Genomic DNA, 72,089 nt, shown 5'->3' with positions numbered 1-72,089 from the left:
GAGAATGAAGAATGACATAAGGACCAATTCAAACAACACTGCAGAAATCCAGGCCTGACTTGAAGCCAGTTAAATCATGCTGGCTATGCAAAATACATGCAAAACTTTTCCAAGGAAGCACACTGGGGATAGAATGAAGGGATAAAAAATGCTTGACTTGAAGAACTCTTGATGGCCTTTCACCTAAGAGATTTGGATTAGATTGTCAAAACATATAACATGGAAATGATCACAGAAGCCAACAGCAGAGAGAGGCTGGTTTCACACATAGGCAGTACACATCCCTAAAATATTACCCTAAGGTTCACAAAAGAAAAGTAAGTTTCACTGCAGTTTATGTGGATTAATAGCACAAGCATGAGAAAGAACTGTGAAACAGAAGACATGATGTGCATTCATACCTGAGAATATTTTAAATATTGTCTTTATTTCTATTAAAAATGCAAGTGAGTTTTGTGACATCACATCAGTTGGCTTTGTTTAGGTACATAAGACTAGTTTCTTCCAAGGCCAAACCCATGATCAATGGGGATGTTGCACTATAAAAAGAGAACAACTGAGAAGAATGGAAGAAGAAATAAGCAGGAGGTAACACATTTCTGGCAGAGAGGAGCCAAGAGAGTTGTACAGGACTTATCTGTCTCCTCTAGTTTGGAGGCAGCACAACAAGAGAAGGAATACTTATGAAAAACTTGCAAAGACATAATAATGTTAATTCAGGACAGAGATGTGTGAAATTGACCTGGTTACTGAACAGGGACAGGTGAAACAGAGGGACTTTGGGTATCTACCCAGAGAAAGGGAAGCAGCAGTAATGTCTTCAGTGCCTCAAAGTTTAGGCAGGCACATCAGATGAGCAAGCAGCTTACACAGTGGCATATGAGGACACTGCAAGTTTACTGCATATGAAAAGATGAGATACTATAACAAAACTTCTAGTTCAGACCTGCTCCCAGGTTGTGTACTCAAGCCTTAAGGTATTATTTAGTTTAATTATATAAATTGTTTTGTAAAACAGAACATGAAAATGGTATACTATTGACTGACAGCACAGACTGTGAATGACCACGTTGTTCTGGTGGATTATGAGTAAAGGAAAGTTTATTCTGGATAACACTTTCAAAAGAGCTATCTTTCAATTTTAGGTAAATAAGGAAGCACTGCAACTTATTTAGGTATTCTTTTTAAAAAAGTTTAAGGCTTATGGACTTGTTTCATATCCCAGGAAAGCTAATGCTACGATTTCTATCCTTATACATATGCTTTCATAAAGTTCCCAAGTCAGCAGCACTGATCATGGTAGAGGAGTATTCAACACTGTGCCAGAAAATACTTTCATACCATAAATATTAATTCTGCTTGGTAAATTGTTCTGAATTCAGAAGTGCTTTACCTCATCAGAGCTGCTAAGTGACCCCTAAACACCCCATTTTTTTTTTTTCTTCTTTTTGCTGCTTTACTTTAATAAAATTTGGTTGAGGGGAGTTTAAAGGTAGATCTGAAATGTCAAGATTTTAATTCCTCCTCTTCATTCATGTTATGTCATGTTTGTATGAAGCTTTGAAAGTGCACCGCTTACAACTTTGATTTGGCAACTGGTGTTTCAAAAGCCTTTATCTACAGAACTTTTAAAAACAGAATTTTAAAGAGCTGAGAAGTTGACAAAAATAACTACGTGGGCTGTCCCAAACCTCTCTCAAGAGGGGATGATTATAGAAAAGGTCTAATTCCATATTTGGTTGAATCATAAATTATATGCTGCACTCACCAGTTAGATCAGGAGAAATGAAGAAATATGTAACCTCTTGGCCCTTTCTTCTCCCAGCAGCTAAAGTTCTCAAGAAAACACGAACAGTTATAAATATTAATAATTCCCTTTGAGCATAATTTGCTTCTAGAAGTCCTATTATAGAACTTATTTTACTGTTCTTGAAAGAGTACATATGGCAACTTGAAATCAGGACTTGAAGGAATATATCTAAGTGTACAAGACTTCTTGCAATAGACAATCACATGCAGGCATAGAAATGATGCTTTAGTTTTGATTGTAGGCATTGACTCAAGAAATTAAGAAGTTGGTATTGGTAATATCAAGAAATATATTGTCTTCCAATATCTGGATTTCATTCTGAGTTCATAATATTAGTACAGTGGGAGGTAAGTAGAAGAGAAAATGTTAGTTTGGATGCAGTATTGTTCTGAATCAACTAGAACCACACCAGACAGAATACTTTTACAGCCAAGGTGAAGCCTCAAGTTAGGATTAATATTACTCTTAGTGATGATTCTCAGGCACACATTATAAAATCAAAGAGAAAAATCACTCTGGGCAGATGAGGGTATGCATTCTGGGATGACATATCTGACGACCTGACTACAGTGACTGCTGATGACAACTAGATGCAGGAATGCCCAGAGAAATGGGGTAAGATTTTCCCTGTGTGGATTGCAGTAGTGCAAGGGCAGTGATCTGAACTGCTGACATTTTGGAAGACGTTTCTCAGAACACTTGAACTGACAGCATGTAGGTTGCCTTTTTATGAACTACAGAACTTAGTAACAGGGAGGGACTTGGCTTAATACAGGGGTGGCAGAGTTTCTTCAAACAAAGCTAGCTACGTAACACATGCCAGATGGAAGACTATAAACACATATATACTTCATCTAGACCATTTCATAGCTTAAAAATATATGCTACCTCGTAACATCGTGCATGTTTTAACCAGTCACACTTTGCATACAATTCACTGCAACACATTTTCCATCTGTACTTCTATGTTCCTTAATTGTCCCTATACAATATTTTATTCACTGTCAGGTTTAAAGCATTACACTAGTGAAGATGTCTGTATTTTTGTTCTTAGTAGCCTACGGAATTATTTTCTTCTAATGAATACAGAAATTAACTTATTTTCATATCTACTCTGCACTGCTTCTTATCTGAGTTGAAAGGAAGTTACAACTACGGTACAGAAACTTGTAAAGTGAAATTCACATACATTGAGATGCTTGCTTTCTGAATGAGCTGGTGCCTTAATTAACACAGTAATGCACAGTAGTATCTAAAGTGTCATATTTCTTGGTAGTATAGTCCCACATCTTGCAGAGAAGATGAATATGTCAGCTTACAGTCACTTTGATATTAACATAGAGTTTCTGAGCATTCATAGAAAGAATGGGACAAAATACATAATTAGTGGTCAATCAACACATATAAGGTGGAAAGTTAAAGGTATGAATTTGTTATTGTTTGGAATAACTTAACTTGCCAGAGGAATTTTAGAGAACTCAAGAAATATTTATTAAGGGAGTAACGAATAATAAAGTCATTCCACATTTTAAATTGCTCAGCTGTTATTTATTTATTTTAAATTATAAATGTTCAAATATAAACTTTTCATAATATTTACTCCTAACATTATATGGTTGATGCTGAGATACACAAGAAAATACAGGAACCCAATAATTGACACTGTAAGTAATTTGATTTTGGATGTTTTGAAGCTGAGAATGATGATTTGTATCCTTGTTGTTGACCTAAAGTGATGATTTTAAAATTAATTGAATTCAATTTTTGGAAGAAACTATCTTATTATTTTATGTTTCTTTTGTTGTAAATTACAGTGGACAAATCCCATTCTTCTTCTCTCGTGGAAAATAACTGCTTTCAAGTGTTAAAGTACCAGGTATATAGATACCAGAAATTGTGGAATTCAGCCAGTGTACCTAATCCTAATGATCCACAGGCATGTGGAAACCAGCTCTTAAGACTCTGGAGAAAATATCCCAGAGCCATTCTTAACTTATCTGACCATAGATTAAAAATCTCTTCGTAAAGCAATTCAGTCAAATTGGTATAACTCAGTCACAGAGATGGACACAAACCACAAAGTGAATACAGGAGCATTTACAAAGCAAATAATCTTCCTGAATTATCTTTAAAGGCTTTCTTTGGAGGGATTTATTATACTGATCAGCCTGTTCTTATCTAGCAAGTTTCTCCCTTCAGCTGGCCACAGGTGGGGACTTGCAGCGGGACAATATTTAAGGGGATATGTGACTCATGGCGCTTCAGTGTCTGAGAATCAGAATCATAGAATGGATTGGGTTGGAAGGGACCTCAAGGATAATCAGCCTCCAATCTCCCTGCAACAGACAGGGCTGCCAGTTAGTAAATCAAGTACTAAAGGAGAACCTGTGGGCATTTTCATTTTAATGCTTTTAGTATTTAAGCAAACTCTTATAATATTTACCTTTAAGGAATTTTATACCTTTTAACAAATGTTACATTCATCAGAACTGCAGATGAGAAAAGTGGTAAGGAAGGACCATGACATTAAAAAGCACAGGGCTGGATTTTAACTCACTGATTTACTCAAAACTACCAACTAGGAGAAAAATAATTAGCTGCAAATTAGCATCACAACAGGCTAATAAACCTAACAGAATCATTACAGGTTAATGTTGTCCTTTAATCAAATCCCTCCAGCAAAGTAATATACCAGACTATTTTGTACACTTAACTTTTTTCCTGACTCTTAAAAATAGCAATAAAAGAGAAAATATATACCATGTAGAAGCAACAGCCACGCCTAAGCAGTGTGCTCACTGCATTGGACCAACTGATACACACACACCTACATGTGATGCGTTTGAAGTGTTCAAAGCTGGCCCTGGACAAAAATCAATGATCTAGGTTAATAAAATTAATAAAAGAGTTCCACAAACAAACAAACAAATAAATAAATAAATAAATAAATAAATAAAATTAATTATTAAAAAGGGGTGAACCAACCGAAGTATTTTATCTGTTAAAGTAATCAAAAGCTCAGAATTATCAAAGCATTTCAACAATATGAGAAGGCTTGTAAGCAGTAGCTTTTCACAGATTTTATTATAAAAACAGGTTTATCTTTCTGGTTCAATGTGTTACAGATCTGTATAAAACATACTGGTTGTAAGTTTTGATATGCAGCCTTCTTTGCTGTAGCTTTCAGAGGCTATTCATACAAAACTCATGGACACACCTACCACCTACCCTGATGCAGAGACAGAAATCTGTTCTCACCCATTCCCCAGCCTTTGAAAGGAACACACTCACCACAGCACACTGCTGAGCCAGGCAGGAACCAGATAGCTGGCATGAGGTAATGACTTATGGCTGTTTGAATCTAATTCTCATAATCCACATTTCTATTTTCTTCTTTAGGGCCTGCAATCCATTATGAAGAAGCAAATAATGAAATAGCCTAACATGACAAACCCATGGCCTACTCCAGTTCACTGACCAAGGGTAATGTTTTTCCTAGTTCTTCCAAAAGGCAACAAGTTCAAGTCCCAGGGACAGGATTAAGTACTGTCTGTATGTGTACAGCAATGATTGGTTTATCTAAAAATGTATTGGCAAGCTGGCCCCTCTGTTGCCTTTCTCTCTGCTTGCTGCTCCCGGGGGGGAGAATACTTTAGATTTTCCTACTCAGTTCAGACAAAATCCTCTGAAGCTCCAGGGTTGCATACCACTGCTCTGAATACAGATTAAGTGTCTTATAGGGAAAACATATGAGGAGGAAAGTACAAATGTGCTGCAGCATTGCAGATGCTACACACACAGGTCCTATTTGAACAGCCTCTATGTAGAAATGAGATAGATATAAAGGGAAAAACACACTGACAGTCTAGACTCATACACATCTGTCTGGCTCCAAAACTTTTGTGAGTGCATTAGCACAGAGCCGAAAAAAGTTTTCCACCACAAAATTGCCTATAAAGAACTATAATTTTTTGTAAATATCAAATCACTTATCCTTAACTGACTTTTGCAGGGGCTAAATTCATGTCTTTTTTTTTTTTTTATTGAGGGAGGGAAGGAAATGGAGCCTAGGGGATACATTCATTTGTCATTGGCAATGAGACACAGGCAGGAGTTCTGGGCACAGCCTCTTTTCAAATGGGTGTTCCTGTTTGATCATGTGCAAAATCTCAGCAAGGATGAATTGAATGTGTGTGTGAGCAAAGTATTGATCCTCTTAGGCCTATGCCTTCATCCATAAGATGACATTTCATCACTGTGCAACAGAGTGCCACCAGAAGCACTCACTAGAGATAATCATGTAAGATGTTGCTGCGTGCTCAAGAGACAAGATGGGACACTGAAAATCCATCTTGTTCAACTCCAGATGACACTAAGCCACAAAACACTCAACATAATAAAAGGAAATATATGGCATGTTTCCATCCCTAGACCTCCACATTTGTATCAATCCACTAAAACCAAGGGGAGAGAAAATGCTGCCAAAATCATGAACACTTGCAGTGGCTGAGAAGACAGGACACTGATAAACATGTAGCATGGACCATATTTTATATGCTAGACCAAGTGGAAACAAACATAAAAAAAAAACCCCAGATTCAGTACTTCTTTCCATTTGAACCTGGGTAAAACATAGCAAATAAGGAGAAATCTTACAAACAAAGAAAACAGTTCTAGACTTAGAAGGCACTGAATGAGCACCATTACAAACACAAACGTAACCCACACACTGTCTCCACATACAGCTCAGGTTTTCCTATATTTCTGCATGGGCTAATCCCCCTTCCTCTCTCTCTGCCTTTCCACTTTCTCATAGTGCTGTCAACATATATTAGTCAGTGAGAAGTGAAAATTTACACCTGTACCAACCAGAGCAGTTTTAGCTGCTACTACTCAGAAAAGAGTTTTCTTTGTGCTGACTTACTTGTTTAGTATCTTTCATTTGTATGTACTTTCATATTTTGCAGTAATTTGCAAGCATCTTCAGAGGTTCACAAAAAATTTTATGACTGTACTACCTGTGTGCAAAAGATGGGATGGGAAATTAAAAGAGCAACCTATTTGTTTCCTTCATTTCATTTGATTCAACCAATATACAGTTAAAGTGTAGAAGCAAAAAACTGACTCATGGCTAACCTGTGTTTAATTTGTTCCTTGTTCCTGTTCTATACATTATTACAATCAGTATTGTTGTCTACAAACAACTATAACATGTTCCCAGGCACTTTACTTGCTATGCTATCTACAGCCAGAGTGTTGAGATATCTCTCCTCCTCATTGTGTATTGAAGTAGCTCTAGGGTTCAGAATAGAAAAGCAAGCAGCATCCAATCAGTCTATCAAAACCAATGTTCCAGATTAAAGTAAACTTTTCATGCCTCAGGTATCACTCACAATTCTCTTCAAGAATGTACTGAAACTTCTGTCTGTTTGGATGTTTTTTCATTCTGAGAATAACAATAAACAAATGAAACGTCACCTGGGAAACAAATCAAGCTGCCAATGAGTTCTTATGTGCACATGGATGATTCTGCCCTACTGACTGCATTAAAGCAGCTGCTAACACATATTTATAACACAATGAATGTAATGCATGGTTTGAAAATCTTGCATGAAGTTCAGTCTGGTTAAGAAATCTTTCTTAACTTGAACATCTTTTTCTCTTTTGCAAAGATTCCAAAACAGCCTCTGCAGAAGTATTCATGTGTGAGAAATAGCACAAAGGAAAGAAAAAAAGGCCCATTATGCCTTTTATTTTAATAATTGCTTATTTCCTTTAAAATCTGAGTTATACTTATCATTATGTGAACCTCATCTGGTACGTTCCTGCCTCTTGATTATTTCGCAGGTAAACAGCAGAATTGGAGAAAAAATACAGGTTTCCATTGGGAAAGAAATCAAAACACATCTGTGAAAAAATGTCTTTAGATGGAAATAAAGACATAGAATCTTTAACAAAAAATGGAGGTAGAGTGGTTCTCATGGAATAAGAAATGAATTTTTCTGCCTCCCACAAAATTTTTTACTCCCTAAACAAGAAGCAATCCAGTTTGGATACTTCTGCAGTATTTTTCTGCAGAAAAATTCTGCAATTATTATTATGGTTTCTTTCTGCTTTCATAACTTTCCATATCACAGAACTACTTATGATGGAGAAGGAAGTGTATGTCAGTCCAATTCTGTGAAATAAGACGGAATTGAGTATCACCCACAGCTTGCAGGTAAGTAGATCTTCATTCTCCCACTGCCTTTGTGGAACTGCACTGCCAACCACTTGAAGATTATTCTTGCCCTCACAGAACTGTGGAAGAACTGTGTTCTTCCAATCTCTCTTCATGAACTTGCTCCCTTTTCTACCTAGAACTCTGAACTGATCCAAAAGCAGAATGAATGATTATCACAACAGATAAAGGATTTCAGCTAGAGACAAAAACATGAGAGGAGAGTAGTAGAACACTGCTGGGTATTCCTACTCTGGAATCCTAGGTGATTCCTGAGCAACCAAATTCTTCAGGTAGGTCTCCAGAAAGAAAGAATGTGTACAAGGGGAATAAAATGTTATCTAAGCAGACATCACTGAAAAGTCCTCCTGTAAAGGTGGAGGTGAGGAGTTCACAAATGCCTATTACAAATGCCAACAATGTGCAAAAAGTGGTAAAATGTATCAGCATTCCCAGACAGCCATGGAGAGCTGATGTACGAATGCAGCTAGGAATTAGGTGCTTTCTCTCTGCTGTCACCTCTATGATTTTTCAGAGACTTTTATTTCCACGTTTCTGTCCTTCACGAGATAGGCAAAGCATTAACAGCTGTGATGTTCCTGTTATGCTCCTGGTTGTAAAAGAAACTTCTGCTCTGTTAATGCACCATGCTTGACCTGGTCAAGTTATCTGTTAATAATACGGTGTTGCACACCTGTGGTAGTTTCTACATAATGTGGAGGGAAAAAAATTGGAGCCTTCACAGTCCTAACATGGTTCTTGATTCTTCTCAAAAGCTGTACACTTACACATATTCAAGGTCTCGTGGTTGATGAATATTTTTTCCTGAATCTATTATTTGGCCTTGGGAACCACAGGGACAGGTAGGTGCTAAAGACTTTTGCATAGCACACAAATACTTTTATCAAATGCTGACTTGCTGAGCCTGCTTATGTGTACTTGCATAAGCTGAAATGTCCTCGGATAGGCTCCAGTACAAGAACCTGGATAAACAGAGCAGCCCTCTGTCTCTAACAAACCAACAGACAGCAGCACTGGAGATTACTGAACTGTTCTGTTGATGCCAAATGCAGTGTCAAAAGTTTATGCCCAATCTTGTACTTCATTTAATTCATTGACGAATGATTGTGCACAAGGGAAAGAAGAAATATGTTGTCCTTCAATTGACAAAGAATAATGTAATCTTTTAGAAATAAGTAGCACATCTAATAGGAACAACATACCCAACCAGATATAGTGGAACATAAACCATTCTTTCTCACTGGCTCTGGGAATTCAGCTTTTTCTTTGTACAGACTCTTCTAAGTGATGAGTTTATGTGCATGCCAACATTTTGTACAGGTGTTTGGGATCAGTGAGCCTTTCAGATGGAGAAGTAATCATAATTTTTTGTCTATTTTTTGCCTAATTTTAACTCATTCACTCAGAAAAGATTTGGATCAGATTAAACCTAAGCAGTAATTTACTGCTTTACAGCAGAAGGTATGTAAGTAGACATCTGCTTTACACTGCCAAATATGAATACTTCTTATCTTAATGACTCCTATGATCAAACATGACTGGCTATGCTTAGAGCCTGCACACAACACAGACCAAGCCATCAGGTTCCAAATGTCGAATTTACTTCATTTAGATTTGTCTGTCTGCTAGCACTGGCAAAGTCAATACTAGTAAATTAAACAGAAAATCAGGGGAGGTTCCCAGGCTGTGGAACTTGATTGCCCAATTACATTGTCCTCACATAATTCTGGGTTGTGCTGAAGATCACCCTCTCAGATGATTCCTAGATACTGTTCAGTAGCTAATATGGAGTCAATTCCAATTCAGGCAGTTTGGATGCAGGTGGTGCATGCTGGAGTACAATAATATGCGTAGAGATCATGCAGTTAATGTTGGGGCTGCACAGGTCCCACATTCATTTATTTAATTTATTCTTACAGATGAGAGAAACAATGTCCAATGAGCATAACACGATGTTTTGCTTCATACATTGTTTTGCTGTTAATGAGGTCTTATGAGGCCTAGAGCTCATTGGCCATGCTTATAGCTGGGAGGGATGTGCAGCGCACTTAAAGTCAGAATAAGAATGCAAAATTATCTTGGCAAATTAGAGAAATATATTCTGAGAAAAGAAAAAACAGAGGAAACCAACTTAGTCTAGAAATCCTGTCAAGGACAATCAACTGTGGCAATCCAAGGTGAAGTACAATGTTCTAGGAAGCAATGTAGAAGAAAAGATCTAGGTCTTACAAAAGATGACAATCAGATGTGATTCACAGTGTCAACAGTGTGAAAAGGGCAAACAATGTCTCTATGAGCAGGAAGATGCACAGAGTAGTTTTACTTGGCTTTGGTAAAACTTCAGCACAAATATCTTGCCTGTATTGGGGAAATTTAGGGATTTCCCTTCTTTGTCCTCCTTCGTCCCCTTTTCAAACAATTGTGGGGCAAGTGAACAAAGTTTGGAGGAGAAATTTAAAAAAAAAGTCTGGAAAACCAAAATGTCTAGAGACATGACCTGTATGCAGAAGGTGACCATCAATGGTACTCAGTCTAGAAATGAGAAGACCTGAAGGACTAACAGTCTTTGGATATGGAAAAACCATCAGGAGGGGAATAATCTGTTTTCCGCATTGACTTTAGGAAGGACAAAGAATCACGATCCTTCTGCACTGCTGAAGCAGGTTGTCTGAAGAGGGTGAGGATTTGTGCATACTGAGGGCAAGTTGGGCAGTAGCTGAAGGGAGTGGCATGAAAACCTTGAATTTACTTGGAAGCGGTGATCTCTGAAGACTTTTCCCAGTCTTTTTTTGATTGAGTTCCATGTGTTTTCCATCACTGGTTTACAACTAAAATAACACTAGAATTAATATATGACTCTCTAGCACTACTTGAGGCATTTCTCCACTTGACGGTTTCTTCCTTTTCATTGAAGGGGATCTTTCAGTTTGTTAATTCTTTGAATGTCTGATATTTGCTCTTCCCAACTCATTACAGTGTGAGGTTCAGACCACAAAATCTCTAGCATATAGCATCCATACAGTTACTTTTCAGTTTGATATTCAGGTTTTTCAGATAGTGCAGCCAGACCTACAAATACAGACTTATTTTTATGAAGTCACATTCTTGGCATTAACTTGATTCTAATTCTTTAATCCATCAGTAATAAAATTCATTTCTCTTCAAGTGAATTTATTCCTTAATGGTGCTTAGAATTTTGCCTACAAAGTTACTGGAGAAAAAACAAACCTGATTATTTGTTCAGGATCTTCACAGGTCAGGTTTTAATTTTAGTTTCACACAGGAGACAGGAGGAACTAAGAATACTTGATAGAGACAGATAGATGATAGACAGATAGCTAGATAGTTAGAGAAATAAATAGATGAATGGATAGATAGGTAGACAGACACAGACAGCCAGACAGATAGATAAATAGATAGACACATATTTTTCATTAGAAAGGAAGAGCAGTGAACAGTCAGTTATGGTCTGAACCGCTCAGACTTTCCCTGAGTGGAAGCTGGTGTCCCTCTAGCTGTGTAATTCTGTCAAGAACAGGATCAGCAAGTCAAGCACTTAGGTCTTTCTGCTCCTGAAACGTTAACATGAGGAGAAACAGCTGGACTCCAAACAACAGACTTTTCTAACCTTATCATATTTGGCTATATCTGTTGCAATTCTGATTTACTTCTGATAGCTTCTAAAAAACCATATTTTTAAATTTTCAATTCATAAAGCTTTAGTCTGGTCCTACCAACTGGAAGATATAAATCTGATGTGGATCAGCTTCTGATGTAGAAAACTGTATATCAGATACAATGGCTTCACTTAGCACTTCCTTGTGCTTCAGAATTCACTCCATGGCTTCTAAGACAAATTATGGTCTTTTTTTCAAAAACAAAGTCTACTTGTCAAGGAGGGGTTGTGAGGATAATTTTAATAGAATGAAGAAACACTCAGATACTACAGAGCTAAAAACAATGCAAGTATAAAGCCAGAAACTTTGCAATAGGAGTTGTGTGAACTAAAGGGGAAAACCCTCTGTTCATTTGCTGTACAAGCAACGTTCTTTTTCATCAGCCAGCAGCAAAGTTCAGTTTTTGCTAACTTGCAGTCCTTCCTGCCTTTATTCTCTCTTGTTCTTAAGCCAACAAGTTCCAGCACTTTTCTTTGTACTTGTTTTCAGAAGCTCTTGAGATATTCTGGTGAAGAGTCAGGAAGCATTTTGCATGAAACAAGAACATTCTTTTGCTAACAGAACTGCTAATTTAGCCTCAACATTCAATTGGAAAGGACTTATCCTCAACAAAATTTGATCTCTGAAAACAGTATTACTTTTTAGTTAGTGTGCCTAATGCTGAAACTACCCTGATGGAAAATGACAGACAAGGTAAACCACAGAATGATTTTAAGCCTTATCTTCTTTACTAGTAGAATCAGAACAAGGGAGAGAATTTGTGCCTGTCCTTATAATCATGTTACCACTACTTTTTCTCATTAAGCAGTGAAAATAGAGACTCAGGAAATTCTGAAGCTTCTTGAAACTTCTCTGAAAGACTCTCACTCATAACTTCCTTATACCTCTTTCAATATGTTCCTGTAAATTGAGCAGGTATCAAACTATGCCATAGGCAACATTCTTCCCAAAGAAGCTTGTCCACCTATTGCAGTAATGGAGGCCAAATTGGCACCAGAAGTGTCACTTCAAGCTGTTTCTACCAACTGCCAAATGGGACAATGGGTGTTTTTGACCCAGGACTTACAGGATGAAGAACCCCAAGGTCATATGATACAAGTCGTTGCACAATTCTTACATGGTAGCTACTTCAATACCCTTAATGTAATAGGAGATCCTAATGTAATCGGAGAACATCAGACATCCAAGACCTATAAACAGGCCTCACCACATCCTGATTTGTATCCAAATTCTAGAATTAACCTCTATTCATTGTTTTTTGCTGTGGTTCTGTCTATGGTTCTTGGAGGAAAAAAATGTTGTTCAACTGACCTGATATTTTGAAAGTCAAGTCCCCAAATTACAAGAGGTTGAGTAATATTTTGGCAAGTTTTTCTCATTTTATTTCCTTTTTTCCTACATTTTTCTTTGGCTAAAGCAAATCTCCATGATTCTTGTGCCTGCAAAATCTACTGCTTATTAAAGGATTCTTTACCTCCCTTTAAATCTTCCTAAGCTATGAAGCTTGCAAAACTGCACCTTGCGAGGTAGAATATAAGTAAATCTGGAGAATTTCCTATCTAAAACCAGAAACTAGATACATTTTTTTTTTCCTTTCCCATTTAAGAATCTATGTTTCTGTATAATTTGAGTGCAAGGAGTGATTTCCATCTCCATATTCCTTTGAGAATTACATCAGTGCTCAGCAATCTGTATTTCTCAGAGACTCTGAGGCAGAAGTAGGAATATCATAGTTATCCTGATCCTGACCAGTACAAGCTGAAATGCTTTTGGACAAATTTGTATCACAAAATTATGGAAGTAATTCAGTAGACCTGAGAATAAAGAACAGACCTACATACTGAAATGTCTTTTCCAGCACGTTTGGGCAGTGTGAATAACAACCACTGTTGAAAATGAACTTAATGGGTAAAGAATGTCCTCACTTTCTGGAAGTAGCTAACTATCTTCCATTTCCAACAGGAGAGTAGTAATGTCTGACATGCTGTTTGAAACAGAGAGCAAATTTAAAGACTGGGTAACCAGGCGTGTAGAAATGAAGCAGATATCTTTGTTTTGTCAAACAAATAATAAATCATAGTGCCACTCTTCCACAAGAATAACTTGTGTGTGCAGACATGCACATTCACACACAGTTTTGAACATGCCCATCTTCACAAATATGGCAGAGGTCTGGGCAACAGTGCTTGGAATTTTGCTAATATTTTGATATTCTGGCTTCATTTCAAACATACTTAGCAAAAAATTACCATAACTTGTTTTCACTGTATCAGGAGGACACTCTAACTGCTAACATTCAGTTTGGTATCTTCATAAATCTTACAGGTTTCATATATTTCTTATACATATCTTTATCCAGGAGGTGTATATTGAAGTATCAGGTCTTAAGTCATGAACATTTTAAACTGCCATTGCTTCTGCATCACAAAAAATGCTTTTGGTATGAAAGAAAACTTTTGATTAATTACTGCTTTGGGCAACTATTTACCTGTGATGGATCACAGATGATACAACTGCAATTCAGTCTATTTATTTATTCATCTAGGAATTTATAGTATGTTTTAAAAGTAAAACCATAGCATGAGTAAAGGATTCCAAGTGTTATTTTGTTATTTAACTTTAAATTCAACTGAAAATTTCTATGTATGTTTTAAACATTCTTTCACTAGAAAAGACAAAATTAAGGGCTGTTAGTGTTGAAGCTTCCAGGGAAGAAGACCAAATACTCTCTTGAAATAATCAGAAACTGCAGTAATGTCAAAATCACATGGTTTGATCTTACTGAAGCAGTAAGTTTCTGAAACAGTAAGTTCAATAGAACAGTATGTGTTAATGAACAGTATGTTTCAGTATTTTTTCAAAAAGTATTTCATAGAAACAATGATTTTTTAATTTTTTTTTTTATATCAACTGGAGTCAGAAATAAATATTCTCTTATTCTAAGATTTGGTTATTTGTTATCAATAGTACACTATTAGCACCATAGGTATTCAGAAATGCCACCTTTCCTAAGCTTGTAGTGCATAACAGCTTTTATTATATGATTTAAATAAAGTTTCACAGATATTTTTACCCTTATGTATATGCTCTATGCCAATACCTTGTGGCTAAGAGCCACAACACACACATCACATACCTGAAAGGCTCAAAAAGATAAGCACTGTTAATGATGAAATTTGATAATACTTTTCCCAAATCACCCAGGACAGAATTAGACTAAATGGGAACTCTGGCAACAATATGGCCTTGGTTTTAGCCCTTATTTATTAATGTTTTGCAGAGAGATAGGTATCAATTACATAATAGTCTCTGAGAGAGTACTTCTTCCTGATGCTGTTGGATTTTCTGATGCTTCAGCACACAAAATGCACTCAGTCTGCTCAAAGATCTAAGTAGTAGCCTCTGTGTATATTAGCCCCAAGCAATGTCTGTGTGTATTTGTACACACATATGTACGTTCTGCCACATATTGAGTTCAGTGTCTGTGTTATTAGAAACAGTGCTAAGCAGATACAGAACAGCAAAGGGCTCATGAAACATCCTGATTTATATTTGCAGTAGCATTCAGCCAGCAGTAGACTGGCCAAGCCATATTGGAACAGGTTGGTTTTCTGCCGTTAAATCTTATTTATGCAGAAAGTTGAAAAAAAGACCTGAAATGATTACTAAGATGGGAAGAAAGAATACAAATCATATGAGATTTTCTGAGGGTGAGAGCACAAGGAATATTAAGTGGAGTTATGAAGTCAAGAAATATGTTCTTCTAACATATTGTGAACATCTTCCTTGTGCGCCATCCCTCAGTATACTCCTCCATCATTAGGAGGGGATAAACAAGAACATTTGAAAGATTCCTCACAAGTACAGGAAAATTCTTAAAAGGAAAAGGTGATATATCATTTTGCTTTCCAGCACAATGTGTTCATGTTTTATCTCCATTATTCTCCCTTTTGTTACCTCTGTTCCTGATCAAACTTTGGAAATACGAAATCAAGATAAACTGTCCAGCTTGAAAAAAGTAGTAACCGATTACACTTTCCTTTACTTTTCTCCTTTTCTTTTCTTTTCTTTTCTTTTCTTTTCTTTTCTTTTCTTTTCTTTTCTTTTCTTTTCTTTTCTTTTCTTTTCTTTTCTTTTCTTNTTCTTTTCTTTTCTTTTCTTTTCTTTTCTTTTCTTTTCTTTTCTTTTCTTTTCTTTTCTTTTCTTTTTCTTTTTTCTTTCTTTTTTTTTTTTTTTTTTTTTTTTTTTTCCCATGTTTTTATATCCCTTGCTGCTACATCCGCTTGGATTTTTGGGAAAACCTGCAGATATGCAAAATTGCATATCTTTGCTGAAAAGCTCTACTTTCCCCCCTGCCTCTGCACTTTAAGAACAGCATTTACACTAGCCAGAAGTATCACCACATCACACCCCCTTATTTTTTATCCTTTTCCACAATAATGGACTGATTGAAATGACCTGAAATAGGAAGAAATGATCACAAGTCCATATATAGACTTGGATTCTGAGTATCCCTACAGCTTCAGCCCTTACCGCACAGTAAGACTGAATGTAGTTTAATGTGTTGACATTTGTACAGAGAAAGGGCAAGAGGCAGCAGTCACGAGGGAAATTCCAACCAGACATACGGAAAAAGAGTGTTTCACAATGACAGTGGTTCAGCCCTGGGACAAGCTGCCCACAGAAGCGGCAGAATCTCCATCTCTGGAGACCTTCTAAACTCAGAATAACAAGGTTGCGAACAGAATGATCTGACCTTGGAGCTGGTTTTGCTCTGAATGGTTTTGGATTAGAGCGTCTGGGAGGCCTTTCTCAGTTGAGTTATTCTTCGAACCTTTTATTTCAAAACCATCCTGCTCAGGTGAACTAGATGAATTGCACAGCTAAAGAAAAGACTGAGTGAGAGCAGGTGTGCAAGATTAGAATAAGTATGTTCAAGACATACTAACTACTCTGTAGATGAAAGCTAATATTGCAAAAAAGACTGGTGACTGGAAAGAGCATGGAGAAAGGAAGTGCAGAGAGAGAGAAGGGAAAAGCAAAAGCAAATAGACTTTGCTACCCCTATGCCTTAATCTCTAGAGCATCAGAGCTTCTCCCATGATGGGTGCAAATACTAGCAGAAATAAATTCCATGCTTGCTATTAACATAAGGAATACTGGGTCTGTCCTGAGATTGCTATAAATAAATGAGAGATTGATGCTTTCTTGAGTGAATTAAGAAGAAATGTGTGAACTCTCCCAGACACAGAAAATACTGGAAGTACCTCATGGGGTGACCTAATTAATAGAATCATAGAATCACAGAATGGTTTGGGTTGTAAAGGATCTTTAAGATCACCTGGTTCCAACTCCCTGCTATAGGCAGGGGCACCTCCCTCTAGACCAGATTGCCCAAAGCCCATCCAGCCTGGCCTTGAATGCTTCCAGAGAGGGGGCATCCACAACCTTGCTGGGCAGCCAGTTATATCAAATAAGAGAAGGTGTGATTTAAGAAGAAGTTTGAGCATGAGAGGACATATTGGAGAAAAATAAAAATAAAAGGCAATCAGGAAATTTCTGTAATCATATTTTTGGTAAGAAGAAAGTTAATCTGTTCAGTTGGAAAGGAATTCTATATTCCCCAACATTGTAAATATCTAAAGGGCAGACGTAAAGAGGATGGGGCCTGGCACTTTTCAGTAATGCCTAGAGACAGGACGAGAGGCAATAGGCACAAGCTGGAATACAGGAAATTCCATACAAACATGAGAGAGAACGTTGAGATTGACAGAGTACTGGAACAGGCTGTCCAGAGAGGTTGTTGTGTCTCCTTTTCTGGAGATATTCAAAACACACCTGGATACTTTCCTGTACAACCTATTGTAAGATACCTGATTTTGCAGGAAGTTGGACTAGATAGTCCCAAGAAGTCACTTACAACCTCTGCAATTCTGTGCCTCTATAATACTTACTGAACCTGAAGGTCTTTCCAACCTAGATGATTCTATGATTTTAATAGTGAACACAGATAAGGCCAACTAACAGGATACCTTCAGTAGGAAAACTGATGGAGAAACAAAACTTATATATAAGCTATATATAATAATAATTATAATATTATAATTATAATTATATATATATAATAAAGATAAGCAAAAAAGGGTGATGAAGCCAGCCTAGATGAGGGAAAAAAAGAAAAAAAAAAGTTGTTTGCATAGATAATACGTTTAAATTGGGTTGGGTTGGAGTGAAATCATCGCAGAGCTCTAGGAAAGATTTATTGCTGGGTGAGGTTCAAGAAGAGGGAAAACAGCAAATAAATAGCTAGTTTAGAGAAAGGGAAGGGGAGTACTGAGCAGGGTGGTGACTGGTCAGACAAACTTAAATTATTTTCAAAATACTAAAATAAATTGCAATCCATTGCTATATCCCAAAGATAACACAGAAATTAATAAAAACTAGTACAAATATCTCAAGAACCATCTTACCTAATTTGTATCTATGACAAAATATGAGCCTTTGAGAAAGAGGCATGCACTAGACTAGCTCGGAGAGGACTTCTTTTCACTGCCCACCCTAGATTCAGTTGTTTTTTTTTTGGAAATCACAGGTTTTAATGGATTTACAGCCACACCACATAGTTACATATGAAGTAGGATATCAAAAGAGTCTGCTGAGATCTGATACTAACCATTATTTTGCTTATTTTGAGAAGCATAATTCAAATTCAAGATGTTCTTGACAAATGGATATATGTAAATAATTTAAAAATACTATATTTCAGCTGAAACAACTAAGAAATGAGTGGTTAGACCTCAGTTTTACAAAGGAGGGAATGAGGATAAAGTGAGACCCTAAATTTTGCACAAAGAAATGCCACTGTTGAGGGAAAAAACACTCCAAACTTACTGACACGTACAAATAGCAGTTTCATATTTGAGTCAGGAGAAATAATCATTTTCCTTCATGATTGCAGGAAATTTCTCAGCTGTTTCCCAGGGGAAAAACAGATCAAGTGGAGAGAGTGCAGTGTGTACAAACAGATCAGAGGTCTAGAGAACATGACCTGTGAGGAAAGAACAATATTTGTTTACTCTTAAAGAGAAGAAAGGCTTTGGGGAGACATGATAACAGCCTTCAAATATGTAAAAGGCTGTTGCAAAAGGGGAAGTAATAATGTCTGTTGAGGACAGAGCAAAAAAAATAATGGGCTTAAATTGCATGCTAGTACATCTAAGTCACAAAGACATTCTCTAACAATGAAAATAACTAGGTACTGCAGTAGGTTATCTGAAGAGTCTGCTGAACTTAGTCAATGTCTGTAAGAACACGATCAGTGATGTTTTATGATGATGTGAATAGTAATTTACATATAGCTGGTCCTGTCCCTCGGACAGAGGGATGACCTTTTGAAATCTTTCCCAGCCTTCTTTTAACACCTTTATTTACCTCTTATTCTGTGAGAATCAAATAGCTACAGGTAAACATCTTCAACAGGCATTTCAATTTGCAAAACACACAACAACGAGAAAAAATAAAGGTAACGATTATTTGTTTGAAACCTGAGGCTTTAAAGTAGGGAAGGGCAATAGGTTTTTCTTCTCTGTAATGTTAGAATATCTTTTAGGAGAGATAAAAGTTTTCCCAAAAGGGGTTTTACCTGGTAATTTTGATACATGTAAGATGTTTAGGTATACCTAGATTCTGAATAACCAGGTATGCGATTGTTTATACAAGACAGTTGATTCCTTTTCCTGTAGGAAATCAAGTGTCGGAAAAGAGATAATCAACTGATCAATATGTATAAATCACTTCATTTCTCAGAATGTCTTTTCACCTGTTATCATGTTATCAGCAGCTTTAAGTATGCTGAATGCCTCTGAACTTTGTTTTATCAGTGGAAATTCGATGAACTGCTCTCATCTCTGATAAGAACTAGTTCTTAGAAGCAGAGAGGCTTTCCACCCGAGAATACAGTAAAACAGTAGTCATCTCCCTGACACAAAGGGAAGTTATCTTACAGTCACTGTTGTTATGTTGCATAAGGGTAATGTTGAAAATAAATATCTTCAAACTTATACCTAAACATAATAAGAAATAAACTGTGTTTTTAATTAGTCAGTTTAAATTGGGTTTGTTCACAACAGAAGAAAACACTTGATGTCTGTGCTGGACTACAACAACGATGATTTAAAATCAAATACTTGACGGCTTCCAGGGTTATCTTTGAACACCGTATCATGGCTTTTACTGAGTCCTCTTGTATGCATTCAGATAAGTATATCTAGCAAACACTTGCAGAACCATGGTCAGTGTAAGGAAACATGATTATTAGATAAAGCACAGAGATTATCATCATTTAGATGTCTACAATTGGTAATAAGTATTTGTTAACACAAAAACCACTCTCAGCCTTGCAAGCGTTTTCTGGGTCAGTAATTCATTGTTACTAACTGTGGTCTGTGGTTTTTGCTGATTTTTTTTCTTTTTTAATTTATGAAAAGATGTGTGACATCCTGTTTCTTTCTGTGAGATTTGAAGGTTGAAGTCAACTCAACAGAGTTTGTAAATCAGTGTCACAGAAATAAAGCCTGTTATTTTTACAGTGAGACTCAGGCTTTACTGTGTTGTAGTGGAGTCATTACTGACAACAGGATAGTTGTGCCTTCAGACCTCTTTCCAACCAATGCTTCAATTGGACATTTTGAACTGCAGCCTGTTGAAATCCCAGCTGGCTAAAGACCCACGGAGGAAGGAGCTGGAGCTCTGACCTTCATCCAAAACAGAGGCATCTAAAATCAGGGGAAAACATGTCCCTGTTAGGTTAAATGGTCAAAGACAAACAATACCCTCTTCTTTCGGCCTTCTTGAGAACATTTTCTGCTGAACCTGAGAGAACACATGATTCCCCCAAGGGCTACATTCTCCCTCCTGTTTAAACCAAAGGCAGAGAAGCCATCAGAGAAAGGTTTAGTGATCTAAATAAATAGAAATTACTACGTTTTTCTGTAAAATATATGTGTATGATTTAAATAAATGGGAATACTGGGGAGAAATGCATATAGATTCAACAAATTGCCAAGATTCAGAGGTCCGTATTTCTGAAATCTCCTTAATATTTTTAGAAATGAACAAAATGTTTTAAGTTTTCCTTGAAAAGTAACTTAAAGATTTATTACATCATTTTTTTCCTGTTATCTGAGCATTCACTAGGAAGCCTTGTTTTTACCTGAAGATTTGCTGGCATTGGGAGGTAAAGAAGCAACCAGTTGCCTTCTTGCTAGGCCATATTAAAATCAGTTTTTACCATAGGGCTTTATCATGGGACTGAGCCTAGGGTACCTGCCAGCTGTCCAGCTCACTCTCAATATTGCTTTACATAGAATCATGGAATCACAGAATGATGGAATCATAGAATGTCCCGGGCTGAAAAGAACCTCCAAGATCATCTAGTTTCAACCCTCCTGCTGTGGTCAGGGTCACCAGCCTCTAGACCAGGCTTCACAGAGACACATCCAGCCTGGTCTTGAATGCCTCCAGGGATGGGGCATCCACAATCTCTCTGGGCAACCTGTCCCAGTGTGTCACTACCCTCTGTGTGAAAAACTTTCCCCTAATATCTAACCTAGATCTCCTGTCTTAGTTTAAAGTCATTCCCCCTTGTCCTATCACTACCCACCTTCATGAATAGTCATTCCCTCTCCTGTTCACATGCTCCCTTCAAGTATTGGAAGGCCAGAGTGAGGTCTTTCTGGAGCCTTTTCTTTTCTAAGCTGAACAAGTCCAGTTCCCTCAACCTTTTCTCATAGGAGAGGTGCTTCAGCCCTCTGATTATCTTAGTGGCCCCCCTCTGGACCCACTCCAGGAGCTCTGCACCTTTCTTGTGTGTCCAGACCTGCACACCATACTGCAGGTGGGGCCTCACAAGAGCTGAGTAGAGGGGGACAGTCACCTCCCCCTCCCTGCTGACCACCTGTTTTTTGATGCATTCCAGAACACAGTTGGCTTTCTGGGCTGCAAGAGCACACCACTGGCTCATGTCCAGCTGTTCTTCTATCAGGACACCTAAATCCTTCTCCACAGGGCTGCTCTCACTACTTCCTCCAGTTTGTACAAATACCTGGGATTGCTTCAACCCAATTACAGCACCTTGCACTTGGCCTCATTGAACCTCATTAGGTTTTCATGGGCCCACTTCTCCAGCCAGTCCAGGTCCCTGTGGATGGCTTCTCTTCCCTCCAACTCTGTCTCACATGTGCCTTAACACAGTAATCAGGAGGATCTGCTCCATGATCTTCTCAGTCACAGAGGTGAGGCTCTGTAGTTCCCCAGGTCTTCCTTTCTCCCTTTCTTAAAAACGGGAGTAATCTTTCCCTTCTTCCAGTCACTGGGGACTTCACCAGGCAGCTATAACTTTTCAGATTGGATGGAGAGCAGCCCAACAGCCACATCAGCCATCTCTTTCAGAACCCTAGGATGGATATCACCTGCCCCATGGACTTATATACATTCAGTTTCACGTGAAGGCCTTGGATTTGTTCCAGTGTTACAGTTAAAGAGAATCCACTCCTCTCACCCTTACGTAAAGCTTCAGGGTCCAGGCAGTTATAGGGAGCCTGACCACCAGTAAAGACTGAGGCAAAGCACTTATTGAGCACTTCCGCTTTTTCCATGGAACATGAATTTCTTGCTAGCTGAGGAGAGTTCGTCTTTTCCAGCAGCTTATCTGTTAAGGTCCTATTTCAAACCCCAGCATGTTAGTGAAGTGGTTGTCTTAAACAAAGAAACTTTCTAATGAATTCCATATGGAAAATAATGTCAAGATACAAGAAGCCAACTTCTCACACATTATGTGCTGCAAGGAACAGCCATCCATCAGCCCTGCAAGGAAAGCACTCTGCTATCACCATCACTTTCAAGCTAAATCCAGATAATCTGAACATCTTGTTGCCTCACAGATGCAAGGAGAGGAAGATAGCTTGATTCTTCAACCCCTTTATTTCTGCATTTGTTAATCATTTATGAAATGGGGCACCTTACAATTTAAACAAGCAAATATTTAAAAATGAGACATTTTTCATTCCTATGAGGTTAAAGCAAATATTATTAAATGCTACAGCAGCTACTCTAAAGAAACTTACTATGTTTAATTTTGAGGCCGTATTTTAAACATTTACTTTTAAGGTGGGTGTTTACAGACATGCATTGTACCAAAACAAAAGCAGAAGCAGACAATGGATGTTTTCAGATCATTGTCTCAAAAAATGCTTTGCTCTTCTAAAATTAATCTTTTTGATCTTTATAAAGAAACATTAATGTAACTCCAACCACATTTTGTATCTTTATGTACTCTCCCTGCATTAGCACAAGACCAGAAGAATAGGCATTCTTCAACTCTGAGTGATGCTGATATATTAAAGATAGAAATTTGTAGCTAAATCATATAGTTTTGTTTGTTTGTTTTGTTGTTGCTGTTTTTTGTGAAAACAAGTATTCTTCAGATGCAGTATAATCTCTAATTTCAATCTGACCATTTTTTTCCATCTGTATTGGTAAATTAGAATCTGTCCCTGCTTGAGAACAGCTTTTCAGTCATCGGGAGTTAAAATTTTCAGGCTTTGTCACTGATCTGTCCTTGAAGAAAACAGTTTTGTGGCCACCTAATCAGGCTGTTTCTGCATTATCACATTGATCAGAATAGCATGGATAAATAAATGGAAGAATGAACAGTGAAAAGAAAAAGCCTTGATAGCACAAAAGAAAAATTTAACAAAGGAAGGTTTGGAATTATAACTTACTGTTTAAATAATGATTTATTAATTGAAAATGTTATCAGTGGGAACACTGAACTTTAGCCTACGGCTGTTTTCCAGCATCTATATTACTGTGATAAGCTAGAACACAGGTACTTTTGCATGGAGTTCTGCTTAATAACTAAACATCCGTCACCAACTGATCTTAACAATCAAGCTGTATAACACAGCAGTAGTTGTTGTGTTTTCCTCAGCACAGAAGACTTCAAGATGGGATTTTCAGAGGACTGATGATTAAAACACTGCTCTGCTATTTCATCTGTCTTCCCCAGTAGCAGCTGAGCAATGAGATGTCCAGCTCACAGAACAGCTGCTTGGGAGCCCTGTGTGCCCCCAAATCCACTAAAACCATCTTCTTTCTTATCACAGGTTGGGGCTTAGCTCTACAGTCACCTCTTGGCCTGTGGTCAGGAGCCTACAATTCACCCTGGCTGCCTACTGTAACCTTGCTCTGCCCACCTTGCTATGTGCTGTGGGCTGTGCCTCACCATCACCTCATCTCCCTCTCTGCATGGCAGAGCAGCCTATCCCCCTGTGCTTTGAGGTATACTACCAAAGACCTCCTGACTCAAGTTCCACTCAGAATGAGTCACGAACTGTAGAAGGATGTCCAGTTTTAAGCCCATAAGATGATTACCCCACTATACTCTTGATATATTTATATGTTCCTTATTACAAATAAAGATTTCTAAAGTGTTATTTATGAATCTAAGTCCTATACCATGACTTTGTTTAGTTCAATAGGAATTAGTGTTAACCTAGAGCAATCGCTTTGTTCTCCTAGTAAAATGTGACAATTTGAGATATATTTCACAAAATGATATTACTGTGAGCAGATGAGGACACTGTCATCTTATTCTTCTTCTGTAGCTCATACAATGCTTCCCTGAATTTTCACATTTCATCTGTGAAAGAGCTGTGAAATCATGATTTTATACCATATCTTTCTATCATTTTAAGTTCCATTAGCTGTTTGAAATCTCAGTCAAAAGTATACTGGGAAAAATTCCTGACAGTAACTATTATTCAAAAAACCCAACATATTAGTGTAACAATTAGTGTAACAATAATCTCAGTTTTGTCAATTTTACAAATGACAAAGAAAAAAGCAACATAAAACAAAAAAGATTTTCCACTTGAAATGTGCATATCCCAACCACAGAAATGAAACCATTAGGAGCTGCAACAGTAAGAGCTTCCGGCTGCAGGCAGATTAGATCTATTTTGATGTTGTTGTTGTTCTTGTTGTTTGTTTCATTTAAGAACATCTTGTAATAAAGTAGCAGAAGTGTTGATAATGAACCTCCTTTTTTTTTTTTTTTTTTTTTTTTTTTTTTTTTTTTTTTTTTTTCCCCAGTCTCACAGTGAAAGGCAGAAGTATCCTGTTTCCTGACTTCAAGCATGGAGGCACAGAGGTTGCCCTGCTAAGAGAGGTTTTTCTCATAAACAGACCTCATCCTAAAAGAACAAAAAACAAAAACCAACAAACAAAACAAACAAAAAAAGACATGGTACACTTGAATGCTTTAATAATTAGCATATCTCTTTTAGAGTGATTGCTTTCTGCTTGGTTTTCTGACTTATGGATTCACCAGACTTTTTTGTGTGTTGTAACTAAATACATAGCTGGCACTATCTTTGTATGTTGACTGTCTTGATAATGCCTGATTATGGAGAAATTGTCACACTGAGGATCAAATGCTCCACTTTACCTATTCTTCCTCTGTGAATCACTCTTTGTTTCAAAACTTCTTAACCCCTTTATTTGATCAAGAATAACAACTTCACCAATGATGAGGTGCCTGTTCTAGTCTTCTGTAAGCAAGAACAAGCATTAATACCACACATGATATAAGGAAGTAAATGTGCTTTAAAGAGCTTTTAAAGAGCTCTAGAAACAGGAAGAACAGGAAAAAAATCCCACTGTTCATTCCCTCATTCTTTCTTTTCTTTATGTGTTATGTTCTCCAAAACTGTTCTCTAATACTCTTCTCATCAAATTGTTGTGGCTTCTGAATTTCTTTTCATTTATTTTTTACTGTATTTTACTCAATTTTTGCTGCACATTAGAATATATACCTTGGAATCTTTACTCTGTGATCTAATTGAGATGCATTTTTTACGAGGTGATGAGTTAGTCCACATTAAGAGGGTTGCAAAGGTAATCAAGAATACAAATGAGCTAATTTCTCAAACAAAAAAGTTTTGTAACAAAGCCTGGATCAACAGTGTTAAATTTATTTTCTAATACAAAATAAATCCAAATTTCCATCACAGTATGCACATACTTGTTGCTTTTTAATAAAAGTTCTAGTGCAAAATACAATCACCCCACACAAACACTTGCAGGATATCAAGGATTGGTATGCTTTGTTAAGCACATAGGGTGGCTACTATGCTGGCATTAATTACCCAACACATTTTACTATCTAAGAACATCAAGAGATTTGGGATCAGGTAAGAATTGGCAGGGAAGTAACTGGTCAAGAACGCCATGGATTTTTGATCATCTGAACAAAAAATTTTAGATAGAAAAGGGGAAAGCTCCTGAAATGCCCACTTTTTTTTTTCTCTGGAATGCTCTTAGAGTGGCTTTCATTTGCTGGCAAATCTGATAGCTTCTTGGCAGATTTTTTTTCTTTAATGGTTTATGGGATTATCAAGATGAGCAAGGATTTGGACTTTGTGCCACTTGAATAAGAGTGTCTGGAGGTCTTGAACATTTTTGAACTAAATACCTTACATTAACCAGCAGTGTTCTGAAGCAGTACATATGAACTCAAAGTAACCACAATTTGCAAACAGAAAATATAAACTAATTTAATCTAGACCCTTACTTATCCATTTCAGGTATATATTTTTTCATAAATAACCTTTGACTCCTTGTCTCTGTTGGATTGCTCTTTGATTTGCCTCGTATTCTCTAGATCCTAGAGTACATGACTTAATGTTTACACTTCACGCAATCACCTAAATAATTCATGTTCTTTTGAAATCATGTGCCTTACATTTCCTCATCTATTTCACAAGCTTAATGTCTGTGAACAGGATTCTTGCCACCATCAGTCAGATCATTTATCTGTTCTGCCTTGGATCAATCCAATGCATTATTCTGAAATGGTTGAAGTTAATTATGAGTAACAACATTTTCTAGGCTAGATTTATTCTAGAAGGACTGCAAGCAAATACATTTTCTGGTTATCAAATATTACCTTCAGGTTACTCCATGGAAATTTTTTGTTTCATTATTAAATAGTTATTGGACAGTGATATAATTTGGAATAATTGGTAGAGTATTTTTCATTACTCAGTCTAACTGGGATATTTGTGAAAATCTTTACATAGACAGTCTGGTACAATGGATAAGATGCTTGATTTTTCTATCTTCAGGTAGGTGCAAATGCTTTCAAAATGAAGTAGTATGATTATGAAATACAAGTGCTGTTTTTTACATCACCTACACACACAGAACCATAGAATAACAGAATCACAGGGTTTGAAGGAACCTCTGGTTCCTTCTAAAGCAGGGTTCCTAGAGTAATGCACACAGTAAAGTGTTCAGGTGAGTTTTGAATATCTCCATAGAAGGAGACTCCACAGACTCCCTGGGCAGCCTGTTCCAGTTCTCTATCACCCCCAAAATAAAAAAGTTATTTCTCATGTTTGTATGGAACTTCCTGTGTTCCAGTTTGTGCCCTTTGCCCCTGTTGTTGCTGGGAACCACTAGAAAGAGCCTGCCCCCAGCCAAGCCATACTAATAAGCACTGATATGATCATATCTCATTCTTTTCTAGGCTGAGCAGTCTCAGATCTCTCTGCCTTTCCTCAAAAGAGAGATGCTCCAGGCCCCTAATAATCTTTGTAGCCCTTCACTAGACTTTCTACAGCAGTTCAATGTCTTGAACTGCAGAGACCATAACTGAACATAGTGCTCCAGATGTGGCCTTACCAGGGCAGAGTAGAGGTGGACCTCTCTTGACCTGCTGGCTGCACTCTAGTGCACCCCAGGATACCATTTGTTTTCTTGGCCATAAGGGCACACAGCTGGCTTATGTTCAGTCTTCTGTCTACCAGGACTCCCAGATATTTCTCTGCAAATAGCTTCTCATGCCTCCAGTGAGTGGGGCTGAAGGAGCACAAGGAATTGCGAGAAGACAGAACCAGGGCAGCTGACCTAAGCTGTCCAAAGGGATATTCCATACCATGGAACTAGCTGGGCATCAGTCAGTAAGCAGTGAGCAATTGCTTGTGCATCACATGTTTTTTTTGTTGTAGTTGCTGTTGTTTTGTTTTGTTTTGTTTTGTTTGTGTGTGTGTATAAATATATATACACAATTACTATTTTATTTAATTCCCTTACTCTCTTAGTAAATAGAGTTTATTTCAACCCAGAAGTTCTACTTCTTGTGCAGAGGGTGTACTACAATGACAAATAATAAAGTCAGGGATCTGGACTTAAACACCTGTGCACCTTTGTGGACTTAGCACCTTGGCTTCCCACTTGTCAGGCAAATATTTTTACTCTGGTAATTATGTAAGATATGGCAAATCATTCTGCTGCTGGCTTGAAAAATGGTGAGCCAAGTCTGAGTCTGTCAAAAAGCACTGTCCTGTTCTCAGAGGGAAGCTCAAGGCCAAAATCCAAAATGGATATCACTGTTATCAATATAGTAATGGCTCACAGACCTAGCTATGGGAAGTTAAAAGTGTTATATATGTGTTTGCTGCTATCTCACTGTGACCTTCAAAATATTTGGATTTCTTAATTTACTTTCTTAGCCTTCCCCATCCCCAAATCTTTTTAAGTCAATCTTCTTGATATCCTGCCTTGAATTTTGAATTTTGTATTCTATGTTTTGAGTCCAGGTTTGTAAAATGCAAGTATTGCAGCATCCACAATTGCAAAGGGGTGTAACGTTGTTACCAACAGACCATGGCATAGTATACTGAATATACTGAGACAGATCTGGCTAAACTCACAGCAACCTATGTTATTGGGGCTCTGTGTCCAAACAAACTAGCTTTCTTTACAAAGAAAGCATATTAACATAGGAACAGCATTACTATGGCTTTTGTCATCAAATGAATAGCTTTGTTGACTTGATGGTGTGAGGTACAAATCAACCTTAAAACTTAATCCAACTTGTGCAGAGGGTAAAGGCATACAACATTATCGAAGAACAACTTCAGTCTTGTTCCACAGCCTCAGTGCATAAAAGTTTTTCTTCACCATTGGTAAGATTCCTTATTGTAGCTCTACTGCAGGTGAGACTGCTTTCATGATCTCATAGCAACCCGTTCCTAAAGAACACTGAAGGAGAACTGTGCCAGCTGAATTAAGTAAAAGCATCTGCATTATAAGCAGTCTTTCTGGTATTTAAAAACAAAGTAGCTTCTACTTGCTTGAAAATGCCAATACACCTTTTAGAGAAGACAGATGGGAAAAAATTCATCTGGATTTTATGCTGTGCTGATTGTATGAAAAGGAGAGGGTGATGTGGGGAACCAATGATGTGCTTCTGCAAGTTGTGTTTCTGCTGATGCTGAGCAGAGCTTGTCCTGTGTTGGGATTACAAGGCCAGGGGAGGCCAGCAGGGATGGCTTTCCACATCCTTCAGGGAACCAAAACACACACTTCTGTCATGCTGGCACAGCTATGCTGTAGGAGGTAATGACCAGCTTGCAATCATCACTACTTCTCATTGCTTTATGGGCAAATTAGGATGGGACATGGGAGTGCTGTAGAGAAGAAAGGCTGTAGGCATTGACTATTCAGTACTCTAGTTCTTTTTTGGGATGTGAAACATAATGTGCCTATGGCAACATGTGAGCTCAATGGCAATTGTAGTTTAACTCATATAGTAATTTTCTGAAAATTAGAATCTGCACAAAGCAGCAAGATATGCAGTGCTTTGAAAGACTCAGACAGTGTACTCAACCACGAGTATTAAGAAAATCATTTGATTTAAAAAACAATAATATATTCAAGGACTATCAATTTGTGAACCTTATTTTGAATGTTTAATGTGCACATAGTTGAGCTCTCAGTCTTGTAACAGCAAGAGTTGGAAGCACTTAAGCAACATGATCCTACATTCTCTAATGATCATCTGACTACAGACATATATTAAGAAAAAATCAACTAAAATATGTATTCAAATCACAGCTCTCCATTAATCAAGGCTGACTATCCTGTCACAGTGTCTATATATATATATATATACATCAGATCTCTGCCAAAGTTTTACTGTAAACACTTCTTACAAAATGCAGTACAGTATAAGCACTGTCCTAGTAGTGCTATTTATTCTCTCCTGTTGTTATTAGAGGAGAATGTGTTTATTTAAATCTGAAAATAAATTACCTGATTCTCCTGCTCCCTACCAGCTGTTTTGTATATGAGTGCATACTGAAAGGCAAAAGACAGAAGCTTTATAAGAAAAAAAATCCTAACGGGAAAAACAACAACAACAACAACAACAACAACAAAACCAACCACATAAAAGCAAATAAATCTGCATCTGGAAATCTCAAGAGAGAAATACATAATTCTATTTCTTCTATTTGAGCTGTTGATCTCCAAGACATAGTAACTGTTTTATACTTCTAAAGGTTATAAAATGGAGAAAGCTTCAAACTTAATTTTTCCACAGGTTGATAAGTGAACTTCATTGCAAGAACAGGCCCCAGTAAGTCACCTACAACATCTGACATCTACTGTTTTTCTCTGGTTTGCTTGCTGTCCTAACAGTTAAATGAGAACAATCATCTACTCTCATTAAATTCAAAAGAAAGAATGCATGTAACATAACAAACATTATAGAAATTATCTTTTTACTCACTAATGAAAGCTGAGTGAAAAAACAAGCAATAACATGTACCAGACTCTTTGCCAAATTATCAATCTGATTGAATAAATACACACAGCCTCAGAATATTGACAGAATTTTCCTACACAGTTTTATATCCAAAGGCTTGGATAATGTTCTGGCAGGATGCCCTTCAGAAATACCATAGACTGAACAGCAAGAATAAATAACTAAATTTTGACATATTTTCAGCTTCTAGCCAGGAGGGAACCTTGAAGTGAACTGCTACAGTACAGGATGAAACCACAGGGGAGGTACTCCGGGATATAACCTGACCCAAATCCTGATACTACCTTGACTCAGCAAAGGCAATTGACACCAGGGCATTGTCTGTGTGACCACTCTTCATTCAACTATTTCCTTCCTGAAATAGCTATACAGAAATAGAGTACAAATACATACTCACTTGCAAGCTTAATATTTTTAAAGCTACATATGAAAGGCCTCACTGTGTGCTCAGGTTTTACTTCCTCTCCTACTGAAATCATCTAATTGTCCACAGAACAAATTCATGAGACCACAAGCATCACAGACAGCACACACAACTACTGCAAAGATTGTATATAAGCAGACAACAGGCAGCTCAGTGTGCAACTCATCTTGATCACTTCTGCAAACATGCCTCCACCTGTCCATTTGTCTGAGCCATCGGGGGAGTACTACAGGAGTGAACACTGATGAATGACTGCGTGTCACAGTTCCACATTCATGTAGATCAATTTTTCTGTTATGACTTTAACAGAATGTAGTTGTAAGAAGACGGGTTTTTATACTTCCTTGTATGTCTGGTTTCCCTTCCATAAGGAGCTGAATTTCCATATAGTAGAAATAGGAAAACAAGCGCTTTTCCAGCTCCAGTATAATTAGAAGTGTAAAGATATCATTGAATCAAATAGAATAGGATAAAGATCTCTGGTACTAGTACTTAAAACAATGATTTTTGGTGGCAACATAGTTGCTGACTTTGATCTTTGGCTCTTCAGGTTCCTTGTAGCTTAGCTATTTGCTTTGCCTTTTTTAGGCACTCGAGGAACAGTCAGTCAGGGATCCTTAGTGCTGGGGCTGTACAGTGAATTATGTGCAGCTGAGAAGCATAGGACTGACAGCAGTGTTTTCTTCGTCTGTAATGTACTGAAACCAATATTTGCAAGGGTCAAAATTTAACGATCCTCCAGTTACAGCTACAGTGCAAGGCCTGTCTATTGACTCAGGTCTGCGCCTAGAGTAGGATTCTATAATCTCTATTCTTCTTTTTCATCTCTCTATGTTTTATTGTGCTCCAACAGTGATAATCCGGACTAAAGCAAATAAGCTACAATGCAGCAGAAGAATGCACCACCTTCCTGGAGTCTTCTCCCTTTTCTTACTGTTTCCTTAGCAGACTGTTGGCTTGTCAGGCCAGAGACTGCTTTTATTATTTCCCTGAACATTTTGAAATAATAAATAAATAATTTGTTACATATATATGAGACTCTTCTTTAAGCATTATTAGAAGAACACTGAAAAATAGATCAGTAAAACAACAAGATGTCTCAAAATCATCAGTCTATAGCAAAATAAAAGGTCTAGGATGCTGAATAAAAATCTGCATCTTAACTAGGGATTGGAAACCATATTCGAGGTCTTAGTGGGCATATCATTACTTTATGAGATTATATATGTTAAAAGAAAATCCTTTCTGGAGTTTCTGAAACTAAGAAAATGGAGTCACTAAAAATTCACTTGGGATTTAAAACTTTTTAGAGGTTGCTATTTTTTTTTCTTTTTTTTCTTTTTTTAAATTTTTCTTCCTTTTTTTTTTAAAAAAATTTATTTTTCTTTTAACCCCCTTTTTCTATACAGGACATTTTGGAATTTTCAGTTTTATGCTTTTAAGTAAGAATGGAGGAGGCAATCAGAATTAAATTTTGGCATGCAGGAGATATCAACATTCCTGGACATTGCTCCAGAGTATGCTGCCCCTGAAGAGAGCCATGCCAATTTGTGTAACTGCAACTTAGCCTTCACCTATATATATATGTAATATTATATATATTCGCCTCCTGTCTGCTCTGCATTAGTTTATTTCACCAGTTCTTCATCTGCTCTACTGGCACAGTGCTGATGAAGCATCCAAGACTTCTGATCTTGATTTTTGATCTATCATGACCATGCATGGCCAGGAAAGGCAGGGTGAGGTTATCTGAAATAGATATAGAAAACAAATTTCCAAGCTTTGTTAGTGTCATGGTTTTGTAATTTTGTAATTTTGCTATCAGTATTCCACACCATAACATCATGTAAAGTATGGATACTTCTATTGAATGTGCAGTCCACAGAAGAAGACTACATATCCCAGAGAACAACAGGGGTAATGATAAGTCACGGGACCAGGATGCCATATAATCTTGTTCCCAGGCTGGAGTGCTCTCCTTCTTCTCTCGAACTTCTCGGAGAGTGGGAAGCATTCCAGCCATGTCGCCTAGAGTTCTCTCGGTTTTCAGGGACTCTCTATCTCTGTTTCATTCGATTTGTTAGCCTCAATTATATTATATTCTGTTATCTTGTATTTCGATATCATATTTAGTAAGATAAGTTTTTCCTCCTTAGATTGCCGCTGTTTTTATCCCATTCTCCTTTTCCCCCTCCTTTCTGTGCCACGGGGTGGCTTCCCCTGTCACGGGCATAGGTAAATCTAAGTAACCCGTGACTGTTAGCTATTAGTGACAGCTGGAGACACAGCTATTCTTCACACCTCTGAAAATCTGACTTGACTTCTGTCTACTTTCTCATTTTGAAAATGGAGAAGACAAGTAATTTCTCATTTCTTTATCCTATGAATTCAACTCTAAGATCTGAAGAAAATTGACCGTTGTTAATTTTCAACACATAAAAATGTAATGCCTCTACTTGTTCATCTCCAGTTTAACTAGTATTTACCAGGACACAACCATGGTAGTACAAAATAGTTTCAAATCTCTGCTGGTGTCCTAGATTTGATGATTTCTCTGAAGATGTAACATACAGAGCCAAGCTCCAAGATAACATTTGAGAAGAGGAGCAGACAGCAACAGGTGTTAATGAGAAAATACCTGTCTGCCATTTAAGCCATGGCTTAGGTCTATTAAATCCTAGAAATAAGTAATCTTTAGGAGGAAAATATTAATGGAATATTCAGGATAACAAGCTCATACTTGATTTGTTGAGGCTGAAACAGAAAGATAAGCTTGTTGAGAAACCTGATCTAGTGAAAAGTGTCCCCACTCATGGCAGTGGAATTGAATCTGGATGGACTTTAAGGTCTTTTCCAACTCAAACCACTCAATGAATCAATGATTCTATGAAATACAATTTTAGTAGGCATCAGGGTAACACAATGTATTTCCTGTGTCTCAGGATCTGGGCAATTGGGCACAAAGACATTAGCAACTTAAAAATTCTGTGACTGGCCTGTCCTGAGGGCTGACAGTCATCAGATGGCACTTTGCTCCCTAGACATCATTCTGGGACGTCATTTTGTCACTTTGATGTTATAGAGAAAACATTCTAAGCCCTTAGGATCTGTCAGCTACACAGTTTAGCCCTCGGTTGGTACTTGTCTACATGTACTTAACCTTCCCCACTGCCTTTTTCTGTTTATTGTATTTGTGTCAGTTTTATATAATCTGTCATGGGTGCTTATATTTTCTACATCAATTAGAAATCCTACCTCTCAATTGAATTAAACACTTCCTAGTAGAGATTTCCTCATTATTTCTACGTCTTTATGAAAGACGTAGAATGTTTGTAACTTTTGCCACTCCAGTGTCCATAAAAAATTGTATGACTATTTATATATAATTCTCTGCTTATGCCAGATATAAACGTCATGTTTCATTGCTTTTTAGATAAACACTGTTAATTTAAACGAAGTTTTTCTCAGATACATGTTTTTAAGCATCATTTACAACAATAAATGATTTCAGCTTTATTTTTGTTCATGGCGTTAACTAGCACCATTTGGTTTTACTGTAATTACCTAAACATTTTGCAGCTGTCCTTCACTATTCAAGAAGATAGATAAGCAAAATGATTCTAAGATTCTAAAGTTATTTCAGTCATTCTCCATTGGAAGGGAGTAAAAATTCTACACATTTCTACAACTCTTTTCAGCCTCCAACTTGTCCTTCTCTCAGATATAATTTCCAACACCAGCCTTCTTAAAGACTTTCATTTTTTTTTGTGGATTTGGGTGACAGGAAAATTTTTGCTTTTGCAGCTTAGCAATATGATACAGCAAATATATCAATGGAAACATCCATGTATTTTGAAGGTAACTTTGAAATAAAAGCTAGCACTAAATTAGATAGTCTTTTATCCTCACCCTATATGCAATCTTAATAACCTCAGGGCTCAGGTCTATTTTTCATACTGATGCTACTTCAAGAATTTCTAAAGAATCATATTCGTTTCCATGCAGAGAAGATCACATTGGAACATACCCACAGTAACACTGGACACTACTTGCATTCTTTAAAATCTTGAAGCGATCCAGAAAGCTTCCTAAGTAAACAGAAACTAGCTCAACAATAAATGGAGGATGGAAATAGAATCATAGAATCATAGAATCACTCAGGTTGAAAAAGACCTTAAGGGTTACTGAGTACAACCAAGACCTAACTATACTACCCTAACTCTAACAACCCTCTGCTAAATCATGTTCCTGAGCATCACATCCAAATGGTTTTTAAACACATCCAGGGATGGTTACTCAACCACCTCCCTGCAAAGCCTATTCCAGTGCTTAACGTCCCTTTCTGTAAAGAAGTTTTTCTGGATATCCAACTTAAACTTACCATGGTGCAACTTGAGGCCATTTCCCCTTGTTCTGTCACCTGTCACAAGTGAGAAGAGACCAACCCTGCTCTCACTGTAAGCACCTGTCAGATACTGGTTACTGGATACTAGCCTCCTTTTCCGCAGACTACACAGACCCAGTTCCTTATATTCTCTTCATAGGGCACATTCTCTAAGCCTTTCACAAGCCTTGTTGCCTTTCTTTAAACCTGCTCCAGCACCTCAATGTTCTTTCTGTACTGAGGGGCCCTCACTCATGGTGAGGCCTTACCAATGCTGAGTACAGGGGCAGGGTTGCCCCTGTAGGGTTGCCTGGGGTCGTTGTGACCAAAATGCAGGACCTGCCACTTGGCCCTATTGAAGCTCATACAGTTTGCCTTAGCCCATCGATCCAGTCTATCCAGGTCCCTCTGCTTACTCTCATAGAGATCCCAAGGAAAAATAGTATAGCATGGGTTTTACTCTAAAACAGAAGATTGGTCTTAGGGCAATCTTTCAGTGGCTTGTCATAATCATGTTTCTAATAGAGATAAAATAATCTTCCTGGGTACAAACAAAATCAGGATGTGCTGATCTAATTCTTCAGACAGAAATTAAATTCAATGGTTTCCATGTATGAAATTATTGTCAAGGTGAACTCATACATTCCTTTAGCTACAATTAGAAGTACTACTAAACTATGTCAAACCAGAATGCTTTACTGTGATTTTTAACCCAGTTTTCATGGGAAAGTACTAGTATTACCATTAGTGCTCCCTAAAATGAGAAAAACTAAACTAAGCATCTGGTACCCTCAAGAAGCTGAGCCCCTGCTTCTTCCTTTCATGCCTCTGCTTTCTGACACCTCCAAATCAGATCGAACTTTGGCTCCAGAATACACTGTGCTTTTCAGTCCTTTCAGTAACATGGCAGAAAATGCAAATATGAAGCTGATTTCTCAAACTCTGTTGATTGCAGTAGTGTCGACTGCAGTAGTACTGTGAGTTCAAATGTCCTCAGATGCTCACTTTGGTTGCAGGAGCAGAGGATATGCACTCAGAAAAAAACTTATTTATCGAGAAAGATGCTGATAGGTCAATGACTTGGGTAAGGAACCAGACTAGTATTAAACTGCGATGTACATTGGCTTGTGTGGTCCCATACTGCAAGTAATTTTTCCTGCACACTTCTCAACTCCTCCTATGAATTTCTGCCATTGAAATTAATTAAATAAATAAATAGAAAAGAGAAAGATTGTGATGAAAGAAAGATAACAATCAGAAAATGTTGAAAGAATATGTTTACATTCATCATGAGTTTGTTTGCATTGAAGAAAAAAACTTTAAACATTAAATCCAAATAAAGAAATGTAGGGCCAGATGAAAACCAAAGAAGGGAAAAGATTCTTTTCAGTCTCCTCTTTTTTTCACTTGCTTTTAAATAATCCCTGTTTAACTGTAAAACAAACAAACAAACCAAACCAAAACAACAACAACGAAAAGCCACCAAAACCTAAATTCTTTGATCCATGAATTATTGGTAATCCTATGTGTTTAGAAAGAGATAACAAGAGAAAAACAAGGTTATGAAATACTCGCAGAAGAAAACTAGGTTGGCTGGCAATTGGCTTGCTGCTTTCAGTAATGCATTCACTGCAGGTAACTGCCATGCCATTCCAGTACTTGATCAACTAGGGGCCGCTAAATCACTCTTCTCAAAATACTGTGACTGTCTGTGTACATGATAACTCTGGAAATTACATATGCATGAACTTAGCATCTCAACTTTGGTAATGACAGGAAAATTCTGGGAAAGGAATAATTGTTCTAATCTATTCCAAAGATCTAATTTGTCTCCTTGCAATTTTACAAATGCTTGCAGTAAACACAGAATTTCATTTACACGTCTGGACATTAATCTGTGTTTAGAAAATAAAAGCTATTCATTTATTGACACATTGCCTGTAGCACTCATCAAATGGACATATATTTGACATGAAAGTGTAGTCCTTTCTGGATAAATCTTATCATGTTTAGGCTCTATGAGAATAATAAATCCGAACATACTTTGTATAATAATTTTTGTATTATAATTTTATCCATATTGTCAACACAAAATGAAACTATCATAATAAAAACAATTTTAGAAAGACATATTTTATAGGACCATCTACAGGGATCATAGATTAATACAGCTTATTTATTTAAAAAATACTGAAAGCATTGTTACATAGCATGAAGATAATGAATTTTATTGCAGCTTTCCCTCCTTATTCTTTCTTTCTTTCTTAATAAATAAATAAATAAACAAATAAATAAAATAAAATAAAAGTTAAATAAAAAGGTAGTAGAATTTATTTCTAGTTTTAATTTTAGTTGAAATTATTCTGGAGTGTAGCTGAAAACTTCTTTTACCTGGCTATGGTCCTTTGTATACTTCACCAACATTGTGAAAAGTTAACCAAAATTCCAAGCAAGGTAATTTTTCCTTGCTATGTTTTTTTAACTTTCAAAAAATGTTATATAGCAAAAGGAAAATGTATAAGACTGGTTCCCTATTCCATTATCACCTTACCTCTGATACCAGTTTTAAAATTCCTCTGTATACTTTTAACTTTATATTTCCCTGTCTTTTGGGTATTAATTCTAACCACTACATTAGTTAATTTATGCACCAGGGTTTTCCTGTTACCTAAAAGTGTATCTGTGTTTTCTTTTTTTCAACTCAGAATACTGGAAAGAAGCTATTTACTAAACTAAACTAAACATTAAGTTGCCAAATGCTTCTGTGAGACCTGAGTGACTGGTATTTCACTCCTTCCCCTATATACAATGTTTGTAATTGTTCCAAAATAACATATCATTTGGAAAGTGAATGTATGCACTTCCTCTTTTCCACTCATCACTCTGACTGCATCTGCCTGCAAAGTTCTACCACTTGCAGTCATTATGTATGAAAGCAGCACTCTGCAAATCTTTGGACAAGAGTATTTGTAGACACAGCACACCAGTAAACACAATACATTAGTGTGAGACAAAGAGAAACTATATGCCATACATAAACGAGGGCTGAATGGCTGAATTGTTAAAACTGAAGTGTGTTGACATAGGTTCAACTCTGGTGACAAGAAAATAAAGGAAAGGGAGAAACGGCAAAAATAGTTTTTCTTTTACATAACTTTCAACACTAATATTTGATTTAAGCTTCCATCTACAAAGCAACTCTAACCTGTGCTTCCTTTTTCTTATCTTAAAATGTGAACTCCTTAATGCATTACAAAATTAAAAGGTCATTTCTCAGCCAAGGGAGACCATGTGAATTATTGCTGGAAAAAAACTTCTGGCCTAGGTCCAAATAAGAAAATACCTCTTGTCAGGCACTCAAGCTAAATGCACAAATCCATCTACAGCTTTATAATCCTCACCTGCCCTCTATGGTTTGAAATTAGGTTTCACACTGGATTAGGCTGAGTTGCATGAGGCTTGAATTTGCCTCATTGGAAAGACTGTTTTACTGTTTGGAGAAGAAACAGATCACCTGTGAGTCCAGCACTTTTAAGTGACCATCTGCTGTTACATGGAAAACACAAATTAACTTTTCATAAAAAGCAGCAACAACAACAACAAAAACAAAGGATAATAAAATTTGGTGGACTTACTTTTGATATTTTGTAGACCCCTAGAATGCTTGCTATTTTCTAGAAATAATTAAGAGGGAACATTCTAAGCATCCAGCAGAAAATGTCAACTCTATAATCAGTTCCAAATCTGAGACTAGTTCACAGGAGCTGTACTGAAAACAATCGTGAACATCACTCACTTCACTACAAACTTATTTCTAGAACAATTTTTTTTGGCAGGAGAATCTGTACCTACCAGGTAATTTATTCTTCTTGATTACAGATAGCTCAGCTTGCTCACAGTGACTTCTAGTACTAGCTTGGACTACTTGAACGTTTTAGCTTTCCATGCTCTTTTGTCCTTCTTTGAAAATCATTTACCACTCACTTATCTAGATGCATCTGCATGCTTTCTCTAGGTCAGTTCTGAGTTTTCATCTGGTTACAACATTTTTTTTCAGCATGTGAGTCACTGCAAGAAGTACAGCGTGTGCACGGGAGTCAGACTAGAAAAGGACAGCTGCAACTGATAGGAGAAGAAGATACCAGTTCTCATGACACTAAATGAACCATTATGGGGACTGTTCAGATAATTACATCAAGATAAACAGTAAACAGCTAACATATGCAAAGATTAAGGCATCAGGAATGCTCATCAGTCACTGCTCCATCTCACTTAGGAAAGGGTTGCCATAGCTTTTTCTCTGGGATTCTTAACGCTTGCTGGAAGCTGGAGATGCATGCAGCACTTGTGATGCAGAGCCAGCATTTCCTAGAAGTATCCAGCTACTCTCTCTAGTTTAAGCTGAGCTGGAAAACTGTCCTGGATCGAGGTGAGAATACCAGGTATCTGGCATCTAGGAAGAAGTTATTGCTCTGACCACAGACACTGTAGGTTTCAATAAATAACAGAAAACTTCAAAGCTTTCCTGGAAAAGAAGTCGGGTCTTGGGAAACTCAGATGCATGACGACATTACTTGGGAAAGGAAGCAGTCCTATGATTAACACTGCTACACAGAACAGCTTTCCCTTTGTTGATGCTTGTGGCTATTTCACTAGAACACATGACACTGGACATACTGATCCTGTTAAATCAGAGCTGTTATCAAACACTGAGACTTTCTTGTTCACCTGAGTATCACATGAGGATGAATACTCCAGGTGAGGCCTCACCAGCATAGAGGGGATGTTATGCTGTAGGGATACAGCTGTTAGGTGCTGAAACCACACAATCTTCAGGATTAGGGAGTATTGCCTGGTACGTCTTATATAGCAGGTATTACGTCTGTCTGTCTGTCTGTCTGCCTATCTATCTATCTATCTATCTATCTATCTGGTTGCAAATATTCTCACCTTACTAAACTTAGTGTTTAATTTTCATGGAGTCACAAAATGATTGAAATTGGCAGATGACTTTGAGTGTAATCTGGTCCAACTCCCCTGCTCAAGCAAGGACACCTACTGCAAGTTGCTCAGGAAAATAAACATACTAGTAAACAACTCTGAGCAAAACTTGTGTCCAGCTCAGAGGTAAAACACTGCACAAGATTTGTCCGTATGGCTATGCTCTTTTCTTAATCCAAACAGATGGGCTTTCCCATTCTGGGAATGTTGTAGGCCCAAGTGATCCCTCAAGCTGTATGTCAACATCATGAGGAAAAGCTGGCAGCAGACAATGCTGTTCCAGGCAGCATGTTAAAGACAAGAATAATAGCACTGTTGTGCTCATGTTCTGACCTTGCTGATCTTGCCATGTAGCCTGCAAGGGCATAGAGCAAGCCAGGGCACGTGTTCTGCTAGGGAGAAGTCAGGAAATCCTGTGTACTCTGTCTTCTTCAAAGCCAGATGGTAGCTTCTACTCTGTCCGCAGGCAGATGTGGGTGTGTAAATTGATTAAGCTCAAAAATTTCATTGAGTCTTTATCTCTGCCAGTGATGGGGTGTGTGGGATGCACTTAAATGTTCTTGCCAGAGCAAATTATGGTTCTAACTCAGTCACTCATTGTCAAAGCAAACTATTTGGAGACTTTACAATTGGAAAATCATCTGGAATGTCTTGATTTGTACTTGCTTGTTTTTAATTTTTTCTTTGCATGGCTTATAAATAATGTAATCCAGGCAGTGGAATGCTGCACAGAATTCACCGTGTGATTGCATCCATCTCATTTTGAGCCTGCAGTAGTCTCTGAAAATAAGGTGAAAAATAAATATAATCTATTAATTTGTCATTTAAAATTCTGTGCAATCAAATCAGTTTAAGTCATATTAACAAAATGTAACACAAGAAATGCGAGAATCTAGCAAAGTCAGTATTCTGTTTTACTTATTGCAACCATCTCAACATAGTTTAAAAACATCTGAACTGTCATATCAACAAGCAATTTTAAAATTTGAGACATAAAAATACAAAGACACAGGGCAGTGAGGGGCCATGGGAAAACATACAGGATGTATTTAGTGGTATTTTGCAAAAAAATCACATGCACTTCATAAATTAACTAAACATCCTACATAACTGATAAAAATCTCCACCTGAACTATCTTTGCCTTTGAAAGAGAAATATAAAATCTCTCTTTAGTAATGCATCATATATCATTAGTAATCCTAACAACCATGTGAACTTTCAGTCTCTAACAGCTATAAATATTGCTATTATTATTATTTACTTAGATCATTTGACTTTCAGCCATTCAGCTGACAGCTATTTCTGTATGATCCATAACATAATCATTTCCAGTGTTTTGTTTGCAATTGCTGTTTTATGTATTCTTCCCTATATAGTTGCACAGAACAATTGCTATAAGTTTATGCCATTGTATCTTAGAATAAAATTTTCCCTGATCTTGCTATAATTCTACAAACAGATATATCTCAAATGGATATTAGTGCACTTATTTCTTTTGCATTTTCTCATTTTAGAGTGGAATAAGTATAGGTAGTGTTTCCCTCGATAGTATTAAATAATCTTTCAGGCTATGGGTTCACAGTTTAATAAATTTAGAAAACATCCTGGTTATAATCATTATTCACACATAATGTTTCAGAAATACTGCTTATGTCTGTTTATTATAGAAGGGAATCTGACAATTACTTGTTTGTTTGTTTGTTTGTTTAATTATGTAGGGTTCAATTCTCCATTCACTTGCCTTTTCGGGTAATATTTTTCAGTAAATGGCTTTTGACTTATACACAGTTTTGTCTTTCCCTCCATTTTCTTCCCTTGTTCAGTCACATTAATTAATGAGTTTTCTTGTCCATAATCTGAACCAAAAGTTCTGTAGTTCACAACCAGACATTTCTTGAAATTTTTTCAGGGAAAAAAATTGGGTGATGTCAATACACTTCAGCAGTTTTGAACCAGTCCTGATTTTTAGTGGAAGCACAAATTCTTCACTGTAGGCAACAAAGTCCAATAAAAAATTATATTCTTCCTCTCCCTATATGAATTTTCTTCTCAAATGGGTAATTATAGTACAAAACTGTAAAAACAATTAATGACAACCTTATTCTTTTGCTGCAGTGGTAACTTTGCTGAGGACAGGACCAGGGAGAGAACTCATGGGGAGGGATAAATTAATCACTATTTAAAGCAGCAGAAACTTAGAAACTCAGATCCATACCTTTCATGTTTGAAGACAGCATTATTAGATAAATAAAGTAGACATACTTTATCTTTCACAGAGTGTTCATTTTAGGGAAGAATAAAGAATGTTTCACCTCTTTGTGTAAAGGATATTTCCAATTTTGTGTATTTAATTTGTGTTTTGCTTTGTACACAACTCAGCAGTTATTCCATTTGTGCCCAACCCCCTCTGGTTTCTTAAGTATTAATCTATCTCTGATCATTTAATGTCTTTGTACTCTAATATTAGCACTGCAACATATAATTGTCAGACATTTACTCAGCCCTTAATCTGATTCCTCTCTTGGAGCTTTATTGGAGGGTTATTCAGCTACTACATACAGTGCAAAAGGCAAATCCTCTTTGGGGCAGTCAGACAGGTAGTTATAACAGCCAAGCAAACAAGATGCAGATTTGTTTATTCAGTGATATGGTGTTTCCTAGCATGAAAGCTTGTCAAAATTTTGCCTTTTCCAAAAGCAGATCTACCCACACTGTTAACATTCAGAGAGTGCTGCTCATTTTTAAAAATGAAAAATCATGCATGCCCTCTGCTTCTGTGCCAGCACTACAGATTGTACTCCAGAAGAGGCTGGCAGAAAACAACAGCATCTAGAAGACACTGATGATAAGATATCCTGAGCTGTGTGACTATAAGCCGAGAACTCCATACTTCTACCTCTCAAACCAAAAAGTTTCACACACACATCACTTTTCATGACTTTGAAAATCTCCCTCAGTTTTCTTGACTTGCCTGTTGCTACTTGAGTTAGGTGTCACCTTAAGAATTATCAGAATCACTTGATTTTAAAAGACTGTGCTCTTAAGCAATCTCATAAATTGCCACACAGAACAAGTGACTCTTTTCCCTATCATCTTCTCTAGACTTTGTCTATTCTTAAAAAAGAGAACGTGTATTTTTTTTTATTATTATTATTTATTTAAATTGTACTACTGCTGAACTACTCTGTTGTAATCAGGAAATATTTCTTTTCAAGCTAAAGACAGCACATTCTAGTCTCTCTTTTTGGCATCTTGATAAAACAGCTAGCTGATAATAGAACTCCAATGAAATATATTAAAAAACAAAAGAAAATGTTATAAGACATGCATTATGTAGGCAAATACAATGCCATCAACCATTCTTTATGTAGTACATAGAAGGATACAATGTTCTACTCTAATCCAGTTAGGGGCATACACTCTTTATGGCTGTTATTTCATTAACCCTCATCTATATGATACATATCTATATTTCTAGAAGAAAACATTAACATTCTTTTTCTACTTCACCATTGTTTCTGGATAATACAGATGGTAGCAGAAGACTGTGTGCAGCTCCGGTGTCAGGTGAGTCACTCACTGAGCATCTGTGGAGGAGGTAAGAGAGAAGCTTTACCCACTTGGCATCTTCCCAGGATGAGAAGAGCTCCAGCTAGCCTGTGTCTACATGCATTGCTGCCACAGGGGAAAACACCCCAGTGGTGCCACACAGGTATACTTATCCTATGGCTTTCTAGAGGCTACCAATAGCTTTTGTGGAAGACAGCACTTATTAGAGGACCATTAAATATCTAGAGTCCAGATTTACCATCATTTATTACAAAAGAGAAAACAGAAAAAAAATCAATGAGACATGTTTTCTACCCCCATGGCAAAACAAATGAACAACCATAAACAAAAACAAGAGAACTGTAGCAAATCCTGGGGTATGGAACTGGATAATATCTCCTACAGCTGAAATAAAAATGATCATAGTCATCTTACACTGCTCTGTGATAAAATTTTTTTTCAAGAAATAAAAATATTTCCTCAAGAATCCTAGAATCAAAAGATGTAATGCCCTCTCCTGATTTTGAATCTGTAAAAATGAGAACAGTGGACTGTTTTGTGTACATCACTCTTTCCATGTATGTAAATTCATCCCTTGTTGTCTCAGCCCCATCTTTTCTCAAGAGACATTCAAGACCTGCCTGGATGCCTAACTGTACAGCCTGCTGTAGGGAGCGTGCTCTCAGGGTAATTGGAATCCATGATTGCTGGAGGTCCCTTCTAGGCCTGTGATTCTGTGATTCTTTATCAAACTATTGGGAAAGAGCTGAAAGTGTACTGGTATGAAATACAAATCTGTAGTCAATTCTATTATAAATAAGGTTTTTGTGTAGTCCTGGTATCTCAGGTATAATGATGACCAGAGGGCTGGAACATCTCTCCTATAAGGAAGAGTTGAGGGAACTGGGCTTGTTCAGCTCAGAGAAGAGAAGGCTCTGGCAAGACTTCACTGTGACCTTCCAGTACTCAAAGGGAGTGGATTAACAAGAAGAACAGCTGTATATGAGGGTGCATAGCAATAGAACAAGAAGCAATGGTTTTAAACTAAGATAGGGGAGGTTTAGGTTAGATATTAGGAGGAAGTTTTTCACATAGAAGATGGTGATGTACATCAACAGGTTGCCCAAGGAGGTTGTGTATGCCCCATCCCTGGAGGCATTCAAAGCCAGGCTGGATGTGGCTCTGGGCAGCCTCGTCTGGTGGTTGGTGACCCTGCACATAGCAGGGAGGTTGGAACTAGGTCCCTTTTGACCCAGGCCATTCTGTGATTCTATGATTCTATGATTCTATGATTCTGTGATTCTATGATTCTGTGACTCTGTGACTCTATGATTCTAGGATATAATCGTGACCTGTCTCTGAGCTGCTCTACAGTGCAAAAACGGGTAAAAAAAATCTCAGTTTTTCTTTTTTTTAGTTATTATTATTATTATTATTATTTTCCAAAAATAGAAGATTCTCCTCAGATTCTTCCCTTGTGATTTTTCCTTTTGGATAGTACAGAATTCTAGCATATGCTTGACTTGGTTTTCGAAAGTTTGAGGCAAGAATAAGATTGAATTAATATTCTACAAATTTAGACTGTCAGGGGAAAAAAAAAATGACCAGATGGGTTGGTAAGAATGTAGGAAGTAGGGAAAGAGATACAAGAAGTAAAAGGAAAGAAGCAGAGATCACAGAGATGATGCCTCATCCATGTATGGGATGCACTCATGGCAACTATGAGTTCCTTGTAAATATTTTTGGCATTGTCATGTACTCTGATATGGTTAAATTTATTTATTTAACTATTTTTTTTTCTGTGTGCCCAACACTATTCAGGTTCTCAGTAGAGTTCACTGTGCTACCTTAACCTTGTGACATTTATTCTAAATGTAAATTTGCTCATTTTCTATTATATCACAGACTGAGCATCTGAAACATCGATCTGTCTGAAATGGTGACAAACACATAGGTAATAACCCTATTTTTATTCGTTATTTGGCTTGAATTAGATTAGTTCATATTCATTTAAACCATGATACATACTGTAAGATAAGGTTTTATTTCCTTGTATGAACCAAGTGAACAGGTTGTTCCAGTAGTATATGAGTATCCTACATTACCTCTCCTGTCTTTAGGTGATACTTTTGACTCAAAGGGACATTTCTAATCATTGCCTTCTTTTCATAAATGTGAAGAACATTTTGGGCCATCTTTCTGAATCTACAGACATCTTTTCCACTAGAAAGTCTTCAAAATCCCTACTAAATAAATTGGAATGATTCTGTTTTATCTGCTTTATTTCTTCATATCACTAGCTAGAGTTCTTCATATTACAGTGTTTTGAAAAATACCTTGAAAATATCTTCAGTACGTCTCTGAATTTAATGACATGCTGTCTTAATTAAACTTTTCTATTTGTTCTTCTTTTGTACTGAAGAAGGTGTCTGTTTCTGAGTAGCTGAAATTGCCTGAATTGCCTGATTTTGAACTTTCTAATCTGACTACTTTCTACATAATTAGGTGCAGTTAGCATGCATGTATTGACTAAGAATCCCACAGTGTTTCTATGAAAATAAATTGATTGTTTGGTTTTCCCCCGGTTCCCTTCCTCACTACTCCCATTACCTCCCTGTTAACTTTAAAACATACTCAGCAGCAGAAGACAGCTCATGAAAACTCTATTCAAAACCAGTTAGGGATCTGACCAAGCAGGTTGAATGGTGCACTGTAGAAGAATATTTCAGTCAACAGAGAAATGGAAAAAACAGGAAAATGCTGTTCAGCACACCACTGAGAGGGCATTCAGTATCTCCCATTGAATGGAACAATTTTAGAAACCTGGTCCTTGTCTTTTTGTATTTGAAACTCAGAAGACCTTTCCCTGTGGTTGGGCAACACTGTTTTGTTAACAAACTGACATGCAATGAGCAGCCACAGCTGCTCCATGAGCCAATTCAGCTGAAAAATCACATTCAGTTGAGGGAGACAAAACTACAAAACTGTTGTTTGTTAAGTCTTAAGCCAGTTTACAAATCCTATCCAAGTGATAGTTTAAACTACTTTACATTTTTATTTTTATTTATTTATTTTTTTTCCCTTCTCCATTGGCTATTTGCCTGTTAAATTGTCAGATACAGACTGAAATTCAAGAGTTCAGGTACAAAAACTGTTAAGTGAGACATTTCAGTGCAGTTCTAAATTGTGCACTGATCTGGCTTCAGCTTCTAATTTGAGTATCTCAGAGAATAAAATCATTTTAAAAATTCTCTTAAAGACGTATTATGAAATCTTTATTTTTGTTTTGTGCCTTTGTTCTCTTTAAAATAAAATGAGAATTACCTCTTCTAATTTGCTTTTAAAGGCATTCAGACCTCTGTGTATTTTAAAAGCAATCACCTTTATGGACAGTATTCAATATGAATCATTCTTCAATATGAAAACACAAAAAGCACTTTTAACATGTACTTTCTGCTAGCTATCTACTACCAAATTATTTGATGGTTTTGTTGTTGCTGTTGTTGTTACTGATCCATGTATAAAATAAATATCAATATCCTATCTCCTTCACACGAAAGGACAGAGAAAATGTAGCATCACCAGCATCTGTGCAACCAAAATTGATATGACCTGTTTGAGAGACAAACAGCAAGTCAGATCAACACAAATGCTGCTGACTGAACCTTGCAATGGGGCTTGAAATCAGCCTCTGTGTTTGGTAGTCTCCCTTTTTCACTCTATTTGGTAAGGAGACTGTGCTAATATCAAGAGGTGGTACTAAGTACTCAATTTCTGAAACTCCATTTGGTTCCGTCTTGGTTTGGAAGCAATTCCATTCTCTACTTGTTAAGAAGTATATGGAATAAATATATGAGTTATTTACTGCAAGATATTGTTGCTAGATAGAAGCATACCAAGGCAAACATGCGCCTTATGACATTCTTTATCAGTTAATAGACAACTGTGGCCCTGCATTATCCAGGGCTACTGTCACTTTAGGATTAAGGAGGTTGAGCTTCTCTCCTGTCAAAACTGTGCTTGGACAAAGCTTCTTGAGGACAGGACTGGTTATTTTCTAGTTTGATATATTTACATTGGCAATAAAATGTCTTGCCACTAAAAGCAGAACAAGAAATCATGCATAAAATTCAGCAAAGCTCCATTTGAGTTTAATAGGGCATAAATTCTGGTTATGGCTTTGCTACATCTTTTGCAAATGTTTTATAGGTAGAATTATTTTGATAGCAAAGTAATGAATAGAAAAAGTTCACTCTCCATCTCAAAACTATCTGCATATCCATAGTACCTCTATAAATGTATGATGAGAAATAGGGCTCAATTATGCAAGAGTTAAATTCAGTCTGAGATTTAGGAAGTGTGTCTGCTGACTAAGGTTTTAAGAGTTTTAAGGTTTTAATATTCATGTTAGATATAACTGTACATAATGATGACAGAAAGTAGACTATATTACAAGCCCTACTTATACCTCTTCCATTCAGTATAATAATCCTATCTTTAGATTCAAGTTATCAGTTAGAGATGTTCTACACAAATGGGGACAATTTAGAGAAGTAAGTACAATGACTGTATACAGAAAAAATATCTATGCTGATCTGGATAGTTAATATGTTAAGGGAACAAATAGTTATATTTTGAAAATAAATGTTACTTTTCTTTTTTAAATATACAACAATGCCAGTAGCACTAATTGTATTTTAAATAAAAACACTCTGTCAACAATATTTTATACAAAACATTTTGCTAAAGAAAAGTATGATTTATCAAGAATATTATGCATGTTCTTTACCTTACTTAGGCTTGTTTAATAAAGATAACTGACAAACAAGCAAGAAAGAAAAGACTGACCTAAATGTGTAATTGGAATATTCTGTATTTACATATACCAAAGAAAGAAGATGAGTGGAAATATCAGAATCTTAGAACTGACCATTGGCAAAACTTGTGCTATGTATGGGTATATGCTGCCAAAACTTGACCCAGGTTTCATGCAGAATACCAACATCTGCTGTGAAAATGTAACACAAATCAACATATCCAGTCTGTCTAATGATAAATGCTGGAATTTAAAAAAACAGATCCAAATTATTCAGGCCAATTTCTGCTTGAGTCACAGTACTTTTAATATGCTAATGAAATTGATTCAGTGACAGAATGTAGTTAATTTTTTATATTTCTTCTGTTACTGATGTCTGTGTTCCTTTTTTTCTTCCACAGCATAGTCAGCAGGGAATTCAAGGTAAATACTCGTTATCCATAGTAAAGTGACAATATAAACTGAGAAAATAATTAGTATCAGGCAGAACACAGAAAAATCTTCATAGCGCAAACATTCACTGAACAGCTTTATATGAATTATTTCAGGAGTATGCAGATGCTTGTTCCAAAAGAAATAAAGTACACAACAAGAAAAGAGGCTATGAGTACCTGCAACAATACCTGTGCCTGATTACCAGTGTAAGAAACAGGAGAATGATGTTTATTTAAGTCACCATGAAAAGACTGAATTACTTCCAAATATTACTGTAATAGTTCAATAAAATAAAATTGTAAGTTAGTCTGGCTTGTACAATCAGAAGTAATTCAATAATTTATCCTGAATATTCATAGATGAATATAAAAACAATGAAAAGTCTAGAATGAAAAGTAGCAAACTTGGCTCAGCTGCATCAAACACTAAAATGAGTTGTGATCATTCAGTCCCACTCTCAGTTTCCTGAAGCTCAGCATCTTTTCATTGAGATGACTGCAAAGTGCTCAACTGTAGTGGTAACTACACAGTCACATAAGCAACTAGAACAGCAAATATCTTATTCTGAAAACATAAATTCTGGTCTGTTCCTTAATAGGTTATGAAAGATGAGTAAGATTTAAGTGGTTATGTTAAGAGAGGCAAATGATTGTTTTAATAGCCCATCATATCTGCCAAAATATATCTGTTTGGCAGTCTTAAACATTTTTGTTTAGTTATTTCCTTCCCTGAGCCACTAGATCATTGTTTCTGGCCTTGTTTCCTGAAAAATTAATTCTTCTGCTGATTTCCAAAATATTTGCATAAAGATGAAGTCTTTTAAACATACATCTTTCTTATTCCTACTCATGACAGAGATGTATACTTCTACTGTGATCTCTGCCAAGCTTCCTGGAATGCAGATGACTGGCTCCAGTAGTTCTCCTCAGTAGATATCCAATTCTTTTTATTTGGCTGAGGATATTATAACATAATTGTTCCAATTAATAAACAAATTTGACCTTCACTTAATACATGACTTCCTTGAATTCAAGGGAGTGATATATTTTCACAATCTGAGCATCTTTACATGCTGATATACATTTCACAGTTTATAAAGAGTCTTCATATTTAGTTACCTGGCAATACAAGGAAACTTTTATATTGGATGATCACTGTGAGTGTAACACAAGCATTTCTTAAATCATACATCTCCACAAAATCTTGCATTCTTGCTGAAAAGGATATATTGTGAATAACAATTCAAAACAAACAAACAAACAAACAAACAAACAAAAATTTCAGAAAACTTATTTGTATGCTGTAGAACACAATATAGATTCTTTGACACTATTTTACAGGGCCAGAGCATAAAATCATAAAATCATAGAGTAGCTTGGTTTGCATGGGACTTCAAATGTTATTAAGGTCCAACCCCCTTGATGTGTGTAGGGTTGCCACTAAATCAGGCACTAGGTGAGGCTGCCCAGGGCCCCATCTAGTATGGTTTTGAATTCCTCCAGGGATGGGGTCTTCACAGCCTCTCTGGACAGCCTGTTTTATCACCTCACTGCCTTCTAAGTGAAAATTTTCTCCCTGACATCTAATCTAAATCTCCCCACCTTCAAGCTTAAAACCTTTCCCCCTTGTTCTATAGATAGCAGAGACAGCATATAACAAATTTATTTGTGCTGGGAAATTGACAGATGTTTACATAGACAGAAAACATGGTAAGTCCTCAGAATCAGAAAAAAAAAGAATATTCTAAAACTAATAAAAATTCCTGCTCTTGCATCTGTTTTGCACTGGGATTATACAAGCAGGGTGCATCAAAGCCTGTGCATAAGGACATCTGCTTTAAAAACACTGGGAGCTACTTGGATACAAGCTTGCAACACAAGGTGATTAAGCCCAATGGGAAGGGGTTGCTGTCTGCATTCTGATTTGATTAAGAGATCAAATCAGTGTATGAGTAGTGGTAGCAACTCATGGAAGTTGCAAATGTACATTGATTGCAAATACACTCAACTGATGTTCTTGCTTCAGCTGCTGTTACTACTGAAAGATGATATTATCTTTTCCCAGTTCCTCATAGAGCAACCTTAAGCTTTGATTTACTCTGCTGTCTCATATCTTCAGTCTTCCAATATTCAGATAAATTTTCTTTCATGTGCATTTTAAAACCAACCTCTGCATCAAAATCTGTCTCCGATCAAACTTTATCTTCTGTTCTAGGAGACTGAAGATGTACACTGAGAACTGAAAAGGGGAAGGGCCTCAGTGTATTAGTCAGCCTCAAGATTAGCAGAAGCCACTCCTATAAGGCAGTTGGAAAAAAAGACAGCTGTGATGTGGTCTGCCTCAGAAAAGACCCAGTAAAGACAGGGAGCCGGGAGGGCTTTGAACAACTCACTAATGAGGCCACATGTATCAGATAGCTTTAGTTGTCCTATTTAGAGAAGGATGTAATGAACCTGTGCTAGGTGGATGATTGAGAAGATATTTCAAAATGAATGACAGTCCTCTCACACAAGACATAATGAAACATCACAAAGTGAGTTCTTGGTTTTCCTGGCACATCCACACTCCTTCAGGTACACATTAAGATTACGATTAAAAATTTGATGAAGTTAATCATGTTTCTCAACAAGCTGCTTATTTCAAACTGGTGCCACAATAGTTTTTATAGCATTTTCATAAATCAATTCAAGGTTCAAGGATGGAGGTGACTGTTCTTTGCTATGCTTGTGAGACCTGTGTTCGTCTACTTAGCATTATTTTTTCAGTGGGCTGACATAATTGTACTCCATTATAAAGTCAGAGTAAAGTAACATTTAGGAATAAAAAAAACCCACAACTATTTAAGTTTCAAAATGGGATTAATTTAAGACCTACTGCATGTCTACTACTGAGCAACACACAAGGTGAAAAGACATACAAGAGTGGATTGACATTCAAGAGAACAGGGAGAAGTGTGGAGTTTGGAAGCACATAATTATGGATGGAAAAAAGGAAAGAAAAGGTCCTGCAGACATCATCAGATCCTGTTCAGAACACTTGGCTGCACATCTGCAGCCAATATTTGTCTAGCCCATTCTTACAAAACCTCAATCACAGAATCTCTGCAATCTCTCCACTAAAAGTTCTCCACTTCTTTGCTCTGTTCTTCAGAAGTTTCTCCCAATGCACAGTCTGAAATTCCTTTGATATGCTAGACTTATCACATCTAACCATGTTCCCCATACCAGTCTTCTACATATTTAAGTACACTCCCATTTTCTCTGAGTCCTATCTTACCTACTTTAAGCAATTCTGCTTCCATGTTTACCTAATATACCAGATCTTTGTAACTCAGATGAAGCAGGGATGATTTCTTCGGGAGTCTGAAGTTTGTTCACAGTATTTTTGAAGAGCAAAGCCTGAATAGGAATGCAGCATGTTCTCCTATTCTCCCTATTCTCACTAGCTTTGAGGCTGAAACTAAATCTTTGGATGGTTTAAATGGCACACTTTTCTGGGATTTCAAGTAATGCTAATATAAGCACTCTGCAACTACTGTTTTCTTCTGTTTGGGGGATTCAGAAAGTGTATTACAGTCATGATCTTCTGCACTGGTAAATTGCTGCTTTTGTATATCATGCTTTAAATCACTTGTTTTAATTTGGAAAAATATAACTTTTTTTTAATATTTTCTTAACTTCTGAAATCCACAACTTTCATTGTATGAAATAAAAAGAAGCATTTAAATTTAATGCAAGTGCTAAAAAACAATAGAACAGCTGCTGAGATGGCTGAACACTTTGCTTTGAAGCACTGAATCACAGAATCACTAAGGTTGGAAAGATCTCTATGATTATCCAGCCTAAACATCCACCTACCAGCAATATTTCCTGCTAAACCATGCCCCTCAGTGCAGCACCTAAACACTGCTTGAACACCTCCAGATGTGATGACTCCACCACCTCCCTGGGCAACCCATTTCAGCACCTGACCACTCTCAGTGAAGAAGTATTTCCTAATGTTCATCCTGAATCTTGCCTGGTGCAACTTGAAGACCTTCCAATTTCTAGTTACATGGGAGAAGAGGCCCAATCCCACGTCACCACAACCTCTCTTAGGCAGTTGTAGAAAGGATAAGGTATTCCCAGAGCCTCTTCTCCAGAATAAACAATGCCATCTCCCTCAGCCACTCCTCATAAGACTTGTGCTCCAGAGCCCTCACCAGCTTTGTTGCCCTTCTCTGAACATACTCCAGGTTCTTGACATCTTACTTATACTGAGCAGTCCAAAACTGAACACAATATAATACAATATAATTGAGGTTAATAAATCAAACAAGAGAGAGAGAGAGAGAGAGAGAGAAAGTCCCCAAAAACCGGGAGGCCTACTGTGAACTCTAGGTGACAGGGCTGGAATGCAGAGACGACAGAGCTGGAATGCAGAGAGAGTGAGAGAAGAAGAGAGTGTTCCAGCCTGGGAGCAAGATTATATATGTCCTCCTCAGGTGGCTCATCTCTGGCCTCAGCATCCTCTGGGACATGTAGTTTTCCTCTGAGAGCTGAGTACTTGGGACACTGCCATTCCACGGAACTGGAGCATGAACCCTTCACACTTCCACATACCCTCAATTACACTTCCACATACCTTCAATTACACTTCCACATACCCTCAATTACACTTTCTTATACCATCAAAACAGTTTGGCCCATTCAAACACACTTAGTATCATATAACTTTCCCTTAGCAATCCGTATCGTTCAGTTATAAACATAAACTTACTTTCTCTTTAACCCTTTTTCCTTTGTACACAATTCCACTATTTATACCCTCAGTTAATGATTCATACTGCACATGATGTTATGATGTAGAATATTGACAGCAACACCACAAATCCATGACACATGTGTTTACCATTTTCAACATGCATATCTAGTCTTGCATTTAAGTTCTTCACCAAGGAAATAACCAAGCCAATGGCCGAGAAATCAAATGTGTCTTAAATGTGAGGGAATCTAGTCAAGTTTTATTCTAATTACTTTTTTTTTTTTTTTTTTTTTTTTTTTTTTTTTTTTAATTCGGTCAAAATTCTTCTTGAAATATAATTTCCTTTGCAACAGTCTTCATAAATGAAATGCAGATAAAATGTTGGTTGTGGGCTAGGGGAGTATGTATTTTCCTGATGTGTTGCAGGAGTGGCTGATAATTGTATACTCAGATTTAAGCCACTTCACATTTGCTTTCACAGTACCTACTACATGGTCACACCAATTACAGTTTCACCAATTCCTTTCCTAAAATCACTTCCACCTATGATTAGAGCTATGTTCACATCAGCCAAACATCAGCTTATTCCTTATCCACTTTCACTTGTTTCCTTGATTTCTCCTGTCTTTTTCAAAACCATTTTATTGAATATCTATAGTTTAAAAATTGTCTGAGCTCTGTGGATATCCTGTCCTACTTCAAGGCTAAGCTGAAGTCAGTGAGCCAACTCCTTAGCTTGACTGTCAATAGGAAGATGAGGCAAGTCCAGAGAACTAAGCAGATCTCCATGAATGTTTAATATGCTGTATCATGATCAGTAATTTTGGAGCAGAAGAAATGAGGAACTCTTTGTTGTAGTTCTAGCATAGTAATCATTGCACTAAAGCTATATGCAAACCAGCACAGTACTGAAGGTCATTTTACCTGTACTGTGAACTCTTCCAACATTCATTTGTAGTCATCCAACTTTTTAATATAATGCAACACAGATATTGGTTCTTTACCCTGTACCCAAAGGGGAAATGATGGAACATTTATTACAGTAATTTATGTCAGTTGTGCATGCGCTTAAACCAATAAAATATCCTGCCAAATATTTGTCCAAAGCCAATGTAGTATTCTTGAGGAGTGATAAAAGATTATACTAAACACATATATTATAACTGTATCCTAAACAAAGCCTCTGTTGAAGAATCCAGGTATTCCTTTTGATGTCATATAATGCATGAGAGTTAATTATAATGATAATGTACTTCTGTCAGTGTTTGTTATTAATCTCCTTACTAAAGGCTTCTAACTTGAATTTATATTGGACAAAAGCCTGGCATAACATATGAGCTCAAACATAAAGAACTTGATTTGGTTTGGTAGAGGGTGGGTGGCAGAAGGGTTTTATAAAAACAGTTTTTTAAAAGATGGTTGTTATCAGTATAAATTCGCACTGGTTTAAAACTTCTGAATCATAAGGGAGTCAAACAAACTATGATGCCTATCTCAATATTCTAACATACTACTTATAACTAAGAACTAGTATTTAGGGCCTGTTCATTCTCAAAACATAGTTAGGAACAGATGTGGGAAGTGACAGTTGAAGAGCCAGAATGGGTCGTTATCCAACTAGGAACAGATGTCATATCACTCTATTTACTGATACTTCTATGCAAGGACTTAGTGCAATGTAACAATTCCAGAGAATTTGTGAATTACAGGTTGAATAGACTAAACAGGAGTAGGTACTTCCACCATAGGAAGACATTTGCCTATTTCTTCTTCTCTGTGTTTTCCGTGCTCTCTTCACTGATACAATGCAATCTTCACAGGCTTAGTTCACTCAGCTTACTTGATTTTATCTGAGAGAGAAGACATCAGTTGTGAGAGCATGAACTATGTGCTGACAATAATGGTTACAAGATGGAGTGTAAAGTAGCCACTATTTTTTTTTTAATAAACAAATAGATATTTAATATAAGACTTTCTCTCATTTGTTAAGAAACTGCACATTTACATGTCTTAGTTACAGTTTTACTGACTTAATTCAAATAAAATCCGAATTTTTGATTTTAGTCAGGAATCTCTTTGGTTTAGTTGCAAAACTGAAATTCAAGATTCATTTACAGAGCAATAATTTTTCCCAAAGACAATAAATTGTCTTCACAATTTAGCTGATTAAAAGACCTAGAAATTGCTAACTTGTTCTCTGGTTTTTATTTAATCAAATTAATTGCCATGAGGAGAACTCGGAATGTCTTTGGATGAGCTTGCTAACACATTTTCTTCCAGATAAGCTATTTAAATTGTTCCTGAGGGGGAAAAAAATAATAATCTTTTGATATCCTACAGCTTCTTAAATTAGAATAACAGCCTAAAAGCTAAAATAAGTTAATGGTGTCTTCATAGATAATACACAATAACCTCTTACTCTGCAAGATGAAACACATTGTACATGAAGGAATTTGGGCAATAAGCAGTCTATATCTATGACATCCAAGAATTGTACACTTCCTTTTTTCCTTTTTCCCTTTTGATTTAGAACAAGCTGTGTGCTCCAGAGATATGCCAGAAGTGATAGAGCACAACAAAATGAAAAATTAGAACATAAAATCTCCAAGCCTGAAATCCATCCAAACTGGTAGACATGATAAACCCTGTGAACAACTTATTTGTAGCTGCCCTTTTATGAGTTTGAAATTGCAAGAATTGACCAAAATATTTTGCTCTTGTTTCTCCTTTCTTAAGACAGAGTAAACAAATCCCAAGTTCATCATACAGGATTTTCTGTAGCTTTTGAGGCCGTTAATCATTCACTCTTGACTATCTATGTACATTGGTTTGCCTTTCTTGGGCAGTGGGGTGGGTGGTGATTTGGGAAATAGGATATCAGACTTTTCAGATCTGCGAATACTCTTTTCCATGCTCTGTGTTATAATACCAGGCTCAAATATGACCACATTTGAGTTCATGAGATGCCAAGAAAAAGTATGTAGAACTTCATCCCAAATCAGAATGTTTTGGAATAATATCAGCATCTGAGTTTTCTGATCGTAATGACGGAGACACCCTGAAGTAATGACGTTAACAGACCTAGTATCTGAGGTCCTGTTCTTAAAAACAAATGGAGATACCAACAGACACCTATGCTTCTCCAAAAGGTTTCTGTGAAATATAGAAATATTTTTAATGAGTTTTATTGGTATCAGCTTCACTTTTCTAAAGCATGTCTTAATGTACATATCTGTCAGGACACCCGAACAGAGATACTGTCCCCCATGACATCCTTATAACAAAGTTGAGGAACTGTGGGATAGATGATTGGACAGTGAGGTGGGTTGCGAACTGGCTGGCTGGCAGAGCACAGAGGGTCTTCAGTGGTGGTGCGGAGTCCATCTGGAGACCTGTAATTAACAGGGTCACCCAGGGGTTGATGCTGAGTCCAGTCTTGTTCAACATCTTCATCACTGACCTTGATGAGGGGATAGCCACACCCAGAAAGTTTGCTATTATATGAAATTGGGAGATTTGGCTGACACACCTGATGGCTGTGCTGCCATTCAGCAAGACCTGAACAGGCTGGGCAGTAAGGAACTAGATGAGGTTTAACAAAAGTAACTACAGAGTCTTGCATCCAGGGAGAAATAATAGTATGCACCAGTACAGGCTGGTGGATGACCTGCTGGACAGAAGCTCTGCAGAGAGGGACCTGGGTGTCCTGGGAAATGACAGGTTGGCCATGAGCCAGCAGTATGCCCTCATGGCCAAAAAGGCCAATGGCATTCCAGGGTGCATTAAAAAGAGTGTGGCCAGCAGGTCTAGGGAGATGATCCTTCCCCTCTATCCTGCCCTAGTAAGGCCTCATCTGGAGCACTGCATCCAGTTCTGGGCTTCTCAGTACAAAAAAAGACAGGAATCCCTTGGAAAGAGTCCAGTGGAGGACCACAAAGATGGTGAAGAGCCTGGAGCATCTCTGCTATGAAGAAAGACTAAGTGGACTGGGTCTGTTTAGCCTTGAGAAAAGAAGACTGAGAGGGGACCTAATCCAGGTTTATAAATATCTGAGGTGTGGGGGCAAAGTGGTGAGGTCAGACTCTTTTCAGCAGTGTGTAGAGACAGGACAAGGGGAAATGGACAGAAACTGGAGCATAGGAAGTTCTGCATAAATGTGCACAAGATCTTCTTTATGGTGAGGGAGACGGAGAACTGGAACAGGCTGTCCAGGGGGTTGTGCAGTCTTCTTCCCTGGAGATATTCAAGACCCGCCTGGACACCTACCTGTATGACCTGGTATAGGGAACCTGCTTTGACAGGGGGTTGGACTCGACAATCTCTGGAGGTCCCTTTCAACCCCTATGATTCTGTCATTCTGTGATACAGTACACAAACACTGCACTGGTGACACATTCGGAAATGCCACTATAACGAACAAATGCTTTACAATTGCATGGAAACAACCTTCACAGTTGGATCTTTTACAGAATGTTTAATGGGAACTTGGGGATTATAAAATGAAAATGAAGAGGAATTCAATAAATTGAAGAAACCAGTCAATACTCTAGAGAGAGAGCAAAAGGTGATTTTCATAACATAATTTTATGCAGTCCAGCCGGCTTGTAGAATGAACGCACTAAGTTTTGGACTGCATTCAGGCTTAAAAGTTTTGAGTCCATGTTGTTAATGTCTCTTCTGTTCTGCACTCCAGTAGGTACCCCTTCCCCTCCAGTTAACATGGATATGCTCCACAGCAACAGGAAAAGTATATCCCAGCTCAGACAACTTCCCTCTGCTGCCCAGACACTACACACATATCTAGCCTCAAAAAATTGTTATCCTTCATTGTGCACATTTAAGAACCTCACATTTTTCTACAGATCATATTCCTTGCTCATTCTGATATTAGAGTCTCTGTCCAGATTCAGATATCTTTCAGAAGCAGCAATGCACAAACTCCAAACTCCCTTCTCCATTTGACATTAGAAACTATTAATGTCACTTTGAACCAAACAAGAGATTTTCCACTTTTCTCTCATGATTGCTTGTAATGGCTGCATTGTTATCTCCTGATCAGAGGTATAAATTAGGCACAGAAAAAGATTGTATTTAAAAACTACACTATGTCTTAATTTATGTAGAGTGGTCTGCAAGGTCACTGTTTCTGAGCCAAAATGCAATTCTCTGATAGGGAATAATTTATTAGGTTGTTAAGACAGAATGAAAGAACTGTTTTCAGAAAGTCAGAGGTTACTTTTAATGCCTATTTTCTCATCATGGGCATAGCTATTGAAGCTTTTCATATTATAATATTTTATTTAAGAATCTAACATTTGGATGGTCATGGTGATACGACAAAGGAAAAGGGAGCTTTTAAGAAGATATACCAAGGAAAATATCATTTACATTATTCTCTCTTTATTGTGGTTATTTGCTTTAACTGTATTAACTCTGCTGGGGTCTATGGATTCAGCTATGCAGAATACTGTACATCAGAATCATTCAATTCAGATTTTCCTTGCAGACTGCGGTTTGAATTGAATGAATTTCCCTTTACACACCAAAATAACTCCTTAAGCATGTTTATCAGGTTTCTTTACAGAGATGCTGACAACATCCCTGGAGGCCATTTAAAGCCAGTAATATTCAGCAGTTCTCCCCTCCACTCCCCCCAAAAAAATTCAGTGGGTGGGAGAAAGGATGTGGATACCACATTTCTCTTTATAGAGTCAGTGAGGAGTGAATGAACCATCTAGCAAGCAATTTTGTATAGTTGAGTGTTCAGATCTGCTTCAGTTACCTTCAGAAGCCTGTTGAGATCTGCTATGTACTCGGGTAACTAAGGCATCCTCTTAACTTGATCCTACCTGTGCTGCTCTTTGCTACCCTTTCTGTATGTACAGCACTCTCACACAATACGTCTTTGGCATCTCTTCCCTCCAAGCATGTGAAGGATGTTTATTCAGAGAATTGAATAATTTACCTGGTGGTAGATCACAAAACAGGAAAGTGATGGTAAAAATAGTCACTTTCCATGCCTGGGATCTTTCATGATTACGGGAACTGGGTGATATGCGTATTTCTTCCCCAGTCCTTTCTATAGAATGATGACAAAACGTTTGACTTGCTGAACTTTGCACAGTGCATTCTTGTTTTAAGGCTATGACATGATAACTTAGGAGATGGGTTTGAGTTCTCTTTTTGCAACCTGAATATTTATTTTGAAAATCCTAATAGCAAACAAAATCTTAGGGCATTTCTACAGTTATTTAAAATACAGATTTGATAAAAATGCATTTGAACAATATTCTCTATGATAAACAAAGATACTTTTCACCTCCTTCATCTTAGAGGACGTTGATATATTTTAATTAGGTCAATATATCATAAAGGGTTTTGATCTGCAATAAATCATTTCATAATTTTCACATTAAGTAGCAGTTAGTTATTTTTAGAGGTGAGAAAATAAATTATAGACAGCTTTACTACATTGGACATTTTTTGATAGCTAAAGGGAACATAATTCATTCTCAAAGTACACAGTGTAATTTCATATTGTTCCAGGCTCTAGTACTCAGAGAAATCCTAGATATAAAATATTTCCTGCTTGGCTTATGTATATGAAATATCAGCAACAGATTACTTGAGCACAGCTAAATCCTTCTTTCAGGAAAGTTATTTTTTTTTCAAGTAATGCTGAAAGATCATCTACCTTAGTTTTCTGTCTGAAGATTGTCAAGACAGGACTACCACATTTTGGCATGTAAGTGTTGTTATTCAGAAATGCAGCTCCCATTTATCTTCATGTCATCTGGAGGTTCTCAGGACTGAATACTGAGAAAACTTGCCAAAGTGCCAAAAGAGAAATGTGAACATATGCATTTAGAACCCTGCTTATACAGTTTTACCTTTTGCTAAGCAGACAGCTTGCAGCAGTTTCAGATATTATCACCATTTACATTTCAGTACCTCCTCTTAAAATAAAAGGCCAACGCCTTTTGAGGTTTGTGCTGTGATAAAAACCACTAATAAAGGAATCTATTCAAAATAACACCACCAACGCAGAAAGATTTCCCTCCATCATAGCAATTTGTATTTCCATATATAAAGCCAAGTCCTGCTATTTTTAATCTACAGCTAGGAAGCCATACTAGGCATTGCTAGCAAGCACTGTGGTTCCATGAGCCAGATTTTTCATATTAGATGTGGATCTGTCAAAACAACACCTAATCTATGTCTCCAGCAGAAACGCCCCTTCAAAACATGGCCCGAGAAAGTCTACAACTGAGTGTTTGATTGCTTTTTGGCAAACTCCTTCTGCCTCTTGTGAATGTCATAATATGTTACTTAATTGAGAGAGGAAACAAAATTTACTGAACCTTGAGTAATGGCCAAGTTGTGAAAAATTATTCTGAGATGGTGTAGACTATGTTTGCATATAGCATCATGAACAAATACAACAAATATATCTAAAATTCTTGTCTTTTTTTTTTCTTTCTTTTTTTTTTTTTTTTTTTTTTTTTGGTGTCTATGTTCTAAATACAAAACACTAATCTAACATAAGTGATGGCTCTCTGAGAACTTGCTAGAACTGATTTCTTCATCAGAGACCAGATGTTAGGAAACAACAGTTTGCACTGAGAATGTATTAATCTCATCTAGAACTGTGAAAAAAAGAGCAAGAAGCAACACTGAAGTTATTTACAGTAATCTTCCTTATTCTAGACTTTCATGTACTTTCATAACACAATGATCTATGCATGGTCTGAGAAATGTGTGAGATCAAAGTTATGGAAAGAGTTTTTCTGGGTTCTGTTTCATCCTTTGGGTTTTCCAGAGTCATGAAAATCTTAACTGCAATGCACATAAATACATCTGAAGATGCCAAAAAAAAAAAGCACCACTTTTTAAAAATACTGTTAGAATACGTCTTTATAATACAGCATTATATTTTACCACCAGCACTCAGCACTCAGTGGTTTTTATTTTTATGTAAGAATACCATTTTAAGAATACTTTTCACACTGTGCCTGAAGAGAACACTACCTTGAAGACAAAATTTTGTTTCACTGGATTCAAAGCAGAGATCTGAAGTCAAGAACAAAGTCTTCAAAAGAACATCATTTCCACAATTCTGTAAGCCATTATGGGCAACCACAAGGGAAAACAGGCGTGCCTGCAGCTCACTGATCAGACTACATGCTATGCTGAGAAAGATTTCAGTTTGACTTTCTAGTATTAGATATTTTAAGTGTCAGAAATGCTCAAGTTATCACAGCTAGGGTTTTAGTGAGTGAGAAGCATCCCTTTACTGCTGTATAAATGTGAAATTGTTTCTCATATTATTCTTCAGGGATTTTTATAAACGATTTCTGAAAATTTTTAAGCAATGGAAAAAGGAATATTAGAAAGGTGATTAATACTGGGGTGTATTAAAAAGAGCGTGTCCAGCAGGTCGAAGAAGGTGATCCTCCCCCTCTACTCTGCCCTGGTGAGGCCTCATCTGGAATATTGTGTCCAGTTCTGGGCTCCCCAGTACAAAAAAGACAGGAATCTCTTGGAAAGAGTCCAGTGGAGGGCCACTAAGATGGTGAAGGTTCTGGAGCATCTCCCCTATGAAGAGAGACTTAGGGAACTGGGTCTGTTTAGCCTTGAAAAAAGAAGGCTGAGAGGGGACTTGATCCAGGTTTATAAGTACCTGAGGTGTGGGAGCCATAGTGGTGAGGCTGGTCTCTTTTCAGTAGTGCGTGGGGATAGGACTAGGAGTAATGGGATGAAAGTACAGCATAGGAAGTTCTGCACGAATGTGAGGGTGACGGAGCACTGGAACAGGCTGCCCAGGGAGGTGGTATAGTCTCCTCCTCTGGAGATATTTAAGACCCGCCTGGACGCCTACCTGTGTGACATGGTGTAGGGAGCCTGCTTTGGCAGGGGGGTTGGACTCGATGATCTCTAGAGGTCCCTTCCAACCCCTACAATTCTGTGATTCTGTGATTCTGTGAAAGTAATTCAAGGCTTTTCTTGATACCTAGGAAGATAAATTCATATGGGCTGTGCAAAGCATACTCACTGTGGACAGCTGTGCTGGATGAAGATGAACACATCCCACATCTAACCTATTCCAGTAACTTATTTTCACTGCTTAGGTACCCAGGTCTTTGGTGATTTCCTCCCATTCCTGGTTATATTTTTTTTTGCTTTGAACAAAGTCTGTTTCTATTCCATCCTCCTCCCCACTTCATAAATAAAGAAATAAAACATGGGATGAGCTATACTTGCTACCTGCTATAATGAAATCTGACTTCTTTATGTGGCTTTCTGTGTTTGAAAAATCTGTGGATTCACTTTGATATTCTGATACTAAAACTTTCAGGCTATTTCATATGCAGAACTGGCATCCTTATTTGGCAAGGACCCTGTGTTTAATAGACTTGGATAGTTTAAAGCAATGTAATTGAATTAAAGTTCGTCATGGAAAAGTGCTCAACACAGAAATAACTCAGGAGAAGTGGGCAATTATTTTGAAAAATTCTTTTAGTAGCAAGAAAACTCTACTCAACCCTGGCCACCTTGCCTTGGCTGATGGCACACAAAATGAGGTACTTCCAGATTTGTGCTAGAAAAATGTAAAGAGGCAGACAAGCTTGAAGGTTATTGGTTGTAAAGCTCACATTTCTTCTAATGCATATAATCCATTCTACAGTGACAACAAAAAATTATTAAGACTAGTTGGCTCAGAAGACATTAGTTGCATTATTTTTCTTTGCCAGCTGAATTCTCTGGACTATATTGTGGCTGTGCTCAGCATCACAAAGTTGAAAGAGATTTACAATTATTTCTTAAAAAAAAAGAAAAAAAAAAAAAAGAAAAAAAAAGCAAAACCAAAACAAATGTAAGTTTCTTGCCAGGCACATTTTTCCCCACTGAGTTCCCACAGGTCTAATTTTAAATACTGTGATAGTTCTCTACAAAAAATGTGCTGGATTATTCTATTAAAGTAATCATGGCAAGTGTTACTCTATGCAGCCATTCTCATCACCCTATAGACAGTTTTGCATTGCTATCAAACATGTCCCTCCTTCAGTGACTCTGACTTCAGCATGATGGCATTGGAAGTAAATACCCTGGCTTCCCTCCTTCATTCTGCTCTTGGAAAGTAATGAAGACTTAGTGGTACACACAGAAAAATAGGAACCTACATTTTTGCCACTGAAGCTGCCTTGATGTTATAGCAGCATACTCCAACAGACTGCCTAATTCCTATACTACAGTTCCTGTCTGATTGCCTGCTAGGGCTGGAGGTTCCCACTGTTAGAGAATCAAATGTTTCCTTTTTAAGTGAAAAATGCCAGAAGATACAAAACTAAATTTCTCAAGATGGCGTCACCTCTAGAAAAGTGTGCAGAGTGCCAGAGTTATCATAGTGTACTGACGTGTCTCAAGAGACTGACAAATGTGGGTATCCATTCTGACACCTGTTTCCTCTTTAATGAAGAATAGACTTTTACCTATACAGACAATTCATCCATGCATACTTGGACTTTAAATTTACTTATGAATTTATTATTATTCATTATTCGGTCTTTGAAAATTGTGATAATATCCTTCAAGTCCAAATTTGGAAACTACAGACTTCTTCAAGGATATTATAATACTATACACATGCCATATTTGCATGCATGTACGTACATGCATTGATATAGCATATGACTTCAAACAAAACTGAACATTTGTATCATTAAACTGAAATGGAGATAGAAGTGAAGCTGTAAAAATGGAAAAGAAGTTAAAATTACTTGAGAACTATTAATAGATAAAAATCATTATGGATTTTATGTAGACAAAGGCAATCTGGAAATTTAATCATAAAGAAAATAAACATAAGGTTGAGTCACCATCCCTGGATGAGTTTAAAAACTCTCTGGATGAGGTGCCCAGGGACATGATTTAGTGGAGGGTTGTTAGAGCTGGTTTAGTACAGTTCGGCTGTGGTTGGACCTGATAGTCTTTTCCAACCTGAGCAATTCTATGATTCTATAATTTCCAAAGCTGGATACTGACCAGAGACCTTGGGATGAATAATGCATATGCATTCAACCTACATATTTTTCCAGCCTGTTAGAAGACTGTGTCCTATCAGTTTGCCCTTAAAAACATATGCAGGACCTTTATAAGAGCACAGGACAGTTTGGTTGCCTGAACGAGATTCAGCTTTGTATCACCAGGTAGCATCTTGCAGACAGAAACCCTATGTTGCTTCTACTGTGTTTTAATTCCTCTTAATGGCTCCTAGTGAAGATCAGAAGAAAACCTGACCCATTTTTTTTTTTTTTCAGTTCTTTGGAGCCTTTTCACTCCTTTCAAACAAAACTTTACCCACATCCCTTCCTGCTAAGAGCTTCTCTGGTCATTGAATAGTAGGAATCACATGTCTTTATTTTGGCAAAAGACTCCATTTTCAAGTCACTAGCAAAGATGTGTATCCTTTTACATGATGCTGGCAGAGAGGGCTGGAACCTGGTATATGAACTTAATATCAGCCAAATTTGTTGTCCATTGCAGTCAGGTGTTATGTTCAGCAGAAATACTTATTCATCTTTATGAGCAACTGAGAAGGCAGTCTGACTGAACATCATGTTGATGTATACTGCTGTTCTGCAGTAGCAGTGAAGTAGCAATGGTGAAGTGTTGCACTCAAGTTGCACCAGGGTAGGATTAGGCTGGATATCAGAAAGTTCTTTACTGAAAGGGTTGTTAAGCCCTGGAATAGGTTCCCCAGAGAGGTGGTTGAGTCACCACCCCTGGATGTGTTTAATAGAAATTTGGATGTGTTTCTCATGGACATGATTTAGTTGAGGGTTGTTAGAGTTAGGGTAGTATGGTTAGATTGTGGTTGGACTTGATGATCTTCAAGGTCATTTACAACCTGTGCAATTCTCTGATTCTATGAATCTATGAAGTGCTTTGGGGTAATAGTACAACAGTGCTTGAAGAGTAGCTCTCAACCAAGCTGATTAGAAAAGCATAAGAAGAGATGGGAAATTCAACTTTTTTTTTTTTTTTTTTTTTTTTTTTTAAATAAAGCTTTATTTTCCTGTTAATCTTTCTAAATCATAGTATCATAGAATCATTTGAGTTGGAAGGGACTCTTAAAAGTCATCTAGTCCAACTCCCCTGCAATAAACAGGGACATCTACAGCCAGATCAGGGTGTTCAGGTCTCAGCCTGATCTTCTACCACTTCTCTGGGTAAACTGTTTCAGTGCCTCACCACCCTTATTGAAAAAGGCATTTTCCTTATAAAAATGCAGTAAAAAAGGTAATTGCACAGTCACAGTATATATACAAAAATCCCAGCCAATTCTAAACAGGTTTTCACAGGACTGGTATTTGCCTTATACCTGCAGAAAGTATTTGTGTTTTAATTGCATTTTATCTATCTACTTTGCCTATGGGATAGAACTAAAAATAGTTATCAAAGACAGACTGTTAAGGCAAAAGTGATTGATTCAGCCTTACCCCTATATCTTCACAGGCAGAAAAATTAACCATTTATTTTCTCTTCTTTTCCCAAAATAAGTCACTTTATTACCTCTCCAACATTTATTTACTAGGGAAATATTTTGTGTTCTTTGTTAGATAATCCTATAAAAATAAAACAAAGCAATCCAAAATGTCTTTGTGAACAGGTCTAAACTTTGAAATCTTGATCCTTCAGGTCACGTTTAATAATGACATGAAAAAGCAGAGGAGAGTTGTTTGTAAGAGCATACATGACTTTCAATTACACTTTTATACTATAATGCACCCTTACATTATCATTCTCTCTAAAATTGAGAGTTTATCTTCACAACTGATGACAGCATTGTTTGGAGTCACTAAAGTCAACATTAAAATATAATTAATAAAATATATTGAAATGATAGTGTAGATAGAAAAAATGATTCATGTGGAGCAAAGCTATAAATGAGTAAAAACTGATCTTCACATTTTTTGCCACAAGTATTTGACATAGAATACCTTAAAATGTGGAGCAATTAGCTGAGTTTACTGTAATACAAACACTTTTCTAGAGACCATCTCCCTTCTCATTCTTTTCTTCCACTACCTTCAGTTTTTCAAGACTGACAAGAAATTAAAGCAAAAAATGTCAGTTGTGTAAATGGGCAGTCAGTGGCACTTCAAATCAGTGCATTTCTCAACTTTAAGGAGCCTCAAGGTTCCATTTTCTGGTGGAAGATCTCCAAACACTTTCTCATTCAATAAAACATGCTTCAACAAAGAATGGAACACATCCCAAGAAGCTTCCAATCAGTTTTGCTTGTAATTGTTTAAGAAATTATCATGTGGTAAACATTAAGCATCCACTTTTGCTCTTATAATCAAACCAAATAATCCTGAAGACATTTTCTTGGCTCAAGAAAGTTTAGGCCACCAAGTGTGTTCTGGGTTAGAAGCTCAAGCTGTAAAATGACTTTCATTTTGGCAGAGATGGTAAAGACCAACACCATTAGCAGTACAGCACAACAAACATTTTTCTAATATTAATTCATTGGCAAAAGAGAGATGATATTACTCAGAACTGAAAGTGTGATTTTAGTTGTTATAACTATTTACAAAATTTGAAGCTTCCCTCCCATCCTCTCCTCCCTGCCCCCAACATACAAACACACACAGGAAAAGAGAACTTAAATAGTAGTTAAATAAAAAGAAGAGTGACAATTGTGCAGAGACTAAAATACTCTCTCACACTGAAGTGCCATAGGAGGTCAGGTAAGCAAGTAGTAATAAGTGCCTTTGTTCACAGTGTTTCAGAGTTGGTGCACTCTGCAAATAATGAGAAGTTTTGACTCAGTATGGTCAGCAATTTATTCCTATTGACCATCTGGATTGTGTCATATCACTCAGCTAAACGAGAAAACTTTCATCCTTTCTTGTTCTCCTCTACATCAATCTCCTGTAAGGTAAGAGAGATTCACATCTCTCAACATAGGATACAAAAGGGAAAGGAATACCAACTTTAACTGGTCAGTATTAAATGAGATCTTGACTTATGTCACTTTTATTCATTTTTCGACCTCTTCCAGTCATTTCAAATCCATTTTACTAATAAAATTTTGAGGAAATGTGTGGTTTAACAGCTTTACAATTTTTGTAGCTTTCTAGTTAATAATCACAACATTTGTAAGATCGTTATGTAGTGCAAAAGAACTTAGAAAATAAGTTATACTATAGTAGGCAAATATAGATCCAAGCTAACAATACATCAGAAAAACATGAATAAAAAGAATGTGTTTGATGATTTATAAAAGGACAATAACAGATAGTATCTTTGAATGATATTTTTAAAGCAATTACTCAGTTTCACTTGTGAAGAGAGAGGTATTTTAGAATGTATAGGTCCAGCATTGACTGAAGATCCTATCCTCCATAATCTGATATGAAAGAAAAAAAATAAAGAAAAACAAAAGATTATTTTTGATGTTTTTCAGTTCAGGAAGGGCTTTCTTACAGATTTGCAATATATCATATTCCTACAGGAAAAATAGGACACAAATTAAAATTGTTCATCTTCTTTCAGATCAGTTGTTATTTAATCTAATTTTCAAGTTTTTATCTCATATAGCTCTTCCTCTTCATTCAGTTTCCATCACAAGAAATGCCTCAGTGTGTTTTTTACATCCAGTGTTCTTCTGATAATGACAGAAGGAGTAACAATAGAATAATGAGCCTCACTGCTGCAGTCATCCTCTCTTTCTGTAGCAGAGGTAAGTAATATTAGAAGGAAGATTTCTTTAGCATCTGCTTCAGTTCAGGGTTTTCTATTATCTCTTTATGGACACTTTAAAAGATATTTTAACCCAGTCTTTAACTACATGTTCCATTTACAGATTACAGATTATGGATTACATGATTTTAGACCATGTTCCACACTCATGCATATACACTTCTTTTATTTTTTACACAAGCATTTGTACATGCAGCATATCTGGAAGAGAACTCTACAGTATCCATGTAACTAGGAAAGCAATATTAAAAATAATTTGTTCTTTGGTCATTTTCCAGGCAATGTACCATACTATTTAAAGCAGACACAGCAGGCGTTGTTTAAAAGGTGCATAAGATTTCACAGGTACTGTTGCCTCCAGCAAGTTATCAATCATTTTTATTATAATAAAAGGGCATGTGTCGCAACTGGCAGTCCTTCATTTGAATGCCTTTGAAATAAGATCTGAAACTGTGCTTTGTCTTTAGTGGTTGCAGTTCCCAACTTGACAAGGCAGCTGAAAATAAACCCTCAAAGAGCAGCGATTAGTACTTCCTCTCTTTTCTTCAGTGTATTTTCTAGGACACTTAAATATTTACAAGTGCACACTTTTTTCTATGTTGGAGTGAAAAATCCATCTCCAAAGGTACACTGCACACTTAAAAAATTCTAAGTATAATGTAGAAAGAAAAATGTTGAGTAGTGAACTGAATGAGATATAGATTTTCTGTTTTCAGAGCTTATGCCTGGGAGAACATAAAATTATTGTTATTACTATTTTTTTTTTCTTACTTTACATGAATAGACTTGTTTCAAAATGAAAAGTCTTGGGCACTTGTCATGGTTGTTTCCTTAGACTTTACTATCAAGTAGCTACAAATGATAAACATCTTTTTTTAAAAAAAAACAAAACAAAACAACAAACAAACAAAAACTCTGTTCCTGTTCTTATATCATAACCCCAGAGTAAATTTCTCCTGCAATACCTTTATTGCTTATGCAAAGAAAAAACTGCATAGAAAAAAACACAAAAACAAAAACCAAACACCCAAACACACACTGCTGAAAAACTGACCAGAATCTCTAGAAGCAGGTTCAAAATCTGTGCAAAGTCAAGAACAGAACAGTAGGAGTGAAGAGAATGGGAAGCACTGAGCCATGGGGATGGCCCGGATGTATCACCTCATCACCTCCCCCAGCGCTTCAGTTTGGGAGTTGTGCAATTCATTAAGGCTAAACCAAAGTTACTTCCTCTACCATGATCTTTAATCACAATCTAGTCTAAAGAATTGTGATTTTAAAATCATGTCTACCTTTATTGGACTACTGAGGATGTGCTTTTCATTCTGCTTGTTATTTTTCCAGCAACATCAGGAACAAGTTTATAAAAACACAAAAAAAACCCAAGATTTCCACAGGCCTGGAGAAAACCGAGGCTCGTTTTTTTGTGTGTGTTTGTTTTTAATTTTTTTTTTTTTTAATGATCAAGCTAAATATCATGAGACATATCATGAAACACATCGTTTACAAGAATGCTCCTTCTGCTTCACATTTTTTTGCCATTAGATGAAGTAAGACAAATGTTTTTCGATGCTGACCTTCTCAGTTATACTGGGTTGAAGAAAGTTTTACCTCATATCCTCATTTGGCAAGAGCAGATGCTTCTGCAGAAAGCAGTACAGAAAAGTAGGAATAAACGTTTATACTTTCCCTACTTTCCATTTTTCTTCCTTCCTGCTCCAGTTATATATGTACAGCAGTGTACATTTACATACAGATATGAGGAGTATAGAGCAGAATTCCTCTTGATTTATATGTAAAAAACAACAACAACCAAACAAACAAACAAAAACAAACCAACAACCATGAAAGGTATGTTTTTCAGGGGGGATCAAACACAAGCATGTTTTTCTTTTTAGATTATTATTTTTACAGCCTAGCCTCCAGATGGTGAACAATTGTTTGCTATACTAAACTGCTGTTGGGCAACAGACAACAGCGTTACTTTTTAATTACATCTTTGAACACACAGAATATTGAAGTAGAGGAAATGAGTTAAAGCTAAAAATTATTTATTGAATGAAGCATTTCATATGAGACTGCAGACAATTACAAGAATGTCTGTTTCTAGACTGAAACACAGAATTGCTTCATTAGCTCAGTGGCAGAGAAATGGTCTGAGAATAGACTGCAGCAGTTGTCTCTGACAGCACACTTTATTCTTTAATTAGTAAGAGATCAAACACAATTCAAACCTGTATTTTCAGTGACATCATCCAAAATTAATCTTTAACTAGCCACTAGGAAAATTTACCACTAAAAACAATGCATTTTGCATTGTAATCTACTAAGTGGAAAAAGTATTCTAAAGCTAAGGGTTTATTATTCTTGAACTTTCTAGACTGTTTTGTGCCAGAACTTCTAGAGGGTGAAGTTTTATAGTACTTTTATGGTTTTCTTCATGAAAACCTGATATATATATCTATCTTTTTAAGTAGCATATTTTAATTTCTGTATTAATGATTTGAGCACCCAGATCACTCAAAATTTGAGGCTGCTTTGAGAGTCAGATTAAGGAATGCAGGATGGGAAGGAATCCGTGTCATCAAGTTCAAACATAGCACTTTTTCATGAAGTTGCTAACACTACTTCAAAATTTGTAAGTAATTCACACCCTCTCCTCCCCCCCGTGTTCTATTTTAGATGTGATGTCTAAAATCTGTTATTTTATGGCTGCATTTATTCACAGATGGTTTATGAATAACACAGTTTAAGCTTAGACTTAATTTCTCTATTTAATTTAATGATAAGTGAAGATGTACAATCAGGTACAAAAAGCAAATTTCAGTTGAGTTAGGGAAAAACTTAAAAAAGCAAGGAACAGCCCTGAAAAAACAAAACACACACCTTAACAATTAATACCCTGAGATCATATGAGACATGCAGACAAGCAGGGGAGATGGTATAGTGAATCTGAATTTACTGTAAAAAATCCTGTGATTCATGAATTTCTTTCTTCTTCCAAATTTTCAAAGGAATTTTAGGTATGCTAAGGTGAAACTAATCTTAATTATTAGTTGAACATTTCTGAAAGAATGTAAAGATAAGCAAATAAGCAAATTAACGTTCTCATGGAAAAATAAGCCTTTGAAATTTTTTCCTAATTTATTTCAGATATGTGGCTGATAAGATACTTATTTGTAGAGGAAAATCCAAAGCAGATATCTTCTGAATGCATTTGAATGTCAGGGGAGAATGAGTATACTGGGGTTGTGGGTATCCACCCCGTGGAATAGCTCACACAGCATATACACTTCCTGTGCAATGCACACCGGAGCTTTTATCCAACCTAGGGAAAAAGGCATTCATATTGATGGGATTAAGGCCAAGCTTCTTCCTGACTTCTGTTTCAGAATAGACTGGGAAAAAGATGATTAAGAATTTGTTTATTATAACAGACTGGAAGTAGTATATCACTCCTCCTGCAGGAGTGATTAATTGGCTCTGCTGACCTTGCCATACTTACTTGCAGGCACAACTGATCTCATCAGCATGCGGCACCCGCTCCCAAGGCATTGTGCAGGCAA

At 36.9% G+C, this 72,089-nt stretch overlaps 1 long non-coding RNA gene across 1 annotated transcript; it reads left to right on the top strand.

Annotated features, from left to right (window-relative positions):
• Nucleotides 1–45,087: 45,087 nt before the first annotated feature.
• On the top strand, nt 45,088–49,303 carry LOC116652559. The gene is made up of 3 exons (XR_004305711.1): nt 45,088–45,145; nt 45,666–45,714; nt 49,125–49,303. It is a non-coding gene; the product is annotated as an uncharacterized LOC116652559 (long non-coding RNA).
• The last annotated feature ends 22,786 nt before the right edge of the window (nt 49,304–72,089 follow it).

The sequence above is a fragment of the Coturnix japonica genome, chromosome Z (genome assembly GCF_001577835.2).
Source record: "Coturnix japonica isolate 7356 chromosome Z, Coturnix japonica 2.1, whole genome shotgun sequence".
Lineage (NCBI taxonomy): Eukaryota > Metazoa > Chordata > Aves > Galliformes > Phasianidae > Coturnix > Coturnix japonica.
The sequence above is the reverse complement of the archived record's forward strand: the minus strand, read 5'-3'. Positions and strand labels throughout refer to the sequence as shown.